At 50.6% G+C, this 58,602-nt stretch overlaps 1 protein-coding gene across 1 annotated transcript; it reads right to left on the reverse strand.

Annotated features, from left to right (window-relative positions):
• Window positions 1-3,409: 3,409 nt before the first annotated feature.
• OLFM2 (olfactomedin 2) lies at window positions 3,410-49,432 on the reverse strand. Its single transcript, XM_054562246.1, has 6 exons — window positions 49,298-49,432; window positions 7,884-8,033; window positions 6,135-6,281; window positions 5,693-5,912; window positions 5,258-5,364; window positions 3,410-4,123 (listed from the first exon to the last, which is right to left on the reverse strand). Exons 1-6 carry the CDS (start codon window positions 49,430-49,432, stop codon window positions 3,446-3,448), a joined length of 1,437 nt encoding a protein of 478 aa, XP_054418221.1. The 3' UTR covers window positions 3,410-3,445.
• Between the last annotated feature and the right edge of the window lie 9,170 nt (window positions 49,433-58,602).

Genomic DNA, 58,602 nt, shown 5'->3' on the forward strand with positions numbered 1-58,602 from the left:
AGCAATCACTCTGCCTGCCGCCTGCTGGAGCATTTGTCATTAGGAAGGTTTAATGAATTCCGGCTCTGGCGGGCTGAGGAGAGCTGTTTGTAGCCTGCACCTCCTGGCAGAATCTCCACCGCCTGCGGGGACAAGGCAGGCAGTAAGTGGCCCCACTGTTTGCATCAACAGCCCTGGGGTTGGGGGAGCAGTCACACCCTGCCTGGCCCAGTAGCGCCTCTGCGAGGTATCAGAAATGAGTACTTGGCCGGGCAGGAGCGTTTGCGGAGTTCTGCTTCAAGGTGAAGGGGCCTCTGAAGAATGGACCTGTGCCTCACTCCAAGCACCAAAGACCCAGAGAAGGTATCCCTGGGCTCCCAGGTGGCTAGATGCTGCCAGAGAGGAGTATTGTGTCTGGCAGGGAAATGGTCTTTGTGGTACTCCTGTCACTTTGGGCATCTGTGTGTGTCTCTGTCTCGCTCTTGCTCCCACGTGTGCATACGGCTGTGGAACTCTGGCTGTCTCCAGGTATGTGTCCAGTGCGACACTGGGCGTTCCCTCCCCGCCCCCCAGCCCCGTCTGGGTGTGATTCCTCTGCCTCTGCGAACCCCCGCCCCTTCCTTTGTCCAGCTGTGCAGCAGCCAAAACCCGAACACAAAACCTCGCTGTTAGATAAACATGCCCCCAGAGCCCACTCAGTGTCAGGCTGATTCATGATTCAGTAGCTATGCCTTTCCTCACTTGCTCCACACCCTCTCACCCACTCCTGCCTGGAGGGGGGCCATAAATGCCAGGCCTTCAAGATGGTGGCAACCCTGTAGTCTTCCCTCCCAGCCAAACTCCGTCCCACTCCTCTTCCCTGTGCGCCAGCCCAGGCTCCCGTGGCCACAGGGCAGGGCCAGTTCAGGTCCCTTCAACTCAGGGAGCGCTGGCATGGCTGCGGGATAGGCCACAGCGCTTTCCCAGGGCGACCAGGTGCACATCCATGAGGGGAAGGCAGAGTTAGCAGAGGGTGGCCTAAAACATGCTGTCAGGTCATCCTGGTAAGGGGTGTGGGCAAGTTAGTCCTGTCTTTCCTTGGTTGGATATACAGTTGCCCCTTGAGCAATGTGGGTGTTAGTGGCATTGACCCTCACAAAGTCAAAAATCCACATATAACCTGAGACTCCCCCAAAACTTAACTACTTACAGGTTACAGTTAACCAAAAGCCATATTATGGATAATAAACAGTTAATATACATTTTATATGTTACATGTATTATATACTGAATTCTTAGAGTAAGCTAGAGAGAAAAAATGTTAAAAATCATAAAACACATTTATTGTATTGAAAAAAATTTGGCATATAAGTGGACCCACACAATTCAAACCCATATTGTTCAAGGGTCAACTGTATATTCATAAAAGTATATCCAGTACAAGGAGCGAGCGCCAGGCCCACCTTGTGAGAGGAGGTGGTTATGATGCCAAGTGCCTGTGGCATCCATTTAAGGACTGGCGTGCGGACATAGCAGACACACCCACGCCTGTCCTTTTCTCGTGTGAGTCTCCAAGTCTGTGTGTATTTTAGACAAGGACTGTTGAACTCAGCAGCTCTCAGTGCCCCGCCTTACCTCGGGAAAATCTGTTATCAAAGGACAATGTCCTGCCTTGCCCCCATGCTCACCTTGGGGGTTTGCCTCCACATAAATACAGTCAGAGGGCAGGTGTGCGGACGTTCTTAGTAAGTGTCCCAGCCCTGAGCCTTTCCGTTTAAGCAGATACAGAGCAAAGTGCCTCTCAACGTGTTTACCCAGGAATCGATTATTTTTGCTATGTCAAGCTTGTTAATTTAAATGGAAATTAATTGCTTTTCTTGAAGATTTCTTTAAAAATTGGTTTTAAGTGAGCGCATAAGTCAGTCACATGTATTATTCATCGGTTTCCTTCACAGGGTGGCCCCCATGTTCCCGGAGATGACTTAATCAGGGAGGCCGTTAATTAGAGCTGGGGAGCTGGGGGCAGGGGATGGCTGGGGGCGGGGTTGCTTCCCAGAGAGCGGGTTTCACAGCCTCTGCGGAGTCGGGGTGGGGGTGGGGTCTGGGCCAGTGAGGCTCTGCGCCTCGGTTCTGCTCAGGATTTGGTGGGGACCACGTGTTGTGATGGACAGTGCTACCTTTGTTCCCAACCAGCAGCCCCAGAGGTCCCTCTCCCCACTCTCCTTGCCCTCTGTCTCGCCCAGGCTACTAGGGCTCTGGCTAAAATAGTCTTCATCTGCCCTTGACCTTTGGTGACCGCACAGCCACCCCCCTTAGTCTTATGACCAAAGGCTCCTGAGGATCTGGCCTCAGTTTGCTTCAGTCTCCACCCGACTCCCTCTCATGCCCCTTCCTGTCTCTGATACCTCCTAGCTTTGCCCGTCCTTCCCCTCCAAGAGCTGGGGTCCCTCTGTCGGGCCCACCTCTACCCTTCCAGGTAAATGGGTTCCAGGGTGTGGGTGTGTTCAACTGAAGGCACGCAGTGCACCTTCAGGCTGTTTCTAGCCTTTTGTTATTAACCATAATAGGTGCGACTGAAAATGATTTTGAAATTACAAAGCAAAAAGAGAAGAAAAGGGAAAAATTATACTGTGTCCTACCCACTCATACCCAAATTCTCAAAAGCAGCCATATTGTTAAAAACCCCATTTAAAAAGTTGCCAGAGGGCTCAGCAATGCACCGGAGTGAGCAATGAGTGAAAAAAATGAGTGACAAAGAATATTCATTTGAGGCCAGTTTTCGTTGTTGTGACAGAACTCTCGGGTGTTTGGATCAAACTGCTTTTGAACAAATTGTTTTCGATTGAAACAACTTTGCCTATTTCCCCAAAGGGCTCGCTCTGGCGGCCCCGCAGGCTGGGCTTGCCCGCCCTGGTTCACAAAGCTTGCCGCATGGGACAGGGGTCCAGCAGGGCAGGCATGGGTCTCCAGGCATGGACTTACCCTCCAAGCCTCCTCTGCCCCTTCCAGACACACAGAGCAACAGAAGCATCAAATGTCAAAGGTCCCGTTTATTCCGGCAACCCAGAAAGAAAAGATACAAATAAAAATAAAAATAAACAGATCCATGCACTCAACTCCTCGGAGGGCAAGAGGAGGGAGGGTTCGGAGAGAGGGAGAAGGGAATGGGTGGGCAGCAAAGAGGGAGGGGAAGGAGGGATGAGAAAGACAGGCAGGGACAGGGAATGATCTGGAGAGTCAGATCAATAAAAAGAAAGAGACAGTGACATCAATAAAAAGGCAGAATGACAACTGGAGTATCAAAATCAGATCAATAAGGGAGAAGAGACAACATTGAGAAAATGCACCAATAGAAATACAGAGGCAGAGAAGGAAAGCTGTGCAAAAGGCAGGGACAGAAAAAAAAGGACCAGCGGGGAGGCAGGGCACGACAGACAGACCAGCTTGAAGGGACACAGGCAGAGTAGAAAGGACCTTTGATGGCCTTCTAGGGGTCCCCAGCAGTGCTGATGACGTGGAAGAGGGTGACGTTGTAGAGCACCTGGTGGCCGTTGTTCCAGGTGTAGAGGGCCCGCTCCCGGGGGTTGTAATCCAGCATGGAGATGTGGGAGTACTGATTGTGGAAGGGCACGTCCGTGTACTCGTAGCTGGACGTGTTGGTAAAGTAAGCAAAATAGACCTTGGCCCCAGCCAGGTGGGAGTTGGTCACATAGAGCACGCCACAGATCATGAAGGCCTCACCAGCACTGCGCTTGGGGTAGCCGGTGTCCCAGGACCGCATGACCTCAAGGGTGTGCGGGTCCAGCCGGCTGACCACAATGTTGCCTGCGTTCTGGTTGGTGGTGTACACGGCCCAGAGCCCGCTCTCATCCACCATGAAGTCCATGTCGGAGAAGCCACCCCAAGAGTAGGGGAAGGTATTGTTGTAACCGGCCCCAGGAAGGCTCCTCTGCACCAGCACGGAGCGTGAGCGGAAGTGGTACTTGACTACCACGTTGCTCTGGTACTTGTTGTAGAACAGGGAGCCATTGTACACCACATGGCCTGTGCCTGCCCATGGCTGGGGCAGCAGGTGCTGGATAAAGTTCTGGCCTTTGATGAAGTCTCCCAGAGTGCGGAACTCCAAGACGCGCCGGCCCTTGTAATAACCATCCATGTACCAGACCTATAAGAGAGCCACTGGTCACTGAGGGACTACTGCCAATGACCCAAAGTCTCCAGCAACGACTCAGGAACTAACCATGGTCATTAGGGATCAATGGTCACTAAGTAGTCATTAGTCAGTCATGGGATGACTGGTGACCATTCATGACCTATCATAGTCCCAGTGACTAGGATCATTGGATCAGGGAGTGCCATTTAAACACACACTAAATGGATGGTGCTCGATCCCAAAAGATCAGGGGAATTGCAGTGCCTGGGAACTCAGACACTAGACCCAGGAATTCACTGGTCATTGGCTATTGGATAGTTAGTGGTCACTGGGCAGCTATTCAATGATGAGCGGTCACTTGAATCCATTGCCCATGGTAAGTAACCCCAGCAACCATGAGATGACCAAGCCTTTAATCAGCATCTCCATCATCACTCGTCAGCATATTTATTAGTATGTTCATTAGCCCTAGTGCCTTTACTAGGGCTGGTTATTGGGCTATGCATCCTAAAAATTTTAATGCCAACATCATCACTACTTTTCTGAAGATAAGGAAATTGAGTATCTGAGACATTAAGGAACCTTAGACAGCTAAGAGTTGGTGAAACAGACACAAATCCAAGTCTGATTCCAAAACCCTAGCTTTTAACCACACAGTTCAACCACCGTAATCCTTGGGAGACCAATGCTCATGGCGAGGATATCAGTCCCTAGTACGTCACAGGGCAGTCAATGGACGGTTCCTGTGGGTCAGAGGCGATGGGTGATTGTGTACATGGAGGCCACTGGAAGGCAGTGAGTGGTACTGGATGTGGGAAGGCAGGGTGGTCCCTAGTCCTGTGAAGGCACTGGTTACTAGGTGGTTACTTAAAGGTCAGTGGTCATTGGAAGTTAGTCAGTAGTACTAGTAAACATTAGTCTCTATACAGTCATTGGAGGTCAACAGACTTGGGGATTCATAGGGCCGGAAGGCCTTAGATCACTTGGTAGGCACTAGACACTCAAGAGGAGGTCCAAGGGTGCTGGATATCCCAAAACACTTTTGGGCTACAAGGGAATTATTGGTGTGAAGTCACCAGGCACCTATGGGCAGCCACAGGCTATGTCCCTCCCAGGCTATGACCCGTGGGATGGGCAGTCACTCACCCGGCTATCCGCACTGGGGGCCATCGTGTCCGTCATCCAGGAGCCAAAGCGGGAACCCATGGCTCGAATGGTGATGGGGTTACTGACCCCAGTCAGCTTCCCACAGCCTAGGAGGCAGGAATGGGGGAATAAGGGAGTGGGGGGCGGGCAGGTAGAAAGAGCCCTAAGACAACCGGGCAAGGATGAGGTGGGACTGGGGAGAATTGGGACCAGTAGTGAGAGTGGATCCAGAGATCTGGTTCCAAGATGGAATTAAGTTGGAGATAAGGGGCTAAAAGTCAAGGGTCAGAGCCATTTTCAGCTTTGGGGTCTACTTTTGGCCTTGGGAAGGGAGGTTAAGGGTCAAAGTTTAGAAGTTAGAGGTCAAAACTCTAGCTTCTGTGTATTGGGGTTGGGCATGGAGGGCAGGGGTCAAGGTCAAGGGACAAGGCATACCCAGCTTCTGGGCACAGGCGTGGAGCCGGGCCTCCAGAGCCATCACCCGCTGCTGTAGGTCCTCATACCCGTAGGCACCCATCTCCTCCTGGATGGCTGCAAGGCTGCTGGACAGATTCCTCACCTCCTCCCGCAGGCGCACAATGGTCCGCGTGTCCGCCTTATACTGCTCCAGGACTGAGCTCAGGGGCAACAGTTCCGTCATCCTGTCCTTCAGTTCCTGCCCACCAAGATGGAACTCTTGTTTATCCCTACTCCTGACATTTGACCCAGATGGGACCCCAGCATTTGACCTATAACCTCATCCCTTTGACATTTGGCCCATACTGGACCCTGGGTCCCAGCCAACCCTCAGTCTTCCCAGGTATGATTCCACTCTCAGAAAAATGGGCACTATTTCTAATTCTTCCTCTGACCTCTGACGTGAACCAGAAGGACCCACCTGGAAGCTCTTGGCTGAGAGGGACCCATCAGCTGCCCGCAGGCGTGCATCCAGGCTCCGCATGAGGGTCTCCATGCTGCGCACATACTGGAGGTCACGGTACGTCCGCAACTCAAGGACCTCCATGGACTGGGAGACATTCTGGACCTAGGAACTGAGAGGGTTAGAGACAGCCAGACCCCGGCCCCCACCCCCTCCCTGGAGATGCCACAGACAAGACTGGGCGAACGCCCAGCCAACCTCCTCCCCTGATCTTACCAGCAGCCTCCCCAGGGCATGCCCCTTCCATCCAGTAACTCTTCCTGGAATGGCCACCATCATGGTTCACCTCTCTCCTCTCCTCCCGGGCCCTCCTGCTCCCACCCTAGCCCCCAACAGACAGCTCTCCACGCAGCAGCCAGAGGGAGCTTTTCAAAAGGAAGACTGGATCGCCTCCTTCCCCTGAAGACCCTGCGGGCTGTTTCTGCCCCCTCGCCTGCCCCCCTCCACGTTCACCCACTCCAGCCACCAGCCCCCTTCACTCTCGCAGATTCTAGGTTACTTCCCGCCTCAGGGTCCTTGTACTCACAGATCCTTCCACCTGGAGCACTGTCCCCACCGTCTCCCCACAGCCTCTCCTTCTCATCCTTCAGATCTCAGCTCCAGCATTGCCTCCCCGGAGCGGCCTTCTCTGACCACCTTAGCTGGCTGTTACCTTCCCAGCTATGACTATTATCTGGAACGGTCCTATCCATCTGCCTCCTTCAGGGCCTAATCCCTAGTGCCCAGCATTGGTCCCAAGCAGATGTTTAATAAATACTTTTTGGCTAAATGAGTTAAACCAGAATTCCCTAGACCTGGCCTCTCCTAACCCAGACCAGGTAAAGTGAGCTGCACGTGGCCGAGGGGAGACCCACCTGGCTAAGGTGAACTCAGAGGCAACACTGGGCGCTTGTTGAAATACACAGACTTTCCACATGACACTTGGAAGTTTTCAGAAACCCAACAGCCTGATACCCACCCCAGCCACCACAGAACGTTATACAACCATCGTCAACAATCAGGGGACAACACACGGATGTCCCGAATTGATGGGGAAAGCAGTTCTGTTGTTGAGAGTAGGGCAGGATCCTGCGGAGTTAATGGGTGGGAGCGTCCTGTGCCGAGAAGGGTCTCTTCCGTTCTCTGCCGAGCCTCAGCTTCGTCTTTATAGGGTGGTGGTGGGAGACAGGCAGTCCCTTTCAACACTAACATTAGAACTGTCTAATGGGCAGGCAGCTGGGCAGTGGCAAGGGACACCAATCAGTCTAGAAAGGGCACCAAGACTGTAAAGAGATGTATTGAATGGGGACCATTTTCTATTGACGACAATCAAAGGGGAAGGAATCTTTATACAAGCCTCTTGGGATAGAGGGTGAGAACCCTTCCCAAGGGACACAAAACACCTTTTTAGCAGGTGAGCCTGGCAAACTCAAGGGCTGAGCAGGGTGTGCACAGTGGGGCAGGCGGAGCTCATACACGCAGGAGACGCAGATGCTGCCACTGCGGGGGCCTCTTTCCTCCTGGTTCCCACACAGCGTTCAGCTTCTCCTCCCAAGAATCACCTAGTAGCTGTTAACTAAAATATCCAGCTGGAGGGGAGGCAGGCTCTCTGCCAGCTCTGAATAACCTGCATGGCTGGATGTGGCCCCGGCTGACCAGGATGGGCTGGGGGCAGGACGGGAAGGGGAGAGTTCTCTGGCTTCCCCAAGGGACCTGGACGGTTCTCACCTTCTCCATCAGCTGGCGCAGCTCCCGACTCCTGCCATCTCGGGAGCAGGTGCTCTGCGCGGGGATCACAGCCGTGCAGATGCACTTCCCATCGGGGGCCTGGGCCGAAGTATACAGCTGCCAGCCTTCCTCTGGGCTTTGGAAGAGGGTCTGTGGGGAGGTCAAGGGTTAGAGAGCAGGAACCTAATGGGGAAGCAAGGGGACCCAGAGAAGCAACAGGTGCCTTTTGCTAGACCCTGGAATGTGCCAGACCATGTGCTGAGTGTCTGGTGCATGGAACCCCATTTTACAGATGGCAAGACTGAGGTACAAGGGGTTAAAGAACACAGCAAGGGGTTGTGGGACTCAAGCCTTTCCACAAGACAGGACTTTATTCTCTCACACACTTTTGCACACACACAACATTGCCTCTCTAACCACCATGAAAGAGAAGCCTTTTTAAAAAATTGTTATTCTGTTACAGTTGTCCCAGTTTTTCCCCCTTTGCCCTTCTCTGCCCAGCCCAGGCCCAGCTCCCACAGTCAGTCCCCACACTGCTGTACACGTCCATGGGTCACTCATACATGTTCTCTGACTGGTCCCTCCCCTTCTGTCCACCATTGTCCCCCTCCCCGCTTCCCTCTGGCTGCTGTCAGTCTGCTCCATGTTTCTACGCCTCTGGTTCTATTTTGCTCTTTAGTTTTTTTGGTCATTAGATTCCTCTTGTAATAAGTGATTTCATATGGTAATAGTCTTCCACAGACGGGCTTATTTCACTTAGCACAGTATTCTCCAGGTCCATCCATGCAGTCACAGAAGGTGGGACTTATTTCTTTCTCCTGCATAGTATTCCATTGTGTAAATGTGCCGCAGTGTTTTGATCCATTCGTCTACTGGTGGGCCTTGAGGATGTTTCCACAGAAAGAAAGAAAGAGGCCTGCTCATACCGACACCCAAACCTGGACCTCTTTTTCTCCTTCCCCAGCTCAGCGGGACACAAAGACTCTGGATATACCCCATGGTTGTTCCTACCCTACTTCTGCCCCCGCTCCTCAGATGCCCAGGCAAGGTAATGGCCAAAGGGTGACAGTTCTCACAGAGACCTCCAGGCCCATGGATAGAAGCCATCACCTTCAGACTCCTCCTAATTAAACTTCAAGTTAGTTTAAATCACTCAGGTAACTCCGGGATCCATCACGGCCACGCTCCCCAAGCCGCGACCCTCGGAACCAGGGCCGTCTAACCGGGCGCACTGGAGGAGGGGCCTCTGCAGTCCAGTAACTTTGTGCGTTGTTCAAAACACACCCACGGCCAAAACTTGGACACTTCCCTTGGCAATATTTTTTCTGATTTATCACCTCAGGCAAGGGAAACAAAAAGAGAAATAAATGGGGCTATATCAAACTAAAAAGTTTCTGCACAGCAAAGGAAACCATCAACAAAACAAAATGACTACCTACGGAATGAAAGAAGATATTTGACAATGATATATTCAAGAAGGGGTTAATATCCAAAATTTACAAAGAACTCATACAACTCAGCGCGCGCACACACACACAATCCAATTTAAAAGGCGAGCAGCCCTCCCCAACCAGTGTGGCTCAGTGGGTTGGGTGTCGTCCTGCAAAGTGAAAGGTTGCTGGTTTGATTCCCAGTCAGGGCACATGCCTGGGTTGTGGGTCTGGTCTGCAGATGGGGCACATACAAGAGGCAACCAAATGATGTTTCTCTCCCTCAGTTTCTCCCTCCCTTCCCCTTTCTCTAAAAATAAATTTTAGAGACAAATGAGCAGCCCTAGCCAGGTGGCTTAGTTGGTTGGAGCATTGTCCCATATACCAAAAAAAGTACGCATACGGTCAGGGCGTTCAGGAGGCAACCAATCGATATTTCTCTCTCACATCTTCTTCTTTCTCTCTCTCCCCCCCACCACCTCTCTCTCTAAAATCAATAAATATCTCCTTGGGTGAGAATTAAAATAAAAAAATGGGCAGAGGACCTAAATAGAGACACTTCTCCGAAGAGGATACACAGATGGCCCACAGACACGAGAAGGTGTTCAACATCACTAATCATTAGAGAAAGTAAATTAAAACCAAATTGAGATATCACCTCACACCTGTCAGAATGGCTACCATCAATAAATCAGCAAATGGCAAGTGTTGGTGAGGATGTGGAGAAAAAAGAACCCTCGTGCACTGTTGGTGGGAATGCAGACTGGTGCAGCTACTGTGGAATACAGTATGGAGATTCATCAAAAAATCAGAAATGGAACTACCTTATAACTCAACAATTCCACTTCTAGGTATATATTGAAGAAACCCAAAATACTAATTTGAAAAGATATATGCACCCCTATATTCATTGCAGCATTATTTGCAATAGCCAAGATATAGAAGCAACCTAAGTGCCCATCAGTAGACAAATGGTTAAAGAAAATGTGGTACATATATGTAATGGAATATTACTTGGCTATAAAAAAGAATGAAATCTTACTATTTGTGACATTGATGAATCTAGATGGTGTTATGCTAAACAAAACAAGTCAGGCAGAGAAAGGCAAATACCATATGAGTTCACTCACATGTGGAATCTAAAGAACAAAATAAATGAACAAACAAAATAGAAACAGACTCATAGATGCAGAGAATAAGCCAATGGTTGTCAGAGGGAAGGGATGCTGGTGGAAAAGGTGAAGGGATTAAGAAGTACAAATTGGTAGTTAAAAGATAGTCACAGGGATGTAAAGTACAGCATAGAGAATATAGTCAATAATATTGGAAGAACCATGGATGATGCCAGGTTTGTACTTGAACTCTCGAGGGGATCACTTTGTAAATTGTAATTGTCTAACCACTATGCTATACTCCTGAAACTAATATAAAATGATACTGAAATGTAAACAGTAATTGAAAAATAAAATTTAAAAAATAAGCACTGATTGCCCCTGGATGGCACATGGTAGGCCTCCAGATCAGGCCCTCTCGAGCTTCCCCAGAACATCCTGAATTTGTCACAAGTCCCAATCCTTTTGTTTTTATTATGGTGCAACGGTCTCCTTTGTTCAACAAGCAAAGGACCTACTGTGTGTCAAGCTCTATTCTGGATACTGAAAACACAGCAGTGAACAAAATGCACAAACACAAAAGCTCTTCTAGGGGTGCACATTAGAGAGACAGACAAAAACCAGTGAGTAAACATCAAGTGTTTAGAGGGCAAGGAGCGCCATAGAGAAAAGTAATGCGGGGAAGAAACAACAGGGGGCCCGGGCTCTGGAGGTTGTTAGGGGCTACAGTTTTAGGGTGGCCTGGGAAAGCCTCCATGGGAAGATGCATTTGAGTCAAGACCAGCAGAATATGAGGGAGAATCATGTGGCTGGCCATCTGGGGAAGGCTGTTCCAGGCAGAGAGAACAGACGGTGCAAAGGCCCTGTGGTAAGAGCATGCCGTAGCATGTTTAGGAAACAGGGAAGAGGCTGGTGTGGCTGCAGCAGAGGGAGCAAAGGGGTATGTGGTGGGTGGGGGGAGGGAGATGGGGGAAGGGAGGAGACAGGGCAGCATGTTCAGGACCTGTAGACACGGGGGAGGATTTGGCGTTTGCTCTGAGCTGGATGGGAGCTGTGGAGGGTTCTGAACAGAGGAGGGACATGACCTAATTCACAGGCGCCCCCTGGCTGCTTTGGGGGGAACGGTCTGTGGGGGTTGGGGAGTGGGGCTCGGGCCAGAGACCAGGGGAGAGGTGAGGGCAAGGCCAGGCAAGAGATGACGGGTGGCGAACATCGAAGTGGGAAGTGAGAGATTCTGGTCCTATCCAGGATGCATTCCTACAGGCACCGAAGAAATTCTGATAAAAGCAGAAGTGTCTTACGGAGAAACAAAGCCCCACAATAATTGATCATTTGCAAGCAGTTAACTGAGGCTGTTCCCATGAGTTGTAGCAGAGATAAGCCAGGCTGTGAGTTACGCACAATCGCAGTCTCCAGCCATTATACGCCCACCTTTTTCTCTCTCACTCAATAAAGTCTTTTTTTAAAGCCTATTGGAATGTGAGCGAGTGATATAATTGTACAGATGAGCTTGACTCCTAATTTACAAGGAAAAAAACCCATTCATAAACGCCATCTGAAACTACTGTAATTAATCATTCTTTGTACCTTATGTACACACCCTTCTGAAGTTGGGGGGACCCCCTCTTTACGAGCCCATGTCTCCCCCGTGTAGGAACGAAGTCACTCACCTTCCCTGACTTCCTCATACACAGACACGATTCAGGTGGCGCCGTCACTCATGACTCTGCTGAGCCGCCCAGGACCCCCGCTGCTGAAGGCTTTCTCTGGTGGTCCGAGCCCACCCTGCCTTTGCACTAGGCAGGCAGTCCCTCCCACCCACAGGCCCCATCCATACCTCCTAGGAGTTACTGATAAACTCCATCCCTCTCGCCTCCTTCGCAGGAGAACACTAAGGTGCACACTGCACGGGTTCCCAAGGGAGCCCATTAGGATCTGTGCTCCAGGTGCCCACGCGCATGCTGCTCGCTAGCCCACCCTGCGCGGGCTTCCTTTGCTTCTCACTTTACTTCCCCCACCGGTTCCTCTTGGGATCACCTGAGGGTGAATGTTTGTGCTCAACTCCTCTCCTAACACCCGGCTGCTGAGGGAGTCCGACCCAAGACAAGGCAGGTGACCCAAGACGAGACGGGCGACTCAAGAAAGCTTCCCCCTTGGCTTTGCTTCCTTTCACAACAAATCGGTTCTTTAAAAACACACACACAATGCAACACAAACAAACAAAACACAATGAAAGTGAGTCCCAGCTGCATTTGTACTTGACCCATCCATGTTCCCTCAGCTCTGATCCCCAAGCAATTTGGATAAACCCCCTGAAAATTCTCACTTGTGCAGAGACAAAGCTGCCTGGTACAACACAATTAACATCTCCTTTCTACCTTTCCTAGCCTGTGCGTTGAAGCAAACAATCCACGTTCTCTCAACAATTGCAATATTGAATTGCAAAAGAGAAGCAAGATTTAAGTGGCGAGGAGAGGCAGCCTCCACGGCTTTCCTAAAATAATTGCCTGTGCGGACACACCCCGCCGCCGGAGTGCTCTCTGCAGCGGTGTAATTAAATGCCTGGGGTTTGGCTGCCAACTCTCAGCACGGCAGAGATCCCGAATTTTGCTCTTCGTCAGGTTCAAGCTCAAATACACAGGCAGTTCATGTCCCGAGGGACCCCTGGAATATCCTGGAAGGTTCAATGTTTGAGGGTCCAAATACCTGCTCTCCCAGAGTGGGTTTAGCTTGAAACCAAAACCATGAACTCTTGGAGGTCACAGCCTCAGGGACAGAGAATGGCCTGTGCTGAGGGAAACGCTGTAACAGGAGCTCCCCGGGTCCAGGCCCCTCCGATGGGGCGGCCTGTCTCCCCTCGTATGCGGCCGATGCTCCCGAGGAGCCAGCCGCTCTCTTGTCTCAGCTGCTGGTTCCAAGTTTAATATTCCTGCTAATGAGCTCTAAGAGGGTAAGCTCTACACTCAGTGGCTGCTCCTCAAATTGTCTTTCTGGCTGGGGTTTTTCAAATACTGTCGCTGAGGCTGCTGCCTCAATTAAGCTGATGTCTCTATAACAGATCCAGGGTTGACTGAGTATGAGAAACTCAGGAAAAGTTTTGCTCACTGTCACACCAGGGTCATCATCTCAGCATACAGCTCTGCCACCTACACCTTGGTTTAAGAACAATTTCTGGATCTTCCAGGGCCGGACGGATTGCTCCAGTATCCTGGGGGCAGCAAGCCAGCCAGCACCAGCTATCGGGGATTAGCCAACAGGAATAGAGCAAGCAGCTGCCTCTTAATAAGACAAGGATATTATTGCATTTGAGGCTGGACAATTTAATCAGGAGGCAGAAGTGGCTTGGGGCTTCTAAATATATTTGTACCTTGCCTTGTTCCAGAGAGGACCCCAAGTGGTTTACAAGGATATGTAAAATACCACACGATGGCTCCAATTACATAGAAGAGTGGGAATTAGATGTTTCTGGAGGGCGGTCTGCCCATCCAGGGCCAGAGCTGCAAGGGCTCCGCATTTGTACTTGATCCAGCCAAGGCAAGTCTCAGAATTTAGCCCAGGGAAATCACGGGGACAAACACAACTGCTACAAGGACCCTCGTTAAAGTACTGTTTAAAATTGGACAACTGGAATTTTTTCCTCATGTTGCCTGGTGATAAAAAGATTGATTTCAAAACTTAAGGTGCATTCACAGGAGCAAATACTATGCAGACATTAAAATTGGAGATTAGCTTTGTCCAGGTGGCTCAGCTGGTTTCAGCGTTGTCCCTAACAACAAAAAGGGTTCGGGTTTGATGTCCCCTGTCCGGGCACATACAGCAGGCAATCAATCGATGTTTCTCTCTCACATTGATATCTCTGTTTCTCTCTCTCCCTCTCTCTCTCCCTCTCTCTTCCTAAAATCAATAATTATATATCGTTAGGTGAGGATTTTTTTTAAATTGGGGCTTGGTGTGGATTTTTATTGCCATCTTCAAAAGTATCTTATTTTCTAAAATGAATGCATATTGGTCTTAGTAAAGATTTTTTTTCAATCCCTTAATTTTTCCCCCCCAAGGGAGAAAAGGAAGAAAGAGAAAAGTAGGAGCATAGAGGCGGAAATGAGGCTAAGAAAAACCTGAACAACCAGCATATGGTTGGGCCATAAAATTGGCTCCCAGCTCCTTAGCAGCCAACTCAAAAAGGGAAAGCTGGTCATTTACGCGGTTCCCAGTGTCCTGAAACAACGAACACCAGATGCTCAGGAGAAAGCTTAAGTATTTTTGGTGCCCAGAACAGGCAGGGATCTCTCCCACGGTCCTCCCGAAAAGGGGTCTGTGTGATGTCACCTGCATCTCTCCAGACAACATCCTTACGACAGAAGCACCTCGTTCCTCTGGCTGCCTCTTAGTCCCACTCAGATGACAGAGTGGGACCACATGGTTGAGAATTGTGTCCTGAGGTTTATGTCCTGGGTTTATGTCCTGGCTCAGACACTCACTTGCTACGTGACGTGGGCAAATCAGTTAACCTCTCTGTGCAACCGTTTCCTCATTTGTAAAAATGGACGTGGTAACCGTATGTACCTCACAGGGTTGCTGGGAAGCTTGAATGTGTTAATAGTACATGTACAGGCAATTAGAACAATCACCAGAAGTGTCTGTTGTTGTTGTTGTTGTTGTTACCCTCATGACACTCTAAAGCCAATTCAGTAACTTTCTGAAGTCAAAATGGATTTGGCTTGATGCAGCCACTAAATTGAGACAGTCTCCAAGGACTGATGAAACTCATCTGTCCCTGGGGAGTTGGGGCTGAGGCTGCGGAGAGAGGAGGCATAGCAGAATATCCAGGGGCGCAGAGGGGTGTGTGAGAACCCCGCGGAAGGTAGCCAGGGGCGCTTTCTGCATCCTGGTCCCCATGTGGCTCGGCGGCTTTCTGTGCCCAGGCATCTCCTTGATACAGTCTGGCAGAGGTAAGTCCCGTTTCACCTGCAGCGATAACGAGGCTCACGATGCCGTGTTCTCCGCGGCCCATCTTTTAGTTGCCCTACCCTTCCCGGAACACACCAAGCTTTTTTCTCACCTCCAGGCCTTTGCACTGGCTGAACCCTCTGCCATCCACACTCTCACCCCCTCTCCTGGCCAGGCTTACTCTTCCTGCTACTGGGGCTCCATCATAAATGTTCCAAAGCAGCCCCTGCAGTACCCGTCCCATGCAACCCACCTCCCACGTCATCCTGTGCTTTTTTTCCCCCTAATACTTTTATTTCTTACTCTGCGTGAAGCATTGTTCTAAGTACTTTGCATGTTTTAACTGATTTGATTCTCATCACAAAGCTAGGAGGCAGGCACTGTCATTATCTTCTTTGGAGAGGTAAAAAAACTGCGTGTAAGAGGGCTCATGTGTCTCTACCAGAACCTCACACGCTGTAAGTGGTGGACCGGGGATTCGAACAGGTGCCTTCTGGCTCCAGTCCACAGCACCATGCTGCACCTGCCCTGTCCTCTTTCAAGCCTTGATCACAGTGGCCATGAGGACCTCAGGAGTGTGAGGCATTCTGTCTGCTTTGCTCATCACTGAATCCCCCAGGACTGGTACAATGTTTGTTGAATGGCTGGATGCTAGTCAGCCAGTGGGACAGAGAGCAAATATCTTCACAGGTCCACGACGCCTTTCCCTTCTGCTACCAAAAGGGCTCCGTCTCCCCCAAGGAGGGATGGTCTGAGATCAGGGTGCAGACAGACACCCGGCCGGCTCAGAGGCAGCCATGGGTGGCAGGATGGCCGTGACGAATGATCAGGGATAGGCTTGTCTGCCACGTCTGAGCCATGACAGGGGCCGGGTCCCTTTGGAGGCTTAAGATAACAGCAGGCTGCCCCTGTCAGACCTCGAGGTATTGGGCAAATCCTTCCTGAGTGATAAGCTTGACAGGCCTTAAAGAAGATGTCAGCTCATTCATGCCAAGAGGGAGAGCTGGGGCCTCCCTCGGCCTGAGCAGCTGGAGCTTTGCCTGTGAGAGACCATGACTGGGGGAGGGACAGGATGGCGGGCAAGCTCCAGCCTGCTCATTCATTCACTCACTCCCAGTGTAATCAACCCATCTTTCCTGACAGGCTACGCTGCCCGGCAGCACAGGACAACGTCTGACGTTCTGAAGACGCCCAAGCCCTGGCAGAAGACCCCAGAGCCCCCTGAGCCACATTCCAGGCCAGTACTTACGTTCTAGCACGCCTTAGTCTCTACCATCACAGTGCCAATGAGACCAATGCTCAGTGAAATAGGCTTCCTTGGGAAAGGCAGGAAGAGACACAGTTCTCTGAGTTCAACAGATTTCCTTCCCCAGAGTCCAGGGAAGGGGTGCAGGAGGTTTTCCTTGCGCAAGAATTTACAAATACAAAGAGGCAATGTAAATTCAGAAGTAAGCCAAGATTTGGAACAGCCCAAGTGCCCACCAGTAGATGAGTGGATAAAAAACCTGTGGTACATTTACACAGTGGAATACTACTCAGTCGTAAAGAATAAAGAAATCTATCTTTTGCGACAACATGGATAGACTTGGAGAGTATGATGCTGAGTGAAATAAGCCAGTCAGAGAAAGACAAGTACCATATGATCTCACTCGTATATGGAACCTAATGAACAAACTAAACTAACCAATGAAATAGAAACAGATACTCTCATAGATACTGAGAACAGGCTGACAGCTGTCAGAGGGGAAGGGGGTTGGAGGCTGGGTGAAAAAGGTGAAGGAATTAAGCAAAGAAAAAAACTCATAGACACAGACAATGGTATGATGTTTACCAGGGTGAAGTGGGGTGGGGGAGGTAGAAGAGGGTAAAGGAGGGATAAATGGTGATGGAAGGAGGCTTGACTTGGGGTGGCGAACACACAGTACAATATACAGATGATGTATTACAGGATTGTACCCCTGAAACCTATATAATTGTATTAACCAATGTCATCCCAATAAATTCAATAAAGTTTTTTAAAAACCTAAAAAAAATTAGAAATGAAAGAGAAGTTACAACAGATACCACAGATACAAAGGACTATGCAAGAATGCTGTGAAAGGCTGTACACCAGCAAATTCCATAACCTAGAAGGAAAAGACAAGTTTTTAGAAATATAACTTTCCTAGACTGGATCATAAAGAACTGGAAAATATAAATAGACCAGTCAGCAGTAAGGAAATTGAAAGTCATCAAAACCCTCCCCCCAAAATAAAAGCCCTGCCCTGGCTGGTGTGGTTCAGGGGATTGAGCACCACGCTGCAAATCAAAAAGTTGCAGGTTCAATTCCCAGCCAGAGCACATGCCTGGGTTGCAGGCCAGATTCCCCAGCTGGGGGTGTGTGAGAGACAACCAATGGATGTATCTCTCGCACAATAATGTCTCTCTCCCTCTCTTTCCCCCTCCCTTACCCTCTCTCTAAAAAGTAAATAAAATCTTTAAAATAAATACAAGTCCAGTACCAGATGGCTTCATTAGTGAATTTTACTAAACATTCAAAGATGATTTAATACTTATCCTTCTCAAACTCTTCCAAAAAATTGAAGAGGAGGCAGTAGTTCCTAACTCATTTTATCAAATCAACATTACCCTGATCATAAAACCTGGCAAGGACAAGAGAAAAAATGAAAATTGCAAACCAAAATTTCCGATCAACATAGATGCAAAACTCCTAAACAAAGTGCTAGCAAATTGAATACAACAATACATTTAAAAAGATAATATATCCCATTCAAGTGGGGTTCATTCAGGGGCACAAGGATAGTTCAACACATGCAAGTCAATCAATGTGATATACCACATTAATAATATAAAGGACAAAAATCATATGACCATATCAATAGACACAGAAAAAGCATTTGACGAGATACATGGATTTATGATTAAAACACTCAGTAAAATGGGTGTAGTAGGAAAGTACCTCAGTATAATGAAGGCCATGTGACAAACCCTCAGTTAGCATCACATGCAATGGTGAAACGCTGAAAGCTTTCTCTCTAAGATCAGGAACAAGACAAGGATGCCCACTCTTACTACCATTGTTCAGCACTGCACTAGAAGTCCTAGCCAGAGCCATCAGGCAGGGAAAGAAAGGAAGGGTATTCAACTTGGGAAGGAAGAAATAAAATTATCACTTTTTTCAGATAACATAATTCTATATATAGAAAACCCTAAAGGCTCCACCAAAAACTATTAGAATCAATAAACAAATACAGTAAAGTCATAGAATATAAAAATCAATGTACAAAAATCCATTGCATTCCAATATGCTAACCATAAAATACCAGAAAAAGAAATTAAGAAAATAATTCCATTTGCAATTGCAAGAAAAAGAATAAAATATTTAAGAATACCAACAACTCCTGAGCTCTTTATCACTCCAGTGTCTTTGAACATCCTGCTTAACAAAGGATGTGAAGGTCTTATATGCTGACAACTATACAACATTTTTGAAAGAAATTGAAGAAGACACAAAGAAATGGAAAGCTATTCTGTGTTCAGAGTTGAAAAATCAACATAGTTAAAATGGCCATATTACATTAAAGCAATAAGTAGATTTAATGCAATCCAAATCAAAATCCCAATGGCCTTTTTTTTAAGAAATAGAACAAAAAAGATCAAATTTGTATGGAAACACAAAAGACCCCAACAGCCAAAGCAATCCTGAGAAAAAAGAACAAAGCCAGACTTCAAATTATACTACCCATCTACAGTACTCAAAACAGTATAGTATTGACAGGTATACAGACACACTGTATAGACAACAGGTATAGGAAAAGATGCTCAATTTTACTAGCTATAAGGAAAATGCAAATCAAAATCACAGTAGGGTGTCACCTCATACCTGTTAGAGCGGCTATTATTAACAAGAACACTTATAGAGCTCATTCTTTGCGATAGTCTGAATGTTTTTGTCCATCCCAAATTCACGTGTTGAAACCTAATCCCAATATGTTGGTACCTGGACGTGGAAACTTTGGAGTGGAACTCACGCCCTGAGGACACAGCAAGAAGACACCATCTATGAACCAGGAATTTGATTCTCATCAGACACCAAATCTGTCAGTGCCTGATCTTGGACCTTCCAGCCTCCACAAGTATGAAAAACAAACGTTTTATTGTTTAGGTCACACCATCCATTGGATTTTTGTTATAGCAGCATGAATGGACTGAGGCGTCTAAGCTGCTTTACAAGTATGAAATCCTTATAGCTTCCCCTCCCCTAATGAGGTAAGTACTAACTGGAGCCATTTTACAGGTGGAAAAACTAAGGCACGGAAACGAAAGTCAGAGCCAGTAAGTGCCCGAGCTGGGATTGGGACCCTGGCCCACCAGACTTCCAAGTCCTCAGTCTTAGCCACCATGCTCTGGGGAGAGAGGAGTCCATCCCTTCATAGAAGCTTGGCCTCAAGTCTTTCGCCCTCTGATCCGTTCTCCCAGAGAAGACAGAGCTGGCTTTTCACGAGTGCCCCCCTCCAGGGGGTCCTTCATGGATCCCAGGACCCTCAGTATAAAGCCACCTCGACACATGCACTGGTCCTGCCCTGTTGGGCTCAGCTGAATTAGCCTCACCACTTGCCTGCCTCCGCCCAGTTATCTCAGTTCCCTTTTCCTCCCTCTGGACCTCGGTTTGTGCTGTGTTCACTGCTTAGAACACTCTTTCCCTCCTCCTTCAAGTGGGGAAAATCTGCTCAGGCCTTAGCAGAGCTGGGTGCCCTGGTTCCAGGTCAAGCCCCCCTTAAATAGTCCCCTGGCATTTTAGTAACCCCCTGTGTATACACACAGAGTCCTGTGACAGCAGAATATGACAGTTTTATGCAAAGAAAGGTCCTTATGCATCATCCAAATGGTGGCAATCAAATCACCATCATCATCATCACCAATAACAGCTCACATTTATGGAGCACACCCTGTAAGTCATCCCTAGTCTAAGTGCATTGTAGCTCATTCTCACCAGTCCTCAGAAGAACCTACGAGGTTGAACCGTCATCAGTGTTCAAGTCCTGCATCTGCCACTTCCTCTTTGTGAGTTCTGAAGCTGATCTCTTTGCCTCTGTCATTTGTAAAGTGAGGATCAAAACTGTCCCCTGCCCTTCTCCCCTGCCCCCTATGTGCATACATGCTTAAGTGTAAGGTGCCTGGCAGCTGAACTTCCATTCCCTTCCCCTCCCCTCCCCTGCCCTGCCCTGCCCTGCCCTGCCCTGCCCCTGCCCTGCTCACTTGGAAGGAGGTTTCCCGCACCCCTTTGACCTCTGGCTTCCAGGGAGGTTCAGACAATAAGAGGCACTCACGGAAGATCTGTGGGAAGGACACAGGGAGAAGCAGGGCTGCTTCCCCGTCTCTGCCTCCTCTGCTCTGCGAGGCTGCAGCTCCCACTCTGGGAGTCACATCCTGGACTTCATTTACACCATCTCTTCCATCTGACCCCTAGTCCTGGGGGAACAGAGGCTCTCTGTTATTGCCAGTCACTGAGCCTCATCCCCATCCTCCATTCCTTTCTCCCCTCTTCCATCATCTTTATAACCAAGTCCCTGAATCAAAATCCCTGAAAGACCTAGACGAGTTCTGGGTCTCTAGTCAGCCCCTGAGTAGGTAGAGTAGCTGCTCAATAAATATACCTGTGCATGAACACAAAATTTTAGAAGTTTAATAGCTCAGGCTGCTTGGATCCAAATTCTGATCTTTGCCTTCCTGTGTGACCTTGGGCAAGTAGTTTAACCCCTCTGTGCCTTTCTTAACCTCTCTGCTACCTCGCCTAAAAGTTGGGATCATAATGGCTCGGTTTCACAGGCTGTTGATTAGTACTTCGAGAGTCGATTCCAGTGCCTGGCACTTAGAGAGTGCCCAGCGACAAGGAACTTTTCTATCAACTCACAGTACCAGCACCGTTCTTGAACTGTTCCATGCCCCCGCTGACTTTTTTTAAATAAATTTTTCATTTTGGAATAATATTAGATTTACAGAGAAGTTAGGAAGTTCAGACAGAGAGCGCCCATGTGCCCCTCACCCAGTTTCCCCTGTTGTTGACATCTTTCCATAGATCCACTAATCATTAGTCACCATTAAAACATCAACATTGGCGCATCACTATTACTAAGCTCTAGACACTACAGTATTTGGATTCCCCCGATCTTTCCACTCATGTCCTTTTTCTGGTCCAGAATACATTGCATTGAGTCGTCACGTCGCCTTAGTCTTCCCTGGTTTGTAATAGGTCCTCAGTCTTCCCTTGTTTTCCATGACCATGGCAGTTTTGAGGACCAGCGGTCTGGGATTTTGCAGTACGCCCCACGGGCGTGTAAAGCCAGAACTGGATTCTAATTTGCCCCCGCAGCTTCCCCAGCTCACAGCCCCACGCCTGGCACGACACGCAGCAGCGGCTTCCCAGACACTTCCTGAATGAATGAATACACGAATGGCAGTCATTTCTTTCTTTCTCCTCCCACACCCTGTAGACATCCCCGCCAGAGGCTAGATCTCGAAATGTTCAGTGAAATAAAAGCCCTTCTCCTTTCAGAAAGGTTCGTTTTTGATCCTTTTTTTGTCGACATCAAGGATTCATTTCTTTAATATCGTACCAAAGAGAAACAGCTACATTTGCATCAGACGTCTCATTTTTCAAGGCAAGCGAGAGAGATCTTTCTAGCAAGACGGGGTTTCTTCCTTCAGAGCTGTGGCTTGGTTTCTCTGCTTCCTCCCCCACCTTTGGGCCTGTGGCGGTGGGGGGGGCGGGCGGAATGGAGGTGAGGGGCTCTGGAAACATCCACACTGGGAGGTCTTCTCCGCTGCAATCCAGGAAGCTTAATTACAACCTTGCAAAGGTGCAGAGACCGAGTCAGCCTCAGGATCTGGTGCAGGAGCCTGGCGATGAATTAGATTTATCTCCCATCCCCTTGAATGGCTCAATATTTACCACGGGGACCAGGAGGCTTGCCTTTGGGTACTCAGGGTGTGCCCTTTCTCTAACATTAGCTGATCAGAGAAGGGAATTCCCTGTAACCATGCAGGCTTGCAGGCCTGGCTGCTTTTTATTTCTCAGCCCTGGGAGGCCAGGCTGAAGTCAGAGAATGTAAGAAAAATGCCCACAGTGAGTAATTCCCACCGCCCCGCCATGGTCCCTGCTGCTGGAAGACACTGGCCCAGGTTTAATCTCTCAACTGAAGTTTGTCAGAACTAAAAATGAGCCTGGGTGAGCTCTTCAGACACTTCCCGCGACTTACAGGAATTCAATTTCTGGCACCGACATAAATTTGCAGCCATCAGCGCCTGCAGTGGGGGCTGGGGCTGGGGCTGCGCACACCGGCTGGGGATAGATTTCTGAAATCAATCCATCAGCACGTGGAAAAGGTCGTCATGGGGTGAATTAATCTTCCATAGCTGGCAGAGGCACTTCGCCGGATCGCCAGGGCCAGCCCTGCCGTCCCTGCACGGATCCGAGGTGCTTGCTGCAAGGCCCCCAGGCGGGGGCTGCACAGAGGAAGCCCTCGGAGACCGGACAGTGTGGCCAGGCAGTGACAGAGGAACCTGCCTGCCAGCTAAGAACTCTCAGGACCAGCCAGGGGCCAGCACTGCCTGGAAACCCATTTCCACGGGCTCCGTGTGCTCCCCTGGGGGTGGCAAGTTAATTTGGGTCCAAAACTTTTATCGTGTGGCTGCACCTTGGACACACGTGCCAGGGTTTCAAAGAAATGATTCTCAAAGGCATTCGACCCCTGAGCCTAGGCGAGGCGACGGAGCATGTTGTTCAGGGTGCCACCTCTGGAGCCAAGTGGCCCAAGTTCCAATCCCAGCTCTGCTATATGACCTTGGGCTGGTGCCTTAACCACCCTGGTCCTCCGATTCCCCAGTTGTGATACGATGTCATTGAGGTGGTTGACAATCTATTCAAAAGGCTCGATATAGGCAATGTAATATACAAGTGAGTGCAACAAAATTGATTATGGAATAAAAATAAGCAAACAGATGCTGAGGGGGAGTACGAAAAGGCCAACCAGTGTCTGGGGACCAGACAGTCTGCATTTAAATCCTGACTCTGTCACCTTGGGCAGCTTACCTACCTGCTCTGTGCCTCAGTTTCCTCGTCTCTCAAAAGGGACGGGGCTGATGACAGCGTTGGAGCCCTGTGGGTCACGTGGGCGCATGTATTTGGGAGATGAGGAAGCGGTGATTATAAAACGGTGTGACACGCGCTGTGATGGGGACGGCACAGGGCGCTCTCAGAACAGAGGCTGGGCGTGAGGGTGCAGGGACAGCCGCCTGGCAGAGCGATAGCGAGACAAACGGACTGGATGAACCAGCAGGAGTCAGCAGGGAGAGGAGGAGAGGGCTCCGGGCGGAGGGAACAGCACGGGCAAAGGCCTGCAGAGCAGAGAGCGTCTGCGCAGCCCGCGGGAGTGTACTGAGCATGCGCTATATGCCCGGCACTGCTCTAGACGCTGGACACAGCAGCCAGCGAGACAGGCAGAGATGCCTACCCTCACGAAGGCTCCACTCTAGCGGGAAGAGGCACAGGACACCTGAAAACCGTCCATCGAGGAGTCGAAGCTCAAATCAGGAGGCCCCTGTGTGCCCTCCCAGATCCTCTCTCCTCGCTTGTCCCTCTGCTCTGTGCTCCGGGGGGCTGACCCCTGCAGCCCACCCCTCCCAGAATCTCCTGCCCTCCAGCCTCCACTGAGGTCTGGCCATGAAAGCAGCCACAGGCGGGCAGAGGCGAGAGAGCCTCGGGTATTTAGGCCCCTCGTTCGCTTCCAGCCAAGCAGTGGTCCCACAGTGGTTGTGTCCCTCTCCTGAAGCGGGTGGCGCCTTTGGACATCCCCTCTGTTATGGACTGAGCTGTGTTCCCTGCCCAATCCACATGTTAAAGTCACCCCCGGAACCTCAGAGTGTGACTCTTTGTAGATAGGGACTTAAGGGAGGCAACTAAATGGGGTGACTAGGGTGGGCCCCCGTCCAATACGATTGCTGTCCTTATAAAGAGATCAGGACACAGATATCCACAGAGGAACAGCCATGTGAAGATGCAAGGAGGAGGCAGCCATCGACAAGCCAAGAAGAGAGGTCTCAGGTCAGGAGCCAACCTGGCCGACCCCTGGTTCTCGCTCTTCTAGCCTCCAGAAAGGCAAGCAATGACGTGTCTGCTGTCTGAGCCACCCAGTCAGCGGTGTTCCGTTCCAGTGGCTCAAGCAGACTAATGGCCTCTCCTCCAGCCACGGCTCCCTCTGAGGCCTGAGGGTGGCAACAGCTCCCTTCACGTGGTGTTGCTGACCCCAGCGGTCTTCAACACCCCCTTGCTTGTTCTCTTAACCCTGCCCACCCCTTTGAAAATAGTCATTTCATTGAACTCTCTTACCCCTCCCTTTTGAGGGAGCCAGGCCTCCCGCAGGCACCCTGCCACAGTTTGGGTGAGCTTGGTCACACATGGTCTTGAATAATGGGCCCAGAGCCCACCCTGCGAGGGTGGGAAGTCAAGGAGGTGTGTGCATTGGTTTGCAGGGGTGGCCACAACAAAGCACCCAGACTGGGGGCCATCAGGGAAATTTAATGCCTCACCACTCTGCATCTGGAAGTCCAAGATGAAGTGCTACCAGAGTAGGTTTCTCCTGAGGCCCCTCTCCTTGGCTTGTGGATGGCTGTCTTCTCCCTCTGTCTTCACGCGGTCTTGTCTCTGCGCATGTCTGTGACCTCCTCATACAAGGACACCAGTCACAGTGGATGAGGGCCCACCTTAGCGACCTCATCTCAATTTAATTACCCCTTTCAAGGCCCTTTCTCCAAATACAGTCACGTTCTGGGGTCCTGGGGACCAGGACTTCATATGAATGGCGGGGGGCGAGGCACAGCTCAGCCCGTACCTGCGTGTGAGTGGGCGAAGGACCTGGGCAGGAAGATCGCAGAGGGTGGACTGGCCAGGGCGGCACAGACGCAGAGAGCGCCACCAGCAAGCTGTGGTGGGCATACTGCATAGGAGGGGGAGCTACCTCGACCCATCCTAGTTTTTCAGAGCTTTCAAGAAATGAACCCTGAAGACAGAAAACAGCTCCTGCCGGCTGCAAGGCACGCCCTCCGCTCAGAAGGGAGGGGCAGGGACAGCCACCTGGGTGAGGGAGCCCTTTGTTAGCGAGAAGGGGCCGGTTGAAGGGAAATCGATTCTGGCTAAGCGTTGAGCAGCTGCTCTCAGCCAAAGCTGCTAGAGAGAGACCCTTTGCCCCCTCTCCTCTAGGGCTGGTCAGGAGCCAGCAGGAGCCTGAGGACAGTTCTTTCATATGGTCAATCCCAGAAGGGCCCTCGATCAGCAGGTATGGTGGCCGCCAGTGCCCTGTGTCCATCTGAGGTGGAGTTTCAGCATCGCCTCCATCCTGGGCGCTCACCAGAGACCAGCTCCACATGTAATGATTATCATCATCCCCAACTTGTCAAGCACTGCACATGCACAATGTGTGCAAGAGGGACCCCCTAGTGCCACCTCCTGGCCATGTGATCTTGAGCAAGTGATTTGAACCTCACCGTGCCTCAGCTTCCCCATAAAACAGAGCTAACAGTAGCACCCACCCCTTAGGGTTGCTGTGGAGGTTGATCGAGTCCCTATGCAGAGCTTCAAACCATACAAATAAGAGCCGTGTAAGGTCGGCGACTGATGGTATTGTCTGCCTTCACCTCACAACAGCTACGTGATGTTGGCAGTATTACAAACTGACGGTCAGGGAGGAAAAGTCAAGTGGCAGTGCCTGACGTGCCCTCAGCCTCTTAAGGGGATAGAGGTCGTGCCTGATGGTTCATGGAGGAAATTTAATATGGGGAGTGAGGAGCTAAGGAGCCAAAAGGGCTGAAAGAGGGCAATGGAGAAGGTGAAATGATCAAAAGACTAGCAACTGCAAGAAGCTGCAGGGCTGGAGGACATAGGGAGGCGTGGTGTTACCAGAGCCCAGGAGCAGAGGCCACCAAGCAGGAACCAGGGCTGCCTGAGCAGATGACAGGTAGGAGCTGGATCCAGGGGGGAGGCAGACTACTGCCTGCAGCAAAGAAACAGGGAGAAATCCCCTGGGTTCTCGCTTCCTCCCACCTCCAAACTCCCATCGCGGCCTCCCAGTGGCTGAATTTAACAGGAAGCCAGTGAGCAAGGGAACCTGGGAAATGTAGTTTTCAAGGGTCAACTCCCCTGAGATTGAGAACAAGAGGAGGGCAAGGAAGGAAAAAATCTGAGGGATGCCAGCTATCAGGACTCAGGGCCCGGACTGCCTCTCTCTAAAATTGTCTTATGCACCGAACTACACACTCAGGGAGCATTTGCTCATGTCAACTGTCCCATTTCACCCCTTAAATAAGCCTTTGAAGGAACAGTGAAAATGCTGGATCCTTCTTGTCCAGAGTTAAGAATTAAATTTAAGTTACCTCCTCAGGGAAATGCCACTGACTGCCTCCTTAAAGAAACCCTTCTCAGGCCCCATCCCCCGGCCTGGCATTTATCACGGCAGAAGCCATATTATGTATTTGCTGGCTGGTGTGGCGTATAGCCCACTAGGAGAGCCGTGTACAAGGGCCTCAAGTCTTGGTCACTACCGTGTTCCCAATGCCTAAAAGCACTTGACACATAGTAGGTGCTCAATAAATATTTATACAAGTTTTTTAAATCTTGAGGTGATGATGCTTGTTCTATAGATTGAGCGGTAGAGCTGGAATTACAAACCCAGGGCCATGGGCTGTACGGATGCTGGCATTTCTTCTCGGCCACCCTCCCATCAGCTACGCCAGGGCTCTCCAGACTCTAGGCATCCTCCAGGGCCCAGAGTGAACATCACCACCTCCAGGAAGCCTTCCCCATCCCTGCAGACAGGTCACGATCCTCTTCATATTTCCTACGCCTTCCCTGTCGCAAGATTCTTACATTTTATTCTCTTCCTCTCCTGGCTGACAGTCTGAGTGTCCTGCTAAACTGTGAGCTCCAAAACAGCAGGGCCAGGGCCGTTCCCTCTCATTGTGGCCCCAACAACAGCACGTGCTGGAGAGAAGAGGCAGGCGTCATCAGAGCACGAAGGGATGAATGAATGAGTGAATGAATGCCTCTTGCACACTCCAAGTCCTCAGTGTCACTCCTTTCTCCCCCACTCTCCACACACCTCCTGTTCCATTCTCTCAGGCTCACCTCCTCCTTCATCCCCTCCATTTCAGGGTAAGTACAGGGGCTCTGGGTTTTAAAAAAGTCATAGTGTTGAAGGCAATTGGGTGTAGCTCTGAAGCACATAAACCCCAGAGCCTAGTGACTTGAGTTCAAATCCTGGCTCCTCCACACTCTAGCTATGTGACCTTGGGTAAGTAATTTAACTTTGTGCATCTACTTCCACATCTGCAAAATGGGAGAGATAGCAGTGCCTTTCTATCGGGCTGTGGGAGAATGAGCCATGGGCCATTCTGACCTCTTTCAGGACAGCATCTCTTCCTCTCAGTTCCCTTCTGCAATTCCCAGGCAATCTGGGAATCGGAGGGCTGAGGCTCTGGCAGTTAGTGAATCCGGAAAGGATCTCAGCTGTGTCAGGGGAGCCCCAGTGCCAAGTTGGCCTGATTTTCATACCGAGAGAGCTGAGAACAGGCTCTGGTGTCAGACATCCACGCTGTGATTGGCATAAATGCCTGGTGCTTCTCTGACCATCTTTGGTGGAGCCTGGGGCTCTGCCCAGATCCCCATACTGGCTGGGCACACCCATCCCGCAGCTGTTGAGAGCGGAGGCTCACAGCTGGCACCTGTGACCTACTCTGGAGACTTACCCTTGGCTTTTGGGAGCCAGCACACGCTGAAGATGCCTTGGAAGTATCCCCTACCCCCAAGAGTAGCCAATGATTGGTTGATGCAGAGACCCAAAAGCCCACCCCTTTGCAGTGCAATTTACCTTCTGGAGGGACCCCTGCCCCTGAGGATCACACTAAGCCTGGACCTTACCTAATACTACATCCTTGGTCGACCCATTTCCCCCTCAGTTCTACTTCTCTTAGTTCCTGCTCCCAATTAGTCACGCATTCCAAGTCCCCGCCTCAGGTTCTGCTTCTCAGGAACCCAGCCTAAGATGGGGGAAACGGTGAATATTCCATGTAAGGAGGTATTTACGTGGATGTCCCTTCAAAGCTCAAATTCACACCCAAGTACCAAGTTCTGTCATTTCCAATTACGTATGCACTCCATCAGCCAATCCTGAGAGAAGCTCTCATTTCGAAATGCACCCCAAATTCTGCCCAGTCCACCCAATCGACATGCGCAGCCCCGTCACTCCCCATGGTTCACTATTCCACATTTTTGTCTGTAAAACTTCCTACCCCTGACCCTAGATTAAAATTTATCTTGTTTCTTGCCTGTCTCCTCCATGATACTAACAAATCCCCCAAGAGCAGGATAATTATCACTCCGTTCATTGCTCTGTTCTCAAGTCAGAACAGCACCTGGCACGTAGTAGGTACTCAATAAACATATCTAGAACTAAAGAACGAATTCTTGAATTGCATTTTCTTAGAAATGGCTTTGTCTCTTTTTTGTACAGCTTTACAATCAGAATCTTCTCACTTCTCCACCTCTCAGGGGCCAGATATCTACCCAGTGCAATTGCATCCACGCAGGCGCCCTGGCTCCCACACTTGCCTCCCACAGTCTTTTATCACCACAGCAGCTAGAGGGCACCTGTGAACCCGAGTCAGGTCACATTTTTTCTCCCTGGATACAATATAAGCAAAGTTTATTTAGAAAATTGGAGGTAGAAAAAGTGAGCCAGCTGGGCTGCGGGGGCTCAGAAAACAAGTTACAAAGGCAAAAAGGAGGGCCCTTGAGCTTAGGAGAGAGAGAGCAAAGGTATGCACCTTGAGGGAAGAAGAGGGGGAAAGGCGCAGCATATTCAAGAGAGAGGGAGAGAGAAAGTGCCAGATCATATTCTTTCTCGTCTCAAAACCCTGCAAGGCTCCCACCTCACTGGAGGTAAAAACCGAAGTCCTCCCCATGGCTCACCAGGCCCAGCAAGATCAGATGCCTTGTCACCTCCCTGCTCTCACTCCTCCACACTACCCTCCGCTCACTCTGCTCCAGCCATGCCGGCCTCCTTGCTCTGTCTGCAATACCTGGAGCATAGTTCTTTGATATCAAGTCTTTGCACATGCTATTACTCTCTCTGCCTGGAATGCCCTTCTACTTCCTTCAAATGTCATGTTTCAAGAGGACTTCCCTGAACTCCCCCCTACCCGTCACAACTACGTGTGTCTTGGCACTAGCCACCCCCCTTCTTTATCAGCCTCCAACACACTACATCATTTGCGTGTTAATTTTGCATATTATCTTTCTTCCCCTCCAGATGTCAGGCAGGGAATTTTTTTTTAGCTGTTTTGTTCATTGCTGTATCGCCAGCACCTAGAGCAGTACCTTGCACACAACAGGCACTTGGTATCTATTTGTTATTTTTTAAAATCTGCATAATCATCCCATGAGGTAGGGACTCTCAGCATCCCCCTTCCATAGATGGGGAAACCAAGGCCCAGAAAGGGGAAGTGCTGTGCTTGGGTGGTGGGTCAGGAAGTGGACCTGTGAGCAGGGGCCCTGGGCCTCTCTCTGGTGTGTGTGGTTGTGTGCAGCTGCGTGCTGTGTGTGCCAGTCTGAGCCCAAGTGGCTGTATCTGCCTGAAAGGAGACGCAGGAGGCTGCTGGACAAGTTCAGGAAGACTTTGCATGTCAGTGTCTGCGTGTGGAAGGGAGGCAATGGGGCCAGGCCCCAGGCAGGCGCGAACACGTGTCTGTGTGTTCAGCTGTGTGTGAACATGTGCCTGCGTGACAGTGTGCTGCAGGACAGGAATTTGTGTGGCCAGAGCCAAGCTGCATGTGCGCATGTGCAGCCAGGGGTAGTTCTGTGAGGCTTGGATGGGACTGGAGCTAAAGTTGAAGGAATGTGGTGGGTGAGGGAAGAACCCCATCAGCCACAGGCCTGTTATTTATAGACGTACCCTGGTTCATAAATTCCAATTTTTTTATCTCCCTCACTCCCCAGTCCCTATAAATATTCATGAGTTTCCTGCCTTGGAATATTTAAATAGTTAGAAGGAGGAGTGGGGCAGGCCTTGAGAGGGGAAGGAGAGGGTCCCAGGTGGTGGCGGGGGCACATGCACGTGGGGAGGACAGAGGTCTCCCTGGATTTGGCTTCTCCTCTCCAGGCTCCCCTTCCCAGCTGCAGCTGGCAACATGGGGAAGGTTCTCGGCCTATCCGGAGATCTCCCAATGCCTATTATTATTCTTCCCCAGTGTCTGTGGAAAAGTACCACCCACTCCAGGGGCAGGGAAGGTGTCTGCGCAGTTTTCTCAGCTCTGACTCTAGCTTCAGCTTGGAAACCTGTTACCCTGGGACTCTCAGCTCAGAGGAGAGGGGGAGACCCCTCAGATGTGCCACCAGACAAAGGCACTCTAGACGCAAACCAGGCGGGAGGCATGTGTGGCCACTTGCCTCATCCTATGGAGAGGAACACGTCATAAAGACTGGTCCCTATGAGGGAATAAAGTGTGCGTGTGTGGGCTGTATATGCGAGTGTGTTAATTCTCTAAACGTGAAAGAGACTGGGAGAGTCAACAGAAGGGTTCACAAATTTTCTAGTTCTCTCTTGGGCATGCTAGGACTGTACTTCCTCGGCGTGGCCTTCCTCAGCCAAAGCCATGTGAGGGGAAGTGACTTCTAGGTGACAGCCTTAAAAGCCACATTCTTGCCTCAGCCATTGCGGAAGTGCATGTTGATGAGAAGCCTCTGTCAACTGGAGCCTCTGAGTTGACACTGCCCTAGGCAGACCCCTGCCAAGCCGTGCGCAGCATGAGCAACACCTCAATTGTCGTACTAGTCCACTGAGACTTGGGGAGTGTGCGCTACGTAGCACATCCTCGCCTACGCTGACCAGCACAGAGCCTGTGAGTGCGTGAGGTGGATGTGTAGCACTTCTGTGTCCGGGTGTGGCCAAGGACACATGTGAGTGTGTAGCCATTTATAGGCCTAAGTGTGCAAGCATCAGCAAGTGTATAAAACTACATGTGAGTGTGTAACAACAGAACTAAGAGTGTGCAAGACGGCGTAAGTGGGTGAAAAAATGCAAATGTGAGAGACAGGGCATTTTACTGCACAATTCCAAGTGGCACAGTTCTCAGAGGGCACCACGTCCCCGAGGGCTGTGCCACTGTTAAAGATGTGAGGGTGCCGTGGTGTGGGAGCCTATACCTTAATGTGCTGGCTGGGATGGCTAGTGTGAGACCGCGAGGTGGTCTGTGCATGTGAGTGCGAGGATCTGTGTGTGGCCGCTGGGCCAATGTGCATGTCTGTGCTCGGTGTGCTGCTGTGGGTTTGAGGTACGTGTGTGGGGTTTGGGCACTCTGTGTGTGTGTGTGTGTGTGTGTGTGTGTGTGTGTGTCTGCTGTGGTGTGAATATGCGGCCCCTATGTGTGATGAGGCTGTGCAGGATACGGGCACCACTCTAGCCTGTATCAGAGCGGCCACAGCCAACGTGGGCGGAGGGATGGCCGCCCTGGGCATTCGCAAGCTGTCAGCTCTGCGGAGCATGTCTCCAGGTTCATGGGCCCACGCTAGCTTAAACTTGGGTCCTAGGATGACCTGGCATTGGAAAGCAAAGTTCACTTTCCCTCATTACTCCTGGGACATGCCACATCACTTGCAATGGACATTAATCCCAGAGGTACTCAACAGTTTGAGCAAAGTGGCTCAACAAGTAAGGAGGCCCCTACAGGGCAAACCTATTCTGCCCCAACTTCCCCATGATCAGCTCATTTTCTGCTTCCATCCTCCTGAGCTCGGGTCTATCTCAGGATGCGGGCTCAGCACAGGTCCACTCTCAGCCCACAGGTTCAACTCTCGTCTACCTTGATGCCTGAGTTAGGTCTTGTCGCCCTCAGCTCGTACTGTGACCCTGCTTCACCCAGGACTTGGATTCGGTCCCAGTCTCCTAGGTCTCCTGGGACCAGGTTCATCTTAGGCCTCTCTCTAGATCCAAATTCCGCCTATGTCTGTTCAGGGCTTGGCCTTGATCCTAGTCCATCTCAGGGTCAACTGGGGAGCATCTTAAGACATCCCTGTTCTGTCCCAGGACTTGAATTAATCCCTAATCTTGGGGCCAGAGCTGAGCCTGACCCATCTCAGAGCCCAGTTTCCCCTGGTCTGTCTGTGTCTGTGTCTACCTGGCCCTTGCTCAACTTTCACCACCAAGTGAGAAATCCAGAGGTGCAGTGTCCTCTTCCTGAGCGTCTCCCCACTTACAGAGCACTTCCCTGCAAGTGCTCAGGACTCTGGGGTGAATATCCACTGCAAACGATTGGTGTGACTAAGGATTAATGAGGGTAAGGGGATTTTATTTTTCCAATGCCATTATCTAAGGCTCATTAAAGTAGATTGTATGGGTCTTTGTCAAGGATTATTACAAGGCTTTCTTGAAGGGCTATTACAAACAGCATTAATTTTCAAAAGTTGGGGAATTCATGAGAACCCATCATGAGTCTTAAATACTGGCATTGGCCATCCCCCTATCCGAGCTCTCTCCAGGTTCAGATGCCAAGCTCCGGGCCAGGAGCTCAGGAGAGGACTTCAAAGAGGGCTTTTGTCACGGGTGTGTGTGCACCACGAGGGAGGCCAGCACACTGCCCAGGGCGATTCGAGCTAAACAGGACAACTCAAACATTCTCTGTTCTCCTCCACCCTCCCCTGGACTCCCAGAGAAAACACAAAATGGAAGCTCGCCTCTCCCATCGTAATTGATGAACTTTTGCTCCGTCCTGGCCCCTACCTCCTATTATAATAGAGGAGTTGCCCTACATCTTAAGGTTCATAGAGCTATTCTTGCTTTGGTCCTCCTCTACCTTCTTGGGAACCTCATATAATCAATATACTATCTTTTTCTTGTATATTCAACGTCTTCCTCTCAAGCGGAACTTTCTCATTGGCTTTCAGGTAAACTCAAGCCTCTCCTATTAAAAAAACAAAACAAAACACACTCCTTGACTTGTCCTTCCACCTGTCTCCTGCTTCTCTCATCCTTTTCTTAGTTGCACACACCACCTGCTTCCTTTCCCTCACTTCCTGAGCTCGCTCCTCCACCTCTCCTATCTGGTTTCCGACCCGATCGTACCACCAGCACAGCTCCTGCAAAGTCCACCAAGCCTCCATGTTTCTAAATCCAATGGATGTCTTTCACCCTGCCAGTTCTCTTGACCTCTCAGCGGGATTCAACTCTGTTGACTGTTTTCTTTTTTTCAGTGTGTTTCCTTCTCTTGGGCACCATCACACATACTTGCACGGTTCACCTCAATGCATCTCCTTTGCAGACTCATCTCCCTCCACCTGGCTATTATGAGCTACTCTAGACCCAGGTTTCTCTACCTGAGCACTATTGGTATTTTGGCTGGATAACAATTCTGTGCACTGTAAAGAAGTTCAGCAGCATTCCTAGCTTCTACCCTCTAGATACCAGTAGCACCCCCTCCCAGCTGCAACAATAAAATTATCTCCAGACATTACCAAGTGTCCCATGGGTGCGAAATCACCTCCTGGCTGAGAACCAATGCTCTAGACTGAGCCTTAGGTTCTCTCTTTGCCTCCATCTTTCTCTAAGGGTCCCTAACCTTGTCAAATCTCCCATCACCACCTATATACATAGATGTCCTCAGAAATCCAGATCCATAGATACGTCAGACTTGTTGATCCCCACCCTTGTGTGTCTCAAAAGCAGCTCAGTCCCAACATCCTCAAATGAAATGCGAGATCATCTCTCTTGACCCTAGTCCTCATTGAGCCCCTCCCTCTGTCACCACCCCCATTTCCCCAGGTCAGTGGGACAGGGGCCGGGGCACTATCCTCCACTCCCTCATCAAGTCAGGCTGACTTTAACTCTTAGGTAGTTTTCCAGTTCATACATCGTTCTCCATCTTTATCCACTCAATGGTCCAGACCACCCTTCACAATTCCGAGTCTCCCTGGTCTACCTTGATCACACCCTTTCTCTTACCAGTCCACGCTATACAGAGGAACCTTGGGGCACTTTTACAATGCAATTCTGACCACATTATCCTCCTAACCAAAACCTCATTGGTAAGTTCCTTTTATTCTTTCGGATACAGCTAAAACTCTTCAACGTGGCCACAAGGCGCTGAGGGCCCGCCCTTCACTTACATCAGACAGGGTCTTTCCCCTCCAGGGCCTTCTTCCGTAGGTCTCACTGTCCACACCTTCTCTCACCCCCAGGGCTTTTGCATAAGCAGTTCCCTCCCCGCCTGGAATACCCTTTGTTTTCTGCTTCAGATCTCAGTTCTTACTTCCTCTGAGCTTCTAAATTGGATTAAATCCCCTGTTAGAAGCTCCGGTAACACCGAGGATCTTTTCCTCAAGCTGTTATCACAGCTGCCTTTTATATCTATTTGGGTACGTTTGATCGTACCTGTCTCCTGTTTTGAAGGAAGCTCCTTGCATCCGTGTCTGCTTAGCTCACATACCATCTTAACTTCCACAATGGGCACACAGTAGGTCCTCAAAACTACGTGTTGAATAAATACATGGCAGGGGAGGGTGTAAATGGCCCCGCTGCTTTCAGGATCAAGTTCAAGTGACGTGCCCTGGCATTTGAGGCTCCCCATTACCTCGCTCTCTATCTGGACTGTGCTCTCAGTCCAGAGAGAGCTTAGAGCAAAGACCAAAGGGCAACAGATGACAAATGGGGAGCAACAATTAGCAGACGCAGGGAGTCGGAGACAGGGATGATCAAGAGCATATAGGTCCCCCCGGGAGGGGCGGAAATCTTGGGAAGACACTGGCCTTCCATGGAGCATGGAAGAGGGTTCGGGCCATTTCCCTTCTCTGGCTATTAAGACAGGGTGACCCAGCTGACATCTGGTCTGCTCTCCCCCACCACCCCCATTTTTCAGACATTGTCCCTAGGCCACCCTGGCCGGTGTGGTTCATTTGTTTGGAGCATGATCCCACAACTGAAAAGTTGCAGGTTCAATCCCCAGTCCGAGCACATACAGGAGGCGACCAATCTATGCTTCTCTCCTGCACTGATGTTTCCCTCCTTTCCTCTCTTTCTAAAAAAAAAAGCAATGAAAAAATGTCCTCAGATTGAGGATTAAACAAATTTTTTTAAAGAAATTCTCCCCAGGCTTCATGCTTCTCTCCAATCACCACTGTTTCTCTGTTCCTTTCTCTCACACCTCACATCTAATCCATCAGCAAGTCCTGATGGCTCTACTATTAAGACATGAGCCAAATTTGCCCACTGCTCACCATTCTCGATGCTTCTGTCCTGGCTCAGACACCACTGGCTTTTGCTTGGACTATAGCAGTCACCTCCTCCCTGACCTCCCTGCTTCTGCCCCCTCTCCCTGGAATCCATTCCCCATCACAGAAGTGAGAGGGCTCTTGAAACACCAGGAACCGGCGCACAGCGCTCCTCCCCACTGCAGCTTGTCCGGCGGCTTCTCACTGCATTTGCCATAAAACCAACCACTCGCTTTGGCCTGTGAGGCCCTACACGCAGTGTCGCCTGCCAACCTGCACAACCTCATCCCCTCCTCCTCTCAAGCCACTTTCCAGAAGCCAGTCGCCAAGCTCATTTTCATGTCAGGGACATATGCACTTCCAGTTCCCTCTCCCAGAATGTTCCTCTCCTGTCCCTTCCATGGCCGACTCCCCATCTGTCAGATTTCTGCGCAAACATCACCTCCCCAAACTTCCAAGTACAAGATGAGTAAGTTCTGGGGATGTGACGTACAGCGTAGTGACTACAGTCAACAATATTGTATTATATACTTTAAAGATGCTAAAAGAGTAGATCTTAAATGCCCTCACCGCACACGCACGCACGCACGTGCACCCAGGTAGTTCTGTGAGGAGACGGAGGTGTTAACAACCCTAATGTGGTCATCATTTTGCAACACAGGCATATGCCAAATCTTTTCATTGCACACCTTAAACTTACATAATGTAATATGTCAATTATATCTCAAAAAACGCTGGGGAAAAAGTCATCCAGAGAGCCTTCCCCAACGTCCCAACAAAATGAGAGTCTCCTGTCACTGTATTTTACGTCTTGTTATTTTCTTTACAGCACTCATCTATCCAAAATGAGCGTGCTTACTTATTTGCTTACATGTTTACTGTAGCTCCAGTATAAATATGCATCACAAGACAGAGGGAGACCCACCACATTCACAGGTGTGTCTCAGCACCTACAACAGCACCTGGGACTAGGCACTCAGTCTGTCCAGTGAGTGAATGAATGAGTGATGATGTCTACCATTGGCCCTCCTCCCGATGCCCCTTCCAAGAGAATGGCCCTACCCATAATTCCCTCCTGAGAGGAAGACCTCCATAGCCACGGGTTCCCAGCTGCCCAAGATGCCCAGTTTCAGTGACTTGGACAACAGTGGATTCCTGATACACATGGAAAGAGGCTAATTGTCCAGTCCAGGGAGTTGGCATTTGGACCATGGAGGTCGAGGTGATTAAAAGGTGTGGGGCGGTGGAAATGAAGGCTCATGGGGGACCAGGGGCTACAGAAACCGAGTCAAGGGCAGGCTAGAGTGAGAGGTGCCGAAACAGGGCCGTCATAGTGGAGAGGGGACAGGAAAGTGGGGATTTGCTCCTAAATTCAGAGCAGCCCCACCTCCACCGCCACCCCTCTCCACACAGTGCTATTACTGGGTGACAGTTTCTCACCTGTTTGTTGCTGGTCTCTTCCCACTGAAATGTCAGCTGCATGAGAGCAAGCATGTTATTTACCTTGTCTATCTGGTGCACAATAGATGCGTAATAAATATTTGCTAACTACATTGACAAACGGGTGAGTGAATTATGGTTTTCCCAATCCCCAGAGCCTCAGCTACTGGGTTTTGAGAGATTCCCTGCATTTCTTATGTGAAGCTCCTATTTCACTGGGCCATTTTAGAGGGCTCTCTATTCCAAACAGACTCTCTGATATCTACCTACCTACCACACCCCCAGCAGACAGACTGGAACTGTGATGCTTAGAGGCAAATGAGAATGAAGAGAAGTGTCAGGAAAGAGCCCACCAGGGAGAGAGGAAAACCAAGGTTTTCAAGGACTGACTCTCTCAAGTGAGAGTGGGAGAGAAACAGATGAAGCTGGAAGGCCAGCAGGACACCAGGCTGGGTGCAGGGACAGGCAGGGGGATGAGAGGAAAGGCTGGAAAACTAGACACAAGGGACCAGGCGCTCTCAGCATCGCAAGAAGAGTATTCATAATGGTAACAATGATTCTATGCAATGATAACGATAGCCCCTAACATGCGCTGAGCTCTGCCTTGTGCCAGGGGCCCCTCTAAGCCATTTCTCAGCGTTGGCTTCCACAATTCGCTCTGATTGTAGCGGGTATCAGCAGGGGAGAACCTTGGCTAAGACAGCCAGGTGAGCGAGGCTGGGCTCAGGGCTCTGTGTTCTTGGATGGCATTGCTGGGCCACCCGTATGACTGTGTACTTCCCCTGCCGAAAGGGCCTGGCAGTTCTGAGGCCACTCTTGTTGACTTTGAAACATCCCTTTGCTGGTAGTCCAGGGAGTATGAGGGGACTGTGTCATTTGTGTCCCAAATAGTGGCATGTAGGTATGGGGGCACACAGGGGTTCTGTGACTGCCTGCGGACATCCATGTTTATCCAGAGGCATCTTGAGCCTCATTCTGGACACATATGGAACATCTGGACACACCTGTGACTAGCCCTGTATATACACAGGTGCACATATGTGTGAACCCAGACGAATGCCAGTGTGCACCAGTGGAGAAGTGCAAGTATATGTGCGCCTTGCACTGTTGCCCATGGCCACGCACACTTCCTTCCTTCAGACACGGTCACAGCATCCTATTCCCATATGCTCTGTACAGTCCATGAGCCCACAGGTCAATCTTGATATGTGCACACCAGATATATTTGTGTCCATTTGCCTCTCCCCTTGAGCATTCATGCCCATGTGCCATCCTATAGCATGTATGCAAATGCACATGGCCTATGCCCACAGACGGCTCTGCCACAGTGCGCCCATCACACAGGGAAAGGCCTTCCTGTAGATACTCTTGGCCTCCGTGTGCTATGCAGGACAGCCATAGACACACATATACGCCGACCCAGAAGCCACAGACATGTTACAATGGTCCATCCAAGACCCTGCGTGCCCTTTCAGGTATGATTCTCCATGTCCTATGTGTCCACTGGCCTGTATCTGCAAACATTCATTCCTACACGCCTCTCCCTAGGAGGTGACATCTGTGTACATCCTATCCGCTGCCCTCTTGGTTCTCTCTGACTAACTCATTAGCATTGCACTCAGTCCTGAAATATTCCTGCAGAATTTATGCTTTACAAATAAGTCTGGTGTCCTGCTGAGGTCGCACGGCACTTACAAGGGCTAATGAAGCCAGCCTCGGCCAGTAGGGACGGGGAATCCTGGCCTCCCGGAGCAGCCAGAGAACGCACGCCCCAGAATGAGCAAATTCTCCTGCCCCGCGACTGCACCAAATGTCCCAGCCGGCGCCTGCCTGCAGAATCGAAGTCACATTTCAAGATATTTCACGTTTATGGCCCCAGCACTACCCTGGCATCATACGAAGGGCCGCATCACCAGATCTGTCACTGTACTGAAGGCTGCATCACTCACCGGGGCCCTACACCGAGGGCCGCATCCACACACTTGTCATTACCCTGAGAGCGGCCTCACCGTATTGGACATTACGCTGAGGGCTGCAATATCAAGCCTGTCTTTATGGGAGGACCGAATCGCCCTTTTGGTCACACCACGGGGGGCCCTGGGCTGAATGTAATACTGAGGGCTTCATCACTAGAAAGTGAAATTTGAGAAGTAACATTTTCCCTCTGCACTGGCACCCCTCTGTGTGGGGTGGGAAGGGGGCAGGCAGAGGTGAGGTTGAGAAGCGATCCTACAGGCCGGGTAAGAATATAGCAATGGGGAAGCTGGGGACTCGGAAGCTATGCACTGGGGAAGGGATGCCAGAGAGAAGAGAGCGACAAACTGAGAGCTGGAACTCAACCCCTGTGACCCGCCGGCGCTGAAGGGGCCAGGGAGATTCAGGTGTCTAGCAGGGGCTGGGAGCTGGGGGGTATGACCAGTTCCCCCTGGAAACTGTCCTGGCCAGGGGACCTGCAAGACATACCTTCCCATGCCCTCGAGGAGAGATGCCCCCGACACACGCAGGCGCACTACGCTCAGACGTTCTCCCCATGAGAGACAGGCTCTGACCTGCTCCAGCGTGTCCCCTGTGCTCAGACATGTCCGGGGGCCATTGGACTCCCCTTACGCAAAGGGGCCCGCCTGCCACAAAGACATGCCGGGAAATGTTCAAACATGCTATGACCTGCCCTGACACGCGGGGCAGGCTCCACTGTGCACGCACATGCCCCAGCACGTTCTAGGGGGCCGGGGGTCTCTGGCCTCTGCCCGAGTCTTTACACCTGTGGCCACCTTGCCCTTCCAGATAGATTGACGGCGAGTGGAGAGAAGGTTGTTATAAATTAAACATCGAGACGCGGTCTGAGCACCAGATTGCCATCCACTTGCCGGCTGGTTCTCTCCCAGGAGGCTGCGGGACCAGGGGGTGGAGGAGAGGGCAGGGGCAGAGTGGCTCGCTTAATTAATTAGTTCTAATTGAGATATCTTTGTAAATATCCCTTTATTGAAGGACAGGATCTCATTGTTTCCTGGGAATTTGCCATCTCCACTTGTCTCCCGCCCCTGAGTATCGCAGAAATGACAAGAAAAAAGCAGAGCCGTCCAGAAGGCTGCTTAAACCTTAGCTGTGCTTCTGATAATGACAGCAGCACCAAGGGACAGGCGAGGAGGCTCGGAGACAGAGAGAGCCAGGCACAGGGGTGGGCAGAGAGAGAGAGAGAGGCAGGCGGGGGCAGGACCACAGGCAACGGGAGACAGTGATGCAGGCAGAGAGTCAGAGATGCGGGCTCTGAAATACGGGAGGGAGAGACCGCAGAGAAACTTCATGACAAGGACCAGAAATGGGGACAGATGGACCCAAGGCTGGACAGACACACCTCCCTCTGCCTTTGCTTGCCTCGCCCAGTCTCCCCATCTCCCGGGCAAACTACCCGCTGCGGCAGCAGCAACAATCAAGCCTGATTCCTTTTGGCCCTTGCCACCCTCCCGTGCTCCCCCTCCCCCCATCACTCCCGCAATCATCTCCCTTGTTCAAAATGAGCTTCTGCAGCTGCAGCCCAGACAGCTGTTCCATCTCGGAGCCAGCACCGGGGCGGGGCGGCTGGGTCCTAGAGGGACGTATGGCCTTCTGGGCAGCAGAGTGGGGGGATGGGGGATGGAGGAGTGGGGGCCACCTGGAGCTTGGGCACCACCCACCCCTCGGCCCAGGCTCCTATCAAATCTCATCCCCCACAGCCCCAGGGGTCCAGACACTCCGGCCACTCTGGGGCCTTCAAGAGCTCGCGATGGTCTGGCTCTTCCTGCCCCGCTCACTGAATCCCACCTGGCACCCAGCACAGGTCCTGGCTCCGTCCTGTCTCAAGATCCCTTTTGGGTCTGAGAATTCTAGTCTCTCCCCTACCCCCTCTCTGTCAGGCTCCTAGCCTGTGATACAGCAACTGTGGCGACATGAAAACAGAATCTCAGAGAGAGCAAGACAGACAGACAGATAGACAGGCTGAGAGCCAGGGGAAAGAGATAGAGACAGAGACACCAAGAGACAAAAATGACAGCAAGAATTAGAGCCAAAAGAGGCAAAGACAGATAAAAATGACAGAGACACACAGACGGAGAAGGCAAATAGACTCAGAGACACCGACAGGGACAAGACAGAGATAGAAAGTATGACAGAGACAGGCAGACAAAGAGATAATCATCCGTATTCGCTCAACAAACATTTATGAAATGTCCACTGTGCATTGTGGATACACAGACAGAGAGAAGGAATAAAGATAATTCATGAAACAAAGATGAAAGAGAGAGAGACTCAAACAACAAGAGTTTAAAAATAGAGACGCGTTAAGGCTGAGACGGAGACGAGGACTGGTATCCAGTGGAAGCCTCTTCACACCCACGACACGAACAACCCAACCCCACAGCAGACTGTCCCAACGCGGCGGCCTCCCCTGGCGGCTGCTTTTCTTCCTCGCCCAGCCTCGTGGCTGCTCCCTGCCAGAGCTCCACAAAGAGACATCAGCCGCCCAGGGCCGGAGGTGAGAAGGATGCTGGGGGCATGAAAGACACCAAGAGGCAGAAACCAGAGCTTCCCGCTGGAAGAGGAGGAAGCCAGTTTTAGTCACACTCCAGTGGCCCAGACCACCTTGCCCTCACAGCTGCCTGTGGTTCTGACTGGGTGGGCAAAGATCAACACACATCAAGCCGTTTCTACAGGCTGGCATCACACTTGGAGTGAACTGGGTCCACGGTGGGGGCCACCTAATGGGTTAAGTCTCCTTCCTACCTCATCAGATCCTCAAACACACCACCTGCCGCCCACTCCAACACCTTCACAAACCCCATTCTCTTGGCCTCTCTCCCTCTACCTTCCCAGCTCTGTCTTTGCTTAACACGTCCTCCATGTCTCAGAGCAAATGCCACCTCCGCAGGGAAGCCTTCCCTGACCACCCTTCCCAACTGCACACCCCCAGGGCTCTGCATCTTCTCCTTCATTGCCCTTATCGAACTGTAATTACACGGCCACTTGCACACTTCCACGTTCAGTGTCTCCCTGTGCAGCTTTGTGAGGGGAGAGAATGCGTGTCTCCTGATCACAGCTTTATCCCCAGGCTCCGACCCAGGACTCAGCACACAGGGCAACTCAACCGTTCCCGATTGGGGATGACTCTATTCTGCCCTTGGGTGGTGACACCACTTCATACCTTTAGGTGGGAAGTTGGCAATGTGAACACTTTCTGGCCACCCATTCAAACAGAGGTGCATTGAGAAACAAGGAGGCAAGGAAAAGGGCTTTAAGAAACAGAAGCTTCTGAGCTATGGGAGAAGACTCAGGGTCACAGAAGTACTCATGGAGGCTCAGAGGTGTCCCCGGTGGGAATAAGGGGCAGAGCTGAGACCACTCAGAAAACACGCACTGCTTGACATGAGAAGCTCCCAGGAATAAACGAGAGGGACAAAGCTTTCTCGCCCACAGCGATTCCGGTTCTGCTGGCGGTAAACAAGGACCATGGTGATTTTCAATGATTCGGAGCCCTGGGCAGAAAACAGAACAGGTTCAAATGATGCAGTGGGGACATTTTAGCTGAGGTGTCGGGGGAGGCCTCTCTGAGGAGGTGACACCTGAGCTGGGACCCGCGTGGTGAGAAGGAGCTGGGTAGAGGACAGGTGTTCCCAGAGAAGAGCCCGGCAAGTGCGAAGCTCCAGGGGTGAGAACAAGAAGGGTATGGAAGGACAGACGGGTGGCCCGTGCTGTGAGACTCGGGGAGGTAGGGTGTTGTCATGAGAACGGCGATGACAAGGGCGACAGGAGCTGGCCTTCACAGGCACCCCCTAGCGGTCAGGCGCAGGGCGAAGCACAGCGCTTTGCAATCCATTCTACTGTTATTCCCATTTTATGAGTGAAAGAAGGGAGGCCTAACAAGTAGGGCCAGGTAAGGAGTTTAGATTTGGTGCAAGGAGGTGGGCAAAAGTTAAAGGGAGGCAACTTTCACACTCACGGTCTAGACGGGTTTTCTAACAATGAGGTAGGTCTCTTGAAAAATGTGCCGGGCAGCCTCCTATCGCTTTCCTGCTCCACACTCCTCCAAGTCTCCCAGCCTTTGACACTCAGGACAAAGTCCAGGCACCTCAGGCAAAATCCCCTTTTGATATGATATGGCCCTGCTCTCCACTCAGGCCACTTCCACACCCCTCCCAACGTAGCCTGTAAGGCTCCAGCAACTCTGAACTCCCCGCAGCCTCTCTGTGCCCGCCCGCATGCCCCTCACTTCTGAGCCTTTGTCCGCGCTGTTCCTTCTGTCCGGGTGCCTTGCTCTGTTTTCTTCTGGCCAATTCCCTTAAGGCACAGTGTGGGCATCGCCACCCCCAGGAAACCTCCCTCACTCCCCGGCTGGTTCAGTGCCCCTCCTCGCTGCCCTCACAGCACTCCAGAAACACCCCAGCACCTGCCGATGAGACTGCGATCTGATCGAAGTTGGGGGCACTGGTCACCTTTATATTCCATGGTAGGAGGTAGGTGTTCGATAACTATTTCCTCACGCTTTGAAGTGATGGAGCCAAAGCTGTTAAGTCCACAATTAGGAGCAGGGGATCATGGCGGGTGGGTCACGGGCACAGTACACCTAGGTACCTTTCTGCACCTGCTCGGCCCCTACCCTGGTCCAGTCCCCACCATCCCCGACCGAGACCAGGGCAGTAGCCCCCTCCCCGGTCTCCCAGTTCCTGCCCTCACTTCCTACAGTCCGTCCTTCCCGCCGAAGCCAGAGGGAAGCCGAGACCGTCCCTCCTCCACTCGGAACCCTCCTTAGCATCCCATTTACTCACTTAACAAGTATTTGCTCAACACAAACTGTGTGCTAGGCCCAGGGCTAGGCCTTGGGGCTACAACAGTCAACAAAAATTGATTTTTAAAAAAAATCCCTGTCCTCAGGTTTCTGACATTATAGTGGGGAGAATCAGACCAGATAAACTGGTCAAGTACGTAGAGTATATTAGACGGTTAAAAGTGCAATGGGGAAAAGCAAAGCAAGTCAGGAGAGGGGATGCGCAAGGAGTTTCGTGTTAAACCTAAAATTCGTACAAGGCTCCCCCATCCCCGACATGATGTGGCTTCCACGACCTCCCCCCGCCCATCTCCTCTCGCTCCCTGTCCCCTGCCTCGCTCACTCTGCTCCAGCCACACTGGCACTGTCACTGCTACTCCAGCATCCCAGGCATAGTCTCACCTCAGGGCCTTTGCACTTGCTGGTCCCTCTACTTGTAATTCTTTCCTTCTAGATATGAACCCTCTCTCACTTCCTTCAGATCTCTGCTCGAACGTCACCTCCTCAGAGAGGCCACTCAACCTAAAAGTCCCCCTCATCACTCTCCACTCCCTTTATACTGCTCTATGCTTCTTCATAGCACATATATCATCACCAGAAATAGTGTAGATTTTTCTATGTACTTATTTATTTCTCCCATCCCTGCCCTAGAATGTCAGTTCCACGAGGACGATGATGTCTATTTTGTTCACTGTTGTATCTTTGAAACCTAGAAGAGCACCTGACACTTGGTAGGTACTCAATACATGTTTGTTGAATGGAGACACCGTCTAAGAGAAATCTTGTCACTTAGGTTAAGAGAAGGAGGGAATCGGTAGAGCAGGGAGGCATTAAGGGTTGTTCACAAACACTTGGCCCTTCCTCTCCATCCAGGTCGTGGTAGGACCACACTTCTTACCCTCTTTGAGCGTAGGCATGCCATGTGACTTGCACTGACCAATGAAACGTGAGCACATGTAACGTGTCACCCCAGGGGCAAGGCTTTAGGAGCTGGTGCGCATTTGCTGTGTCTTCCTCTTCTTGTCTCAGTGGTTATGTCACCGCAGAACCCCCATCCCCTTGGGCCCCTGAGTGACCACCATGGACAGAGCCCTTCAGCCAGCAGTGGGGGCCCAGTGCGAGAGAGTAATCAATCACTGAGGCGTGCGGCTGCTTGTTACCGCAGTGTAACTCGGCCCCTCTGGACGGATACTCGGATACTCGCGCCGACTCTTGGAGGCCTTTCCCCTCAAGACTGTCGAGAAAAGGCATGGATCCTGCACTTTGGTTCTTCACAGGAAAGTCCTCAAAGAACATTTTTGTGATAGCTGCTCGGCCCCTCCCCATCCCACTCATGAGGAAGAGGGTCTTTCCCAGACAGAACACCCTCCTCTATCTCCTCTTTCTTCCCTCCAGCCCTTAAGGGTAAGGGAAATGGGCAAGGACATAACATCTAAGATGCAGGTAACTCACTTCAGGCCCCACACTGACGCCAGCCACTGGCAACGAGGCTGACAACTCTTAGGCTGGTTCTGGATTGATGACCCCCAGGTGAGGAGCCATTGCGCCGAAGGCTCCCATCCCGCAAGGGTGGTTTATGGCTGGGAGTTGGCCAAAGACGGTGGCAATGGCAGCTTCCTCCCCGTTCCTCTCCAGAGATGTTCTGTAACACCATCTCTTAGAAAGCTAAGCTGCTCCTCGGCATCAGATCAGGGAGGGACAGCCAGACACGAACGGCCACAGGGTCTGAGCTCACCAGCCCCCACACCTCACAACTGAGGTTTCTTTATTAAGCCAAATACCTGCATCCAACCGTCTGCTTTAGGACTGGGAGTTCTCACTGCCTGGGTCCCTGAGTCCGTCAGCTAACCCATGCCGTGCCCTTCCCCTTCTTACCACTCCTCCCGACTGAGCATCTCCTGTGTGCCTAGCCATCCCCACTTTCCCTCCCAGTCTTCAGAAAGGTGGATCATTGATTTAGACACTTGACAGATATTTATTCCAGGCGTACCATGTGCTTGGCTACAATGGAAACAAAGTAATTCCTCCTTACTGAGCACTTATATCAGGGATTTTCAAACGGTGCGCCACGAGAATGTTTAAAACATGCAATACCTGACTATTTAGTCAGGGGCACTGATCTCTCTTCCCTTCGACTGTGAAATAGCATGACAACAGCCAACACAACAATAGCCATCTGGTGTGAATGAATAAAAACATAGCCTTTTTTTTTTGTCAGATCAGCAAAAAGTGTATATTTTTGGTATGCCGCAGAATTTTAATAGTTTGTGTGTGTCATAAGATGAAAAAGGCTGAAAATCGCCGACCGATATCTATCCAACCATTTGTTACCATTTGAAGGTGGAATCCATGAATCCTTATGAATATATGATTGTTGGTTCAGCTACTTGGCCAGTATTTATTGCAGGCCTACTATGCATCAAGCCTTAGAGTTCAGTAGTAAGCAAAACATAACCCATCCTCAGGTATGGTCTCCCGGGGACTCCGAACTCTCCTTGACTAATGAGGGTATTGGAGCTTAAAGCGATGAAATAACTTCCCTTAAGGACATACTGCTAGTAAATTTCAGGGCCAGAATTCAAGCCCAGATGTTTGGACTCACGAGTCCCAGTACTGACTAAGAATCTTCTATGGCAGGCACTGAGCTGGGGCTTTCAAGCATACACATGCTTGACATAAAGGAGGCACTCAATAAGCCTGTTGACTAAACAAGATGGATGGGAGGATGGATAGAGAGATGGGCGGATGGAAGGGTGAATAAATAGAGGATAGATGAAGAAATGGCCATATGATGGATAACGATTGAATGGAGGGATAGGTGGATGCACGGATAGAGATAGATGGATGGAAGGATGGATGCACAGAAGGATAGATGGAGAGACAAATGATGGATAATCAATGGAAAGATGGATGGAGGTAGATGGAGAGATGAATGGAAGGATAAAAGAGATAAATGAATGGGTGGGTGGGTGGATGGATGGAGAGATGGATAGATAGAGAGATGGATGCAAAGATAAAGAGATGGATGAATGGGTGGAAGGAAGGATGGATGGATGAGGAGCTGGGCAGTAGATCTGTTACCCACGACAGTTCTACGAGATAGGAATCATCATAGCCATTTTATACATGAAGAAACTGCAGCTCAAAGTGGTGACATCAGTGGCCCAGAGTCAAGAGCAAATCACAGAGCAAGTTGGGGGCATGTCTGGATTCCACCGAGGTCTACCAGACATTCCCAAGACTCTTCTCGAGCACCCTCGTGTCACATCCCACCCCCCCATCCCAAACTGAGTCCCTCACGCCAAGGGCCCTCTGGCAAGGCTTAGTGAGACTCGGGGATGGGGCGGGGACTACTAGAGATCTGAGAACTACTAGCTGGCAGCAGGCAATTTCTTGGAAGCATTCATCAAGGCACTATTAAATATGGGTGGCCTGAGTGGAGAGCAGGTCTGTTTGGGTCCACACTCATACTTACAGAAAATACATGGTACAACCAGGAACCCACCACATGCATATAAGGTAGACATACATTATTAATAGATACACACTCGCGCGTGTATGCATTCTTCTAAAGATGTACAACTCCACACTTATAGGCACACACAACACACATGCATTTGTACATATTTGCAGACACATATGTACACACAAAATCATAACTCAGAGACACACTGTCACACACTTACGTACACATTCTCCTGACAGAGCATATGTTCTCATTTACACACCATATGCTGCACATAACACATGCACACATTTACACAAAATCGCATTCCTTACATGGTAGGGGAGGGGAATATGGCTTCTAATTTCATGAAACATCTTTCTTGCCCCTCCAAAGGTAACAGCAAGAAGGCCATCTCAGACTCATGTATACAAACTCATATGTGCACATGCAATCATGTTAACACGTACAAATCCATCCACCCTCAGGGGCATACGGCTGCAGATACACATTTAGATGCATTTTCATCCAGACACGCTCACTCTGGGACACAGTCACACTCATCCTGGGATTCACCCTACACACACGAAGATACACTTAGGCCTCTGTGCTGGAAAGAACATAAACTTTCTCACACGCCCCATTCACACACACCCCCACAGACACACCAAAACTCACGCATAGACAGACACATCAGGACAGACTCTGAGGCACACAGAAAAGCACTGATTCACTCGTTGGCTTCAAGTCTTGAGAGTTTGGACTGAAATCCCTCACTTGTGCCAAACCCCGTGCAACTTCCCCCCAGGGGCTGGGCAAAGCCTGGGCACAGTGCACGGCACCCCCCTCTCCACTTGCCTGACACTCTCGGGAGCAAAGACCCCTTTCCTCTCATGGCAGGAGAGAAAGAAGCAGCGTGGTAGCCTTTGAGGCTAAACAGGGTTGCTGGCGAAGTTGGGGGAAATCAAGCAGGAGAGGGAGCCCACGCATCCCAGCTCCACCTATGGGGAGGACTGGCGCAAACAGATTGAAGAGGGGAAGGGGTGGGAGGGGCATATCTGGCGGAGACTGAGGGAAGTTTGCAGTGGAGGACGCCTCCGCCCCTCTCCCCAGGACACCGGGACCACCATTAGTTACCCCGATTGGGTTCCCTTCCCTCCCCTCAAGCTCCGTGGCAGGAAAGCCTGAGGATGAAGGTGATAGAGGATAGGACAGCATGGGGGAGGGGGCAATACTGGAGCTTCTGGGGGCAGCGCAGGCCCCTGCCCCACACTGGAACCCTTCCGCATCCTACGGGGGGCAAGTTAAGGGAATCAATATTCAGATTCAGCACGTTGTGAGGCCGGTGATGAAGAGAGAGATTCCGGGGGTGGGGGGATAGGAGAGAGAAAAAGAGAGGCAGGCAAAGAAGAGATACAAAGTCAGAGACAGCGCAACAGAGAGAGACGGAGACGGGGAGACAGAAATAGAGCAGCGCACCAGAGGGAAAACAGGCCGAGAGACAGACAGACACAGGACTCCTCAGCGACACCGACACTAACAGGAAGAGCTCCTGAAGGTGGAGGCACTCGGAGATCCCGAGGCTGCCCCATTCAGAGGCAGGGTCCCTCACACAGGGGCGGGATCTCACCTCCGGCTCTGCCCCGCTCACCCGGCCCCGCGCCCCTCCACCCCCGGCCGGAGCGAGCCTGGTGCACTACTGCCACTCGGACACTGTTCACTAATAAGAAGAAATAATAATAACAATAACAATAATGAACGGCGCGGAGGTAGCTGAGGGTCCCGAGGCCCCTCCGCTAGTGCGCTTAGCCCCCAGCCCCGGAAGAGCGTTCCCGGGCAGGGAAACTGGGGGACGGGGGTCCCCGGGGGCTGCGGCGGCGACGGCTGCACGGGCACCACGCCCCCCGGGAGCGCCCCCCGCGCGGCGGCCACTCACGATTTTCTCGGAGGCGCCGGCACGGGACACTGTGCCGTTGAGCCCCACGAGCGAGGGCAGCGTCTGCGACATCCAGTTGGTGACCATGGCCATGGTGCTCAGCACGGCCCCGATCTTGAGCAGCGGCACCGACATCGCGCCCCCGCCTCATGCCCCGCGGCCGCCTGCCGCGCGTCCCTTCTCCCGCCCGCCGCCTGCCGCTCCGTCCCTGGCCGCCCAGCCGCCCCGGGGGCGCGAGCGCGAGCTGGGGTCCAGGGCCGGCCGGCCGGGGGGCTCGGGGACGCGGGCTGCGGCTCCGCGCGCCGGGCGGGCTCCGCTTATAAAGCGCCGGCTCGACTCCCGCCCCCTCCCGCGCCTCCGCGCCGGGCACTTCCAGCCGCTGTGACGTCACGACTCAGGCCCCGAGCCCGAAAGGGGGGGCCGAGGGGGCGCCCAGACTGCCCCACCCCCCTCCCCAGGCCAAGCTGCCCCCCTGCCCCAGACCGACCCATTCCGAGAGGTATCACTCCACCATCCCCACGGGCCCCAGCCCCACCGACGCTATATCCCCAGCCCCGCCCCCAGCGGTGTTCCCGCCCCTCTCCCAGAGGGGTCTCCCCCCACCCCGGCCAGCAGTGCTCCCAGGCTACCTTCAGCGGCAGAACCCTAGGCGCTCGGCCCACCTCCACCACCCAAAGCTCGCAGAGGAACAGAGTCACAAATCCCCACCCATCTCCTGTTGGGACACTGACCCCGGCTCTCTAACACCCGGAGGACAGGTATGGGGGTCTATGGGGGGCGACACTCTGGGGCGCTCCTGTGAATCCAGCAGCCGAGTCTCCTTTTCCTTGGGGAAGGGGCTTTCCTGGGACCAGAACCACTTTGGGGACCGCTGGGTCGTTTCGGAACGAGGGAAGCCCAGAGTGGCGGGTCCGAAGCCAGTAGACGCGGCGATTTGGGTAAAGACGCGGTAATGGGGGTCACTAGGTCAGCAGGAGGATTCCCCAGTGCACCCAGGGGCGACATGATGACCCAGTGCGGCGGAGACAGGAGCTAGCCTTTTGCAGACAAGTCCCAGGCGGCTCTCCACTCACAACTTGAACTTGGGGTGGGGGCGGGTAACTGACACTTGCGACCTTCCTCTATGCCCCAGAGCTCCAGGTCCCACCCCCTCGGGGAGCAGAGGGCGCAGAGCCCCTGCACCTCCCACCCACGCACCAGCCGGGGCCGAGGTGGCGGGGATGGCGGGGGCGGCGAGGGCGGCGAGGCTGCCGGGAGGAGCGCCCGGCGGGTTTAATTTCCTCTGTTTTCCCTGCACTCACGCCCCCTCCTGGCGTTCCCGCATCGCCTTGCGCCGCCGCCGCCGCCGCCGCCGCCGTCTGGAGGCGGCGATGACTCAGGCTTTTGCAGGGCTCGCCTGAGGAGCAGCCCTTAACATGGGGGTGTGGGGTCTTGAACTGTCCTTTTTTCTGAGCTTAGCAACACCGAGAGGTGGGTTCTGCCCCTGTGTGACCTCCCGCAATGACTTCTCTCTGCCTCAGTTTCCTCATCTGCCAAGTGGATTGTTGTGAGAACCATGCACCTAATAATATGTGTAAAGTACTCCAGTGTCCTGAGAATCAAGTGAAAGGAATATTGAGCATCTATGTCCCAGGCACGGTGAACAACAAACAAAATGCCTGCCTTTGTGGGGCTGAGCATTCTGTGGGGTGAATCAGACAAGAAATAGGAAAATAAACGTAAAATAAAATACAGCGATTCCAGCAGGGCAGAGGAATAAACAAGGGAGTAAACTTTAAAAAAGGTGGCTGGGGAGAGTGGTATCTGAGCAGAGACCTGCAGAAGGTGAGGGAGGGAGCCAGGTGGATATGTGAGGGAAGAGCTCCAGGCAATGGGAACAGCAAGTGCAAAGACCCCTGTCAGGAGCGCTAAGTGTTCAAGGAACAGGGAGGAGGCCACAATGGCTGGAGCAGAGTGAGCTGGGGAGAGTGGGGGGAGACAGTGCTTGTAAAGCATTTTGCAGGGTGTGTGGGAGATGGGGAGTGTCTTATAAATAGTAGCTGCATCCTTATTATTATTTGCAACTGATAGTGAGCTTTAAAAAAATGAGACGGGTCCCTTCCTATTTGTACTACAGCTTGCATTTATGAGTCCTGAACACTATGCAGATGTGCTTGCTGAGCAGTTACTGCAACCTCCCAGGAAAAGTACAGCGACTTCTCCATGTACAGGGCAGGAAACTGAGCTCAGAGAGGAGAGGGGACCAGCTCAAAGTGACCCAGCAGATAAGTGTGGACCCAGGATTTGAAGCCAGATGTGCCTGATTTTAGACACCAAAACCACTGAGTTCCAGGTCTCCTGGCTTAGAGAGCTTGAACTCAGCGATACTCTCACTGGTTCACCATTGGTGCTTAGGAAACTGCCCCAGCTCCTTGCAGCCAAGCTTCTCCAAGGAGGTTTATACTCACATCTGCCCTTGCTGCCTCTACTGCTTCACCTCCCACCTCCTCCATCTTCCCAAAACTCCTCTCACCATAGGGGCCAATGACCTTCCAATTTGCTAGTCCACAGCCTCACACTAGCCTTCATTTAGTCACTCCCACAGGTTAGACTTCATGGATCATTCCCTCCTTCTTGAAAGTCATTTGTCCCTTGATTTCAAACGCCTTAATATTTTCTAATTCTGCCCCTACTTCTCTAGCGGCACCGTCATGGTCTCCTGCCTTCTCCCTAAACAGTTGTATCGCCCAGGCTTTTGCTGTAGATCCCCAGCCCCTCTCTCTCTGTACTCTTAGCCTAGACCATCACACCCACCTCAGGGTTTGGGTTCCATCTGGCCTCAGGACCTTTGAACTTGCTGTCCTTTACCCAGAACATTATTACCACAGATACACATATGGTTTGTTCAATTTACTTCATTAGTATCTCTTTTCTCATGTATGGGTAAGAGACATGCTCTGCCATTCTCCAGAAAACTACACTTCCCAGGTTCCCTTGCACATTGGCTTCCTGTTAGACTCATCCAACGGGAGGCACTGGAGGGAGATTGGAGAGTGGGAAGGAAGAAGCTGGGGTATTTCTCTCCTGTCTTTCTGCTTGGGGTGGGGGTGTGTTCTGGCATCATGGTTATACCCCTTCCATGGTGCCAGCGTCCACGCAAAAGCCCCTTTCTCCCTACACCACGCTTTTTCATGTCCCTCTAACAGCTTTGTACTATGGCTTATTGCTGGATTCCCTGATCATTCCATCAGTTTGGCTTCTTACCTCTTCCATCTCACGCTCAACCAGTTTTCTGTGTTAAATTCTCTCTCTTTGAAACCCTGGGATAGTTTGTTTCCCTGACTGGACTCTGAGTAATATGGTCATTACAGACTTTCCCTGGCCATCGCATCTGTAAACAGCAGCCCCACCACTCTCTGTCTCTCTCACTGCTCTATTTTTTTTAAACAGCATGTGACATAATTTTACTTGCTTATGGTCTGTCTTCTCCACTAGACTTGCAGCTTCACAAGGGCACCTACATGTCTGTATTCTTCACAGCTGCAACCCCAACACTTAGGACAGTGTTTGGCACATAGTAGGTGCCCAAGAAAGTATTGATTGACTGACTAAATGAACCTACAGCTGAGGGCTCCCAAAAGTGTATCTGCAGCCCGGATCTCCCCCTGGAACTCAGATCCCTACGCCCATCTGCTTCTTGGTCATCTCCACTTATGTATTTCACAGAACTAATAGCATGTGGCATCCGCCAGAACAACCTCAGTCAAAAAGGCAGTATCACCCTGGCTGGTGTGGCTCAGCTGGTTGGAGCATTGTTCCTCAGAGCTCTGGCTGGTGTGACTCAGTGGATTGAGTGCCAGCTTGTGAACCAAAGGATTGCAGGTTTGATTCCCAGTCAGGACACATGCCTGGGTTGCGGGCCGGGTCCCCATGTAAGAGGCAACGAAACATTGATGTTTCTCTCCCTCTCCTTTTCCACCCTTTCCCTCTCTCTAAAAATAAATGAGTAAAATCTTTTTTTAAAAAAAAAGTTAAACAGAAACTTACCATAAGACCCAACAACTCCACCAATTTCATCTACCCAAAGGAAATAAAAACATGTCCATGGAAATTTTTGAACATTCATAGCAGCATTTTTCATAATGAAGGAAATGATCCAAATGCCCATCAACTGGGTGAATGGATAAACTCTGGTCCATCCACATAATGGAACGCCATTCAGCAATACAAAGAAACGAACTACTGACACATGCTACCACATGGAGAAGCCTCAAAAATATTTGACCAGCCCTGGATGAGTGGCTCAGTTGGTTGGAGTGTTGTCCCATGCATCAAAAGGTTGTGGGTTTGATCCCTGGTCAGGGCACATGCTTAACTCATGGGTTCAATCACAGGTTGGGATGCGTAGAGGAGGCAAAGTTTCGATGTCTCTCTCTCTCTTTCTCCTCCCTTCCTACCTCTCTCTCTCAAATCAATAAAATATATCCTAAAATGAGGACTTTTTTTAAAAAGTGGCGAAGTGAAAGAATCAAGACCATCACTAATGTTAGGCAATTTCATCATTTCAGGTTGGAGTAAGGATGGACTGCAAATGGGCGAGAGGGGCCCTATAGTGTGGGCTGATAGAAATGCCCTAAAACTAGAGTGGGCTGATGTTTGCACAACCCTGTAAACTTACTAAAAGCCCTTGAACTTCACACTTACGCAAGTGGATTTTATGGTATGTAAATTACACTTAAATAAAACCGTTAAACGAGGGGAACATTCTTAAACTTTCCCTGCAAGCCCTTTTCCCTGAGGCGCCCTGGTTTGCACTGACAGGAGAATCAGTTCTTCCTTAAATTTTGCACCCTACATGCCTTGCTTCCCAGGGAACATGGCCCAGGTGCGCCCACAGTTCTTGCTACAGATCTTGCTCCCATTAACCCCCTGTTCTCTCTTCCCACTCCTCCATCCAAGCCAGTACTGATGCCGGCTGATCTTGATGCAGAAATATTTCCAGAGAGGGTCTCCCCTTCATCACCGTCATCACTCTGAGCATGGTGCTCGGGAGCGCTAGAAATCGAATGTCTGTGCTCTCTCAAATCTGTATATTGAAGCCCTAACCACCAAGGTGATGGTATTGTATCAGGAGACGGGGTGTTTGAGAGATGATTAGATCATGAAGGTGGAGCCCTCATGAATGGGATTACTGCCCTTATAAAACAGACCCCCCCCCCCCCCCCGAGAGCTCTCTCACCCCTCCCACCATGTGAGGACACAGCAAGCAGACACTATCTATTTATGAACACTGTCAAGCAGGCACTCACCAGGCACCATGTCTGCGAGCACCTTCATCCTGGACTTCCGAGCCTCCAGAACTGTGAGGTATAAATCTGTGTTGTTTAGAAACCACCCAGTGTGTGGTATTCTGTTATAGCAGCCTGAATGCACTAAGGCTGGGAGCCATGGAAAGTAATGTGTTTTTTTTTCCCAAAAAAATTCCCAGGAGGAAAAAGTTCATAACTGTCAGAAACAATAACAAAAATTGCTAAGGTTTATTAAATACTTATCACATACTAGGCATCGCTTGCGGTGATGTAATAACTCAACCCTCAGCATACCACTATGAAGTACATAGGATTAAAATTCCTATAATCCTCATTTTTAAAATGAGGAAATAGAGGCACAGAGATGCTACCAAACTTTCTCATGGGCCCCCAGGATTCTCTCCTAGACAGACAGGCCACATGGTGCTGGGCCAATCAGACCCATTCAGAAATCGTACATTCTAAAGGTGAACGGCAAACAATAAAGCTTTTAGAAGAAAATATAGAAGGATATCTTCATTACTCAGGGGTTAGCAAAGATCACTAAAACTGGACAGTGACAAGTACTAACCCTGAAGGGAAAAATTTATTCAAACTACATTAAAAATTTCATTGGTCAAAGATGCCATGACAAGAATGAAAAGACAAGCCACAGAGTAAGAGGACTGGACATGCAATCATGTCCAATAAAGAACTCATATCCTGATTTTATATTTATATAAAATATACATAGACAGATAGATGAGATATTCCTGCAAACCAATAAGAACAAGGCGGACAGCCTAACTGAGAAATGTGCAAAAGACTTGAACAGACATTTCACAAATGGAAATAACTGATTGGTCAATAAACACATGAAGCTCTACCCTGGCTGGTGTGGCTCAGTGGATTGAGCACCCGCCTGCGAACCAAAGGGTTGCAGGTTCAATTCCCAGTGTAGGGCACATGCCTGGGTTGCAGGTCAGGTCCCCAGCAGGGGGCGTGCGAAATACAACCACACATTGATGTTTCTTTCCCTCTCCCTTCTTTCCCCTCTCTAAAAATAAATACATAAAATCTTTAAAAAAAGAAAAGAAAAGAAAAAAACACACGAAGCCCTGGCTGGTGTGGTTCAGTAGATTGCACACTGGCTTGTGAACCAAAAGGTCATTGGTACCATTCCCAAGTCAGGGCAAAACAGGGCACATGCCTGTGGACCTGCGTGTGGGCTGGGTCCCCACTTAGGGGCATGCAAGGGACAACCAACTGATTTTCTTTCGCACACATCAATGATTTCCTCTCTTTCTCCTTCCCTTCCCCCCTCTCTGAAAATAAATAAAATCTTTTTAATAAGTAAACATGTAAAAAGGTAGCTAGCACTATTAGTCATCAGGAAATGTACATTAAGCCCATGCCCTGGCCAGGTAGCTCAGTTGGTTGGAGCATCGTCCCGTGCACCAAAAGTTTGCAGGTTTGACTCCTGGTCAGTACACACACCTAGGTTTAAGGTTTGATACCTGGTCCAGGCACATGCAAGAGGCAAACGATCAATGTTTCTCTTTCACATCTATATTTTTCTCTTTCTCTTTCTCTTCCCCTTCCCCTTTCTCTAAAAGCAATAAATACATCTTCAAGTGAGGATTAAAAAAAAAATTAAACCTGTAATGTGATATCACTACACACCCACCGGAATGTCTTAAATGAAAAAGCCAACACCACATACTTCCGTTTCCGACCTAGCCAATAGCTCTCTCACGAACATGGTGAACGTTCCTAAAACTTCCTGGACTTTCTGTAAGAGGTGGAGCAAGCGTCAGTCCCACGAAGTAGCGCAGTACAAGAAGGGCAAGGATGCTGTGTGTGTGCAGGGAAGAGCTGTTAGGACAGGAAGCAGAGTGTGGTGGGCAGACATGCTAAGCCCGGCTGCAGATCTAAGAGGATGTTGGTTATTAAGAAACATAAGCACTTTGAACTGGCAGGAGAAAAGAAGAGAAAGGGCCAAGTGATCCAATTCTAAGCTACATATTTTGTTTTATTATGTAACAATAAAATCCTGAGGATATGGTCAAAGAAAAGAAAAAGACAACAGGTGTTGGGGACGCTGTGGAACAACTGGAACTCAGACAGTCCTGGTGAAAGAGTGAAGTGGTGAACTCTCTGAAGAGCCGTCAGAATTTTGGAAGACCGTTCGGCAGGATCGCCTGAAGCTCAGAACATCCACGCCCTCCATGAGCCGGCAGTTCTACTCTTAGGTATAAACAGTTGAGCCTCGTTATTTGCAGATCCCATGTTGGCAAGCTCACCTGCTCACTACCGTTTATTTTTAACCCCCAAATCAACAGTCACAGGGCTTTTGTGGTCATTCGTGGACATGCACAGAGTGGCAAAAATGTTGGTCCCCCACACCCAGGTTCCCAGCACAGGTCCAACACAGCCACACTCTGCCTTCTGGTTTCAGTTCTCTGAACTGTAAACGTGTCCTTTTCAGTCTATTTAGTGCCAAATTGTTCACATTTTCATGTTTTTTATTGGCGATTTCTCTATTTTAAGTGGCTCCCACACATAATGCTGAAGTGCTGTCTAGTGTCTTCAGGAGGAAATACGTCTGATCAATAAATTTCATCCAGGTACAAGTTATACTGCCTTGGCTCTGAGTTCGATGCTAAAGGACCAATAATATATATTAAATAAGGTGTTTTTAAATGGAAACACATAAAACAAGGCTGCTATGGTTTGGGCCACAAATATGCTATGACCAGAGGCTTGCAGGAATTTAGCCTGCAATGATTCAGCATTTGCTAGCTCATTCAGTGTCTGCAGGGTCTTTATAGAACATAACTCCCGTGAATAGAGAGAATCCACTCAATGTATATACCCAGACACTCACTACAGATGCATCAGAGTGTCTAGAGCAGCACTGTTTGTGTCGGCCTAACTTCGCCAATCCAAGTGCACAGAAAGGGTGGACCAGCTACGTCATGGTACAGTCACACCACGGGACACGAGACAGAGATGGAAACATGTAGTCTATCACAAAACAACAACAGGGAGGAATCTTACAAACAGTATGCTGAGCAACAGAAACTGGACACCAAAAGCTGCATACTTAATGACTTCATTAAGTTAAAACGCGGGTCAAACCAGTATGTGGTGAGACGTGTCAGGTCAGCGGTTACTCCTGGGGTGGGAGGGCGGCCCTGGAAGGAGCCTGAGGGGGCCTCTGGATTTTTGCACAGTTCTGCTTCTTAACCTGGTGCTGGTAACACTATGTCACTTCAAGACCATACACGAAGCTGCACCTTTCCGATCTGTGCATGTCTCTGAGCTAGGTTTTATGTCAAGAAGAAAATTTACTCAAAAATATGAATTAAGGTATCAAGCATAAAACATGGGTTTGGTCTCTGTTTGATGGCAGCAGGTTAAAAATAATAGGGCTTTCCTGTAGAAAAATCTAGAAAACATAAACCAAGCAAAACTAAGTGCCCTTTCCAATAAGCCCAGTGGCCTCTGTCAGCTGGGTCACCTCGGCCCCCGTAGTGTTTCATCCCCACATAAGAAGGGCAGGAATCCATGTCCACACATGCCCAGCTCTGGGTCCCTCAGAATACAAATGCTGTGAGCCTTTCGCCTGTGGCTAGTTTTAGTTTTTTTTCTTGGTTACAGCAATTTTGGAAAATGGTGCTGAAATATATCTCCTTTTTTTCCCCCTTGGAAGGGCTGGTTTTTCTCTCCTCTCAGCGCAGTCTCCTGTCATCTCCACTTTCCCGCCTGGTTCAGAATTCCAGGAGGAGGCGGGAAGGAGACGGGAGGCCTTGTTAAGGACCTCAGACATCAGACGGGGAGAAGTGCCCTCCCTCCGCCCCCCACCCCCAACCATTCGTCTTGCCGTGCCTCTGGCTGCCACCAATCTGCCTCAGGCCCTGTCAGCTCCTGAAATAACTCTGTCTTCACGCCTTTACTCTTCCCACTCCAGTCTGTCTTCCATGTTATAGCCAGAGGATCTGGCTTGCACACAAATCTAACCCTGTCTCATTCCTG

Source organism: Pteronotus mesoamericanus, unplaced genomic scaffold (assembly GCF_021234165.1).
Source record: "Pteronotus mesoamericanus isolate MK-2021 breed Mesoamerican mustached bat unplaced genomic scaffold, CSHL_Meso_final scaffold_636, whole genome shotgun sequence".
NCBI lineage: Eukaryota > Metazoa > Chordata > Mammalia > Chiroptera > Mormoopidae > Pteronotus > Pteronotus mesoamericanus.

Excerpts from the sequence above, each read along its gene's own strand:
- OLFM2 (XM_054562246.1), bottom strand. The coding sequence starts at position 49,432 with ATGTCGGTGCCGCTGCTCAAGATCGGGGCCGTGCTGAGCACCATGGCC. Across the intron at positions 5,913-6,134 it reads TCTCAGCCAAGAGCTTCCAG|GAACTGAAGGACAGGATGAC; the intron begins GTGGGTCCTTCT and ends CTTGGTGGGCAG. Across the intron at positions 5,365-5,692 it reads CGCCTGTGCCCAGAAGCTGG|GCTGTGGGAAGCTGACTGGG; the intron begins GTATGCCTTGTC and ends CCTGCCTCCTAG.